The 69,593-nt window shown below is 32.5% G+C and overlaps 8 protein-coding genes, 1 long non-coding RNA gene and 1 pseudogene across 14 annotated transcripts; 5 read left to right on the forward strand and 5 right to left on the reverse strand.

Moving 5' to 3' along the window:
* Positions 1–646: 646 nt before the first annotated feature.
* Positions 647–4,163, reverse strand: LOC100813864 (protein mago nashi homolog 2). The gene is made up of 2 exons (XM_003546050.4): positions 3,589–4,163; positions 647–918 (listed from the first exon to the last, which is right to left on the reverse strand). Exons 1-2 carry the CDS (start codon positions 3,982–3,984, stop codon positions 859–861), a joined length of 456 nt encoding a protein of 151 aa, XP_003546098.1. The 5' UTR covers positions 3,985–4,163; the 3' UTR covers positions 647–858.
* Positions 4,164–7,448: 3,285 nt separating this feature from the next.
* Positions 7,449–9,654, forward strand: LOC100815104 (CASP-like protein 1D2). The gene is made up of 2 exons (XM_014768282.3): positions 7,449–9,034; positions 9,148–9,654. The coding sequence occupies exons 1-2, from the start codon at positions 8,893–8,895 to the stop codon at positions 9,459–9,461; spliced, it is 456 nt and encodes a 151-aa protein (XP_014623768.1). The 5' UTR covers positions 7,449–8,892; the 3' UTR covers positions 9,462–9,654.
* On the reverse strand, positions 9,581–11,190 carry LOC100813325 (divinyl chlorophyllide a 8-vinyl-reductase, chloroplastic). Its single transcript, XM_003546049.5, has one exon. It carries the CDS (start codon positions 11,028–11,030, stop codon positions 9,792–9,794), a length of 1,239 nt encoding a protein of 412 aa, XP_003546097.1. The 5' UTR covers positions 11,031–11,190; the 3' UTR covers positions 9,581–9,791.
* A 1,918-nt stretch (positions 11,191–13,108) lies between these two features.
* Positions 13,109–22,151, forward strand: LOC102661829 (probable protein arginine N-methyltransferase 6; annotated as a pseudogene).
* A 1,828-nt stretch (positions 22,152–23,979) lies between these two features.
* On the forward strand, positions 23,980–31,037 carry LOC100816171 (probable protein arginine N-methyltransferase 6). Its single transcript, XM_014767487.3, has 11 exons — positions 23,980–24,114; positions 24,425–24,463; positions 24,903–24,968; positions 25,309–25,377; positions 25,888–25,965; positions 26,157–26,235; positions 26,637–26,731; positions 29,277–29,361; positions 30,192–30,373; positions 30,573–30,691; positions 30,782–31,037. The coding sequence occupies exons 1-11, from the start codon at positions 24,040–24,042 to the stop codon at positions 30,822–30,824; spliced, it is 930 nt and encodes a 309-aa protein (XP_014622973.3). The 5' UTR covers positions 23,980–24,039; the 3' UTR covers positions 30,825–31,037.
* A 488-nt stretch (positions 31,038–31,525) lies between these two features.
* Positions 31,526–34,213, reverse strand: LOC100814401 (uncharacterized). 4 transcript variants are annotated; one of them, XM_006597477.4, is made up of 8 exons: positions 33,867–34,213; positions 33,555–33,733; positions 33,329–33,422; positions 32,837–32,947; positions 32,626–32,715; positions 32,191–32,276; positions 31,988–32,052; positions 31,526–31,749 (listed from the first exon to the last, which is right to left on the reverse strand). In XM_006597477.4, exons 1-8 carry the CDS (start codon positions 34,104–34,106, stop codon positions 31,640–31,642), a joined length of 975 nt encoding a protein of 324 aa, XP_006597540.1. In that variant the 5' UTR covers positions 34,107–34,213; the 3' UTR covers positions 31,526–31,639. The 4 variants fall into 4 exon arrangements, with proteins under 4 accessions (XP_006597540.1, XP_006597542.1, XP_006597541.1 ...); XM_006597479.4 differs by having other exon boundaries at positions 33,555–33,727; positions 33,867–34,210; XM_006597478.4 differs by having other exon boundaries at positions 31,526–31,746; positions 33,867–34,210.
* Positions 34,214–40,482: 6,269 nt separating this feature from the next.
* LOC100814934 (probable serine/threonine-protein kinase At1g54610) lies at positions 40,483–45,367 on the forward strand. The gene is made up of 7 exons (XM_003546052.5): positions 40,483–41,315; positions 41,757–42,041; positions 42,170–42,487; positions 42,673–42,900; positions 43,424–43,524; positions 43,829–43,946; positions 44,791–45,367. Exons 1-7 carry the CDS (start codon positions 40,992–40,994, stop codon positions 45,040–45,042), a joined length of 1,626 nt encoding a protein of 541 aa, XP_003546100.1. The 5' UTR covers positions 40,483–40,991; the 3' UTR covers positions 45,043–45,367.
* Positions 45,368–56,419: 11,052 nt separating this feature from the next.
* LOC547684 (beta-amylase) lies at positions 56,420–59,280 on the forward strand. The gene is made up of 3 exons (NM_001249435.2): positions 56,420–56,813; positions 57,525–58,010; positions 58,124–59,280. The coding sequence occupies exons 1-3, from the start codon at positions 56,574–56,576 to the stop codon at positions 59,006–59,008; spliced, it is 1,611 nt and encodes a 536-aa protein (NP_001236364.1). The 5' UTR covers positions 56,420–56,573; the 3' UTR covers positions 59,009–59,280.
* Positions 59,281–61,329: 2,049 nt separating this feature from the next.
* Positions 61,330–66,361, reverse strand: LOC100815464 (tubby-like F-box protein 6). Of its 3 annotated transcripts, none has more exons than XM_003546053.5 (6): positions 65,532–66,361; positions 63,227–63,314; positions 62,987–63,116; positions 62,719–62,898; positions 62,020–62,504; positions 61,330–61,714 (listed from the first exon to the last, which is right to left on the reverse strand). In XM_003546053.5, exons 1-5 carry the CDS (start codon positions 65,817–65,819, stop codon positions 62,033–62,035), a joined length of 1,158 nt encoding a protein of 385 aa, XP_003546101.1. In that variant the 5' UTR covers positions 65,820–66,361; the 3' UTR covers positions 61,330–61,714; positions 62,020–62,032. The 3 variants fall into 3 exon arrangements, with proteins under 3 accessions (XP_003546101.1, XP_014623297.1, XP_040865900.1); XM_014767811.3 differs by lacking the exon at positions 65,532–66,361 and adding an exon at positions 64,399–65,522; XM_041009966.1 differs by lacking the exon at positions 65,532–66,361 and adding an exon at positions 64,117–64,134.
* Positions 66,362–67,985: 1,624 nt separating this feature from the next.
* Positions 67,986–68,659, reverse strand: LOC121173614 (uncharacterized). Its single transcript, XR_005888798.1, has 2 exons — positions 68,611–68,659; positions 67,986–68,270 (listed from the first exon to the last, which is right to left on the reverse strand). It is a non-coding gene; the product is annotated as an uncharacterized lncRNA (long non-coding RNA).
* Positions 68,660–69,593: the final 934 nt, after the last annotated feature.

The raw sequence follows: 69,593 nt of genomic DNA on the forward strand, positions 1-69,593 counted from the left end.
TCATATATATATATATATATATATTATTGAATCCATTGCGTTATTTCTCTCTTTCTCAACAACATCATTTATGTGTCTTCTTATTTATTTACTATCTATCTATTTTAAAGAATCGGTTTGCCAGTTACTACTACGCAAACAAATGATGCTCGAAACATGCACGTCGTCAGAGCTGGCCAGACCTCCACGAAATTGAATTTGGTACCGTAGATGATATTAATTTCTGGTTACTAACTAGTATCGTTGGAAGATGCTCCCCCAAGCAAACAATATTGCATACCATTTCCATTTGCTAAAGAAATCAAAAGCATTTATGACCATGAGCTGTGGTGGATGAAGTCTCATGAAGATCACCCATCTGACAGATTCCAGTCAGTCACGATTGATTTAGTTTTATTTTTTGTTGAATTAACTTGTTTCCATCATTCGTTGTTGTTTATTTATTTGCGATCAATGGGTTTACTTTATAATGTATTTCACCCAAAAAAAAAGGTTTACTTTATAAAATATTTTTCCATCTCAAAAGAAATCCAGAAAAAAAAGCTAGCATGTACGCATCCATCCCATCATGCACACAGTAATTCCAAATGTAACATTTCGCATTATTCAATTGTGAAGGCAAAAGAAAGAAAGAATAACTAACCCATGCACAAAAACCAATCCAATCAACACTTTGGTACAAGGGCTATACCCTCAAATCTAAAAGTTGCAATTCATGTAACCACCAATACAGAACCAAATCATATTCATGATTATGAAGTCACTATCAGATGTCAAACTCCATTAGAAAAAAAAAAGTGATGGTTGTTAAACAAGTACACATTTCTCAGAGGATGAATGCATAATATTGCAAACACATTATATAGGCTTGATCTTGAAGTGAAGTGAAATGAGAGAGAAGACAAAGCACTTCAAATCCTGCAAACAGTAATTATAAAAAGAACAAAAGTCAATAAACCAAAGACATAAGTTGACAAAAAGTAAATCTGGCATTCAGCAAGCTAATGGGTGGCTACCAATAATATTCACCAGAGTTCCCTCCCCAAGACTGAAGATCACAGGATAAACAAAATAATAATCACTGAGGACACACATCACTATGAAGCATTGTGAAATATAGTCAGGAAAACACTAGAGCAAAGGAACTTTCAAATTTCAGTTAAATTGACATTAGAATTATGAAATTGAGATTCTTACATTAACTACATTGGAAACTTTCAAGTCAGAGTATGGTGATTTATATTAGGTCAGTTTATTTAGAGTTACATACTATTTTACTAATTTTTAAAGTCCCTCGTAAAGGCTGGTATTTTAAACTGTTTGATTTCTCATTTAGCTTAATCTGATAGACTTCAAGATTAATCTGAAACCCATTTTACTATTCCATTTTAAATTGATATATTCTCATTTTACTGATTTTCTCAGTTTATTTAGTCTTTAGCTTAATTTGATACCTATTACTGTACTTTGAAAGTATTTAAGTTGATGGGAGTCCTAATTCTAACCTAAATGCCAAGAAATTCTTCCATAGACTTTTATATTACTACAGAGCAAGTCAGTGGAAAATTTTCTCCTAAAAGACCAATAATAATTTGACCATTTATATTTTATATTAACTCATGCTTGTGGGTTATACAGTGGCTCTCTCTCTTCCCAAAAGGGATCCATGGGAATGTACCACGCAATGTCAATCTAAGGTTAATATTTAATACCATAGGAATTTCAGCTTGATATCCAGACAGATTTCTTTTCTAAGTCAATGTTGACCATTTAATAATTACACAATTCCCTTTAATGTATTATTACAAATAACATAACCATAAGAAAGCTGTCTTTTGATTTAACCTAAAACCACTTTAAGTAAGTTCACAGCACAAGTGCACCACAGAAACGTCCTTCATTTGACTTCAACTGGACACGTAAAATTGGCACAAAGCAAAGTGCAAGCTATGACCAAGAGCAGCATTCCAGAATGATTCATGATGGATATATTTTCTCACGCAAAAACAAATGTAGTTAAGAGCTATTATTACTCTACTAGTCAGGAGAATTTCAAAAGCTGATGCCCTGATATTACCAAAGAACAACTGGACCATCAAGGGTAACTGATGCCCCGATATTACCACCGTACGACTGTTAGAAGGCAGGAGTATTGTGATAGAAGTCATAATTTTCTTCCACATAAAATTACACTACACCTGGCCTATACATATAAGTGACAATCAAAGAAATTAATAAGCAAGGGGGTAAGCTTTGCAAAATCTCAGTTAATATAATTGTATCCCTATGAGTTGGGTATTGTAAAGTTTGTACATTCATATTTTCTGTATTTAGGTTGTACATATCAATTAGAGATGGTCTCCAATTTGTTTCCTTTGTTTTCATGCAGCAACAGTTTGTCCGGGTTCTCTCTTAATATACCTAAAAATCAGTACAGCAGCATCTGAAAGATGACTGTGCAGTGTCTGCATTAACTGACTTATGACATTAATGGACTAAGAAATATTGGATCTAGTTTTTTTTTAATAAGAAATGTTAGTTTTGTTAGAAATATTATTGGATCTAGTAACAGTAAAGTAGTATAGTTTCTGGTTTATTATCCACTATTTCAATGTACTATTTTCTCCCAGTCTCCAATATGTACGGAGCTTACTTCCTTCATGAGATAGCAATACCACCCCTAAACTGAGCTACCTAAACACCAAGGAAGTATTTGAGGTTACCCTAGCCCTTAGTTTGAAAGTGATTGGATAAATTTCCCCTAACATATTATGCCATGATCATTTCATATACTGCCTATATCATCCATGCTAATGAAGATTGGTCCAGTTGGTAAATATATGACTCATATCCCACAAGGATGTGAGTTTGAATTTTACTGCCGATGTGAGGACCTTATTGGTTGGTAATATGTAATCACCTCTTTAAGCGCTCTCTGAGTTTTAAGGGTTATCTTGACCCTAGTGAACTCCCAAGATCCAACTAACCTGAACTTTTTGTTTGCACAAAAAAAATGCCTATACCATCCACATAGATTTCTAATAAATACATTCACCAGGTTACACTTCGTTTGGAAGCAGAAAAATAAAGAGGATATAGGAAGGAGCGAGAGGTGAGAAATGATGTGTGTTTGGTTAAGTGAAAATAAGAGAGGAGAGAAATAAAGAGGCGTGACACACCCTTTTGTTTCTCCACAAAACCGGCCGGAAATAAAGACGTTTCTCACCAAAAGATAATTGATAATTTGGATTGATAATCGATTGTCTCAAACATTTTTACAAATGACAATCAATTGTTTGTTAAAAAAAATTGATTACTGATGGATTTTTAATTTTTTCTATTTATCTCTTTCTTATTCTTATTTCCCCCTATTTCTCTCAATCTAAAATCCATTATATTTCCATCCACCATGTTTCCATTCTTTATTATTTCCCTAATGTCAAACACACAGGGCATGTTTTGATAACAAAACTAATGTTGAGCATTACTCAGTGTGATGTCAAAGTGGTAAACAAAAGCACTGAAATTGCTAAGCCAAGCATGTGTTTAACTAGTAATAATGATAGGAAAAATGTAAATGTGGGTGACCTGAACAAGATAGTAAAATATGCGTAGCCCGTCGGGATCTGCACTGCTCTGAACATCGACGAGAGATCCAATCTTGGAAGTGGTGAAGGAAATGTGCTCGTTCCCCATCACAATCTCCAGCTCCTGCCGTCCAACTCGGTCCGGTTCGGGCCAGTTGTTGTCGTCTTCCTTCATGATTTCGCTCTCGGCGATGATACGGCGGCACTCACGCAAAACGGCAGGGTTGAGGTAAACCTCCTTGCGGATGATGGTGTCGTTTTTGTAGTTGGAGTTGTTCGCGTAGCGGAGCTTGCCATCGGGTCTGAACTCGAACTCCAGAAACTCGTGCCCGAACTTGCCCTTGTGGCCCACGTAGTATCGCAAGTAGAATTCACCCTTCTCCTCTTCGCTCCCCATTCTTGAAACTCTCTTCTCTTCTCTGCTCTGCTTTCCTTCAAGAACTGAACAATTCTCAAAGATGGCTAGGGTCACGCCTTCACTTGTCTGGGTTCAATTGTAATTTCACGTCAAATTTTACAAAAGAAAAATAAAATACAAAACTACTTCTGGTGCAATACGGCCAAACTAATGTCACCTCCCCCTAAAATACAAAAACTTCCTAATATTTACATGTAATATTTTTTTATCCCCCTCTTCCAATATTCAATTTAACCAATTAAATTTATTTGCCTTTGGAACAACCCAACAATTAAAGGGCTGGAAATATTACATGTTTATATTTACCATTAACTTTTTTTCTTTTTAACATCTATTTTTTTTTTTGCAACCCTTTAATTTCATATATAAAAACTTAACTTTTTGCATTTCAATTTTATCGCTCTGGCTTTTCTCTTTTCATCCTTTTTTTTTAGTATGTGTTAAATTTTTGTCACCTCTAACATTTATTTTTCTGGTTTCGCCCCTGGACACGACACTAAACACATATTTTGTTTGGTGGAAAGTTATATCGAGGAATCAACCACAATGGTAGGACACTCCCATGAGGAAGTGATGAGGATTTTCGTGATGCAACATATGGCGGTAAAGAGCTATGATGGTGTTACCAGTAAGAATTCTAATGCTTAAGTCAGTAAGATGGATGAAAGGACTGAGAAAATGATAATGATTTACTTGATCGTTGAATTTTGATCTTATATAATAAGTGTTTTGGCGAAAAAACCATTAGATAATTACAATTGCATGTGGCTAAGGTATTGTTAAAGTTACGTAGATAATAAGTCTTTTCTCATCTTTAATTGTTAAAGAACTGAACAATTAAAGATGAGAAAACTAAATGTATTTCACTTTAAAAATTAAATACTATTGTAGTCTTTGTAAAGCGGATAAATTCTAGTTTTAACCAGTTTTTTTTTTTAATTTATATCCCTCTAACATTCAAAATTAATGCTTTTGGTCTCTATTGTTTATACTGTTCTATGTGTCTAATGAAAAGTCATGTAATCATTTTTTTTTTGGTGGCCACCATGCAGTCATATTAAGTGACACCCGATAAATTGTATGTATTCATGTCAACAGATCACACTTAAAAGTCTCTGAGTTCTAAACTAAATCATATTTATTTGACCTAAATGAATATTAATTAAGGATTAAAAACAAAAATATAATGATTATTTATTGACAATATAAAATACTTTTACACTATTATTAAATTATAATTCACCTATAATATAATTTTTAAAATAATTATTATAAAAGTTAATAAATTTATTATACATGCTATGTTATAATTAGATAACAATCCAAATTTTTTAACACTATAACTCTTTTTCCTCTAAAAACAATAATTCCAAAATTTAGAAGGATGAAAAGCAATAAATTATTCTTAACAAATAATGGGTTATTCATTCAAAGTTCAACCCTACGAGGTCACCGCCACTTTACAAAAATAACTTAATCCACGTTAATTACAGTTTCATTAGTACTTTATTGTATATATGTATTTGCAGATGCATGAATGCATCACCAATCACTATCCGTGAAGATAATTTTTTGTGCGGTTGAATTGAGCATGCACATATGATTGACCACTTGAATCTAGCCGACAAAATCCAAAATTCATGATTAAATTAATTACAAATTTGACTACGAGCATCTTTATATATGGTTACTAGGAGTTCGGTAAATAGGGATGGAAATCTAATAGCAGCAAAATATAAAGTTGATAATAAAATGGCGATAATGAACCTATGTAGCTTCAAATTAATATCTTTCAAACTTTTTTGTCCATCTCCATACATGGGTAAAATATACAGTTTATCAACTTGTAGCCTTGAAGTTGAACGATTAAATGTACGTTGAAGGTACCTGAGACTGCGAGTGGTTATCTTGCTATTCGCTGATTTTCACACTTTTATACGCATACACTTGTTTCTTACACATATATACTTATTAATTTATATTTTTGTTTTTTCCTTAAAAAATAGAGACTGTGTATTGGAAATTAAGTTAGTATAAAATTAATTTATGTAAAGAAAGTACTCCATTCACAGGGTTACGTTGGTAATAAGTTTCGTGTTCATTCATTTGCTTTTTTGAATGTTGGCCAAGATTAGCAAAATTGGAATTACATTTATTTTTCAATTATAAATGAAAGAAAAAAGAAAGTTGAGATTCTTTTAATGTTTGGTATTTCATCACGTCAGAATTGATCTAAATCTGTAGAAGCAAATATTTATAACTTGTGTGTCTTTAGGCTTGTTTTTGACGTGGATTTTTCTGATAACGCGCATTTTTTTATGGAATGCCAAACACACGCTATATAGTCCGCAGGTGAATCCCAGTATATATACGGTCATGGTTACCTTTTAACAAGGAAAAGTTAAAAGAAAAAGGAAGATTAATAAAGTTTTAGTTAGGTGTCATGAAAGAAAAGGGCGATCGAATTCTGGATACTATTTGAAAGACCACTCTTTCTTGGTGTATCAAATCATTTCAAAAAAGAGGGATAAGATCAAAGATAAAACAAAGTGATTATTTTTTTTAATATTTCTTTAAAAACCTACCATTCTTCTAAAACCTACTCGAAATGGGAGAAAAGAAAACTATATAAACCTACTAGAATCAGTAGAGTGTGGACTAGCCACATTCAATCTATTGGAGTCCACTAATGAATTTAAGTTGAGCTTAAATTAATTGGCGGCCGACTAGATGAATCAAATTTAGCAATACTCATCTCAATAAAAATTTATAATTTTACATATTATTAATTAACTAGAAATTATTCTTAGTATATACTAGTATAAAATTTTAAAAGTATTTATAAAAAAAAAAATTTATTATGCATCACCATTCATGATTAGACAACTATGTAAAAGACTTTTGCATGTATTGTTTTCTTCTTTAAATATGCATCACCATTCAAGTTTACGATTTTTGTTTTAAAACACTATTTACACTGATAACTTCTTTGAAAAAGAAATAGTTCAAATTAAGAAGCCATCTCATTTTCTACTAAATTTTAATTGCAATTGCCTAAAGAAATACATGTGGTTTAGATTTATTTATTTTTATTGCAAACATTACAATTAAACTTCAGTAGAAAATGAGATGGCTTGTTCTTTTGAAACTTTTCTTTTTCAAAGAAGTTAATAGCGTAAATAAATGAAACAAGGTAATAGTAATACACACGCATATGAAAATGCATAGAGGGAAAAGTAAAAATTGGCTATGCATAAAGCATATAAACAATGTGAGCTAAAAAAAAACATATAAACACCGTCTAGATACACATTTATAATATTTGCCCCTTTATATATCATCTATATTATGCATATGATAAAGCGGACAAAAATAAAAAATAGTAATTGTTTTATATATGCATCATATATAAATAAACACAAGAGACGATTATAGAAGAGTGGACCACATCTAGTGACGGATTTAACCCTTGTAACAATTGTATACATGTCTCTGCTCTTTGGCCACGCAAATACAGACACACCTTTTAACATTACTTGTGACAACCATGCTATAGCTAAATACAAAAGGAAAACCTTCCAATCCAATTACCAATCAAAGTCAATCATAATCCTATAATACGTAAGTTAATTGAGCTGACAAAAAATGTCTTTTATGTGAACCTTGTGCCAAGGCATCTCCAAAATTGTAGTACAATAACGTTATTAACAGTATGACTCCATCACATACGCACCAACTAACAAGCAACTGTTCAAACCTGATCACTTAGTCTGTAGGGAACTCCAACTCATTTGCTTTTACATCATTTTGGTTCAATACTTCAATTGGTTCCCCACAAAGGTCAAATCCATCTAAATGTATATATAAGCAAATAGATTTTTGCTCAACTTTCTGTATTCTGCATCTCTTTCTTGGTTGTAACTTTCTATTCCCACTTAGTCTACTAGTAGCACCTGCCATTCAAATCAAATTCATTAGCCACCTTGCAGATCAGCATTTCATGGCTACTACAGACCTTGAGAACAAATCATCAACTCCACCACCGCCTCCGGCCGATGTGGATTACTCTAAAGTTGACGTGATCCTCAGAATTCTGTTGTTGGCAGCATCAGTGGAAGTGCTTGCAGTGATTGTCTCCGGTGATCAAACAGAGCAATTGCTCTTCCAAGATGTGCTTGTACCACAGCCAGCCAAGTTCAAATACTAACCAGCTTTTGTGTAAGTTGAGAATCATTCAAATTATTTGCTTGCAGATTTACTATTTTTGGTTATTTGTATAAAATATGATATCAAATATCTTAATACAAAGGAAGAACCAACGATGAAACACAGCCACTATGAATATGAAGCATACCAACCTTAAGACAAAAAATTTCTAACTGCTTGAACTTTTTTTCCCCTAAGTTATTGATTTCTGAGAGATAATTATGGATGTAGGAGTATCAACTATCAAACTTTGTGCTCCTTCTTTCTGCTAGATGAAAATTCCTTTAGAAATCAACTTCTGTACTTAACTACTCTAAAAATAAGGGTGTAATAATATGCTGGCCTTCTTTAGTATGAGTTTTGTTGCAAAAGTAAATAACTAATCGCATGGCTCCATTAACAGCTTCGCAAGTACAAGGTAAACATCCATGTTAGTCGCGCACAGGCAAAGTTTTTTTTTTTTTCTTTTCTTTTGTTGAGTATTTTTTTTGTTCTCTTTGTAATATATTCCTGAGGTCATGCTCCTCAAGTATTTTTTTTTTCATTTTTAATTTAAAGGTCCAAAGTCTTCCATTTACATTCAATTATTATGAAGACTCACTCTATTTGATTCCTTTTTTTTTTTCTGTCAAACAAGTCTTCTAAAGATCACTTATTAAGAATTCTAACTTAACATATAATATGATACACATGCAGATATTTTGTGGCTGCATTCAGTGTTTCTGGCCTTTATGCCCTCGTTTCTGCTCTTGCATCTATCTCTGTCATCCAGAAGCCAGAATTCAAACTGAAGTTCCTCCTCCACTTTATCTTCTGGGATGCAGTAATTAATCAATTAACCTTTCTTTCCACATTTCTATTCACCTTCTCTTCTCCACTCTCTTGCTTAACATACAAAGCATAACAAATTATGATAAACTGTTTACCATGACACAGTGCAACTGATATTGGGGATAACAACCTCAGCAACAGGAGCAGCCGGAAGAGGGGCATATATTGGTTTAAAGGGCAACTACCGTGTGGATTGGATTAAAGTTTGCAACGTCTACGACAAGTTCTGTAGGCATCTTGCTGGCTCCATAGCAGTGGCTTTGTTGTATTGTGACCGTCCTTCTCATCATAGATATGCACTCAACTCCAGATTTACATTGTTCACAAAATCAGTCAATGTGTCCGTTAATGTTCATATATCGACATGGATAGCTTTTGTTGTTGCTGAGTGTTTCTTCAAAGGTGTTGATTATGTGTAGTGAAGAATGTTAACTACACTCTGTATGAACATTCTTTTCGACAGTCTTTGTTATTGAATGAAATCATGAGTCTTACTAAATGTTGTAGGTCTATTCCTTATTTAGTGAGTTTCATAAGATTTTCATCTAATATTAAAGAATATATTGAAGTGCAATAAGCAATTGAAGAATGAATCTTCAACAATTCATTTCCAGAGACTTGAATTTCTTTCAACAATGCCTGAACTTGTAAACATTACAGTGACTCTAGCTGAATACATACATTTACAGAAACAAAACTGGTTGCTCTATTTGCCTTATTGTGTTCATACATATCTAACCACAATCATCTTAAAATATTGTTTGCTCACCTAGTTCTTGACCAGCCATGCCCTCCCTGAGAACCCTTGCAAAAAACTCTTCCAATGTATCATTCCCATAGCTAGGTGTTTTCTCAGCACTGTATTCTCCGGTCTCGGGATCCAGAAGCAACATACTTTCCGCCGCATAGTACCTTCCAATCTTCCCAAACTCAGCAGCATCTTCCAGTGAAGGAAAGACCTTAACCAAAAAGTCAAGAACCCCAATGGCGAAATCCATGATCCCGATTGGAACTTTCAAGAACTTAGGCTCCTTCCCCAAAAGCCTAAACAGCATCTCCCCTTGTTCCAATGGAGTCAATGCCTTCCCAGGCCCTCCAATTGGCAACACCTGGTTAATCTTATCCTCACTCAGCACACAATCCACAATAAAAGAAGCCAAATCAGACTCACTTATAGGCTTACAAGCACACAGTTTCCCATCTCCAAACATAACATAAGGTTTCCCATCCTTCACTAACTCAACCTGACCCCCCAAACTCTTGAAAAATGCAGTTGGCCTCACTATGCTATAAGTGAATCCACCATCCTCCTCAGCTAACTTCACCAACTCATCCTCAAACTTCAACTTGGCACGCTGAAACTCGAGGAGCGGCTTCTGCACACATATTGCTGAAAGCAACACAAAATGTGAAGCCCCACGTTTTCTTCCAGCAACAAGGCTATTCCTTGTTGCCTCATAATCTATCTTCCAAGAGTCCTTCACACCTCCATTTCTACTAGCAAGACATGACACCACAACATCAAATGACTTCCCCAACCTGTTCAGAGATTCCTCAAAAACATCCAAATTGGTCACGTCTGAGAAACACACATTGGCCCCTCTCAACTGACCCAAAGTCTGATCCTTATCAACACTGCCCTTAATTCCACTCCTCTCTCTAGCTATGGCTGTAACATTAAACCCTCTCTTAACTAACTCTCTCACCACGAACTTTCCAATGTACCCAGTTGAACCCACCACCAAGACGTTAACATCTTTGGGGCTCTTGCTCCTATAACTTGATGGGGAGGTCTCAACGGATGGAGATGATGTCAGAGAGGCAAAAAGTTTGAACCTTTCTGCGGTGAACTTAATAGGGTGGTGTGGTTTCTGAGGCTTAACCGGAAATAGGTTGATGAAGTGAGGAGAAGACTCTGAAGAGAAGGTTAAGGAGAAGCTCTTTTGATGGTTCAGTGAGATGAAATTGGAAGTGTAGCAGAGGGACATTTTGGTGAAGTTATGCAAAAGAGGGTGGTGTTTTAGAAGGTTGAAGAAGGCCTTAAGGGGTCACAGTGAGGTTGAGAAGCAGAAAAAAGTGTGCAAATTGGAGTGAAGAGAAATGTGAGGTGGGGAATGAGGGAGAGAAGAAACTATAATGAAGGAGAACTGGTTAGAGAAGAGAATCCAAATGGATGGTGGCGATGAGATGACGTGGGCTTGCCGGTTGCATCCACTATCCAAATAAAATTCACTGTTCCCTATGATAGGACTTAGGAGTTTTTATTATATACATTTATTTTTATATTATTGAAAAGTAGAAATATATCTTATTCTTTGATTAATTAATTGTTTTTTTATAATGATCACCATATAGTATATCATTAACTTTTTATCTAAAGTATAATAATAATTCAATTAAAATACTTGATAAACACTATTAATATCACTTCAAGATCAACATGAATAAAAATAAAGAAGAGACAAAAGTATAAACATTTTTAGATATAGTATAGTATTAATGATCAAATTAAGATACTTTGTAATACTATATAAGATCGTAAGAAGTTAACATGAATAAAAAAAAGACGAAAGTATGAAAAATATGTAAGATATAGTACAATATAAATAGTAGAATATAGAATATAAAAATATAATAATTAAAATTTAAAAAATGTAGTTAAAATAAATTATCCATAAATAGAAAATACAAGAGTTTGAAGTTAATTAAAAAAATAATATTATAAATCCACAAAATATATTCTTATCAATAAAATAAAATTAGAACTTATATTAAAAAAATATCATAAAAACATGTTACTTTTTGTTATTTTATATTTAAAATTAATATATTTATCTTAGAGTTTTTAGTCACTAGTTGCTGCTTTCAAGTAACAACTAATTTTTCTTGTTAGTTTTATTAAATATATACGTAGTTGTATGCTTTCTATTATAATATTTAAAGGATACAATTATATTTTATTAATTTAACCAATTTTGTTTGGTTTCTAACCAAATAACTAAAAACAATTATCCACTCCTCTCTTTTCTAATTACATTCATCTAATTAATAAAACACCCAAACAACTGGTTATGGTTTTTCAAGCTATTATTATAAGAATTTGTAAAAAAAGAATATTACAAGAAGAGATTGAACTAAATTCATCTTAAACACAGGATTTATTAAATAAAATTTAAGCTATTTTTCTTTTACATACTTTACGTTTTAGCATGAAATTCGATAAAGCAAAAACATTTGTTGATATTGGCATATTGCTTCATTCTTTTTTACACTAATTTGCACTATAAATAATTCAAAAATAAACATAATAATTTCTTTTAGAATAATAATATATGAAAATTTTTCTATAAAGAAAGATGGTTATGCATTGATAAGTGTAAAATTTTTTACATAATCATTCAAAAACAACTCAATGTACGAAAAATTTATTAATTTTTATAATAATTATTATAAAATAATTTATGATTAAATGAGAATATAAAATTATTTCGCATTGTAAGTGCATGTATATTAAACTTTTTTCTATGTATTATAGATCCTCTATTAATATATATCAATCATATTAATTTCTCTTTTTCTATCATATCCTATTATTTATATTATAATATACTTTTTTTTTAATTTCTTTCTGAGTGTTCATCCATCATTTTAATTTTTCTTATGTATTACTTTTTTGGGTGAACCAAGGTATTTTTCACAAAAAGACAAAGAATAATCCTTTAAAGTATTATTGAGATTCATTTATAGGATTTATCTTTTTCAACGTATGTTTTTCTAACCATGTATCATAAATTACTTATTTGTTTCTTGATGGTTTATTTATTTAAAAAACCACGATGATTTTTGTCTTCTTAAAAACATTTGAGCAAAAGGTAAACTAAAACTTCTATCAAAACGAAATCTAAAAAACTAATTATTATAAACACAGTGTTTTTTTTAATTTGCCTCCTTGCTCTCTCTCTGAGTTTCCACCTTGCTCTGCACGTAACCGTTGTAACTGCCAACCGCCACAAAATGCAGCAGCCTCCACCGGAGCACGGAGGTCCAGCCTCCACAAAAAGTGCCAATGCAAGTAGATCATGACGAAGCATATTTCGCATCCTATGCTCGCATGAGTGTTCACGAGCAGTTCCTCAAGGTTTTCTTTCTTCATCTCTCGATCTACTACTATGGTTTCTTGCATTCTTTTCTTACTTATATCTGTCAAGATTGGTTTTGGTACAGGATAAGACGCGGAATTATGCTTATATACACGCAATATCGCATCATGTGAAATTGATTAGAGACAAAGTAATTAAGCTAATTTCAGAACTTGATTTTTAATTCATTTTTATTTTCAGAACTTGATTCTCCCTAATGTAATGGGTTATCTCGATCGTCTGCATGCAGGTTGTACTGGATGTTGGATGCTGTACCGGCATCCTTTCTATTCTCTGTGCTTTGACTGGTGCAAAGCGGGTAAGCTCTTTCAATTACACATTCATAATGTTCATTTATTTGACATGTGACTAATTAATTATTAGTATTTTACTAATATAACAGTAAAGCCAAAGCTGCTTAGTTCCTCTCAATTCATATATATAGGCAAAAATAACTATTTTTTTTTATAATTAACAAAATTAATTGAAATAATTTAATTTTATAAATCTCAAATAAAAAATAAGATTATTTCTAAAATATTATTCATTTTAGAATTTGATATCAAGAATAAAATAAAGTACTTAAAAATAGAGTTACTAAATGAATAGACAAATGCTAAGCCTAAGAATATTGGTTAAGAAACTTAAATTAGAAATATTTTATTGAGAGGTGAAAAATTACAATGCTCTCATGATCTTTTTATACTCTCTTATATTTTATACAATAAATATTTTTTCATTTTAGTTCTTTAACAAATGTCTTAAGAATATTAATTAACAAGATTCTTAAGAATAATATCATTAAATATCAATGAAATTAATTAAATTTATTTATAGTTAAGTTTAAAATACAAATTTTTTACTTATATATGAGTCTAACAGCCCAAAGGCAGAGGCAGTATTAACAAAGTTGCTTCGATTCGCTTGCCTCGTATTCGTTTAGTTAGTAGTGAGTCATTTATTAGTATTAATGTGTTGCATGGAAAACGAGCATTTTTAAAGGTGTTTTCTTGGCGATAAATCTACTTTAGGACAAGATTGGCTCTTTATCCTTTCTCTGGGATTCTTTATGGGAGCTTGTCTTTTTTTGAAGATACCTCTTCCTTTCTTGCTGTTCTTCGTTTTTTAGCATTAATGTTCATAGAAATCAGTATCTAGGAAATAGTACCACTCTCTTATTCTTAGCCCAGGAAATAGTATCCACTTAGTCTATACTCCTATATATGGATGTTCTACGTAAAAGCAATATCACTCGAGCAATTCCATATTGTCTCTCTCTCTCTCTCCCTCTTAATTCAGCACACCCCTCTAAATAATCTGGAGCTGCCCATTCTACTTGTATCATTGTTTTTTTGTATGATTTGATTACTTCTTAAAACTTGCAGTTGTTGTCCTGCATGCATGACATTGTGAAATTTTGTCTTGCCAGATGTATGCAGTTGAAGCAGCTCATGACATTGCCCATGCGGTAAATTCTTTCAAGATCATAGTTCTCATTGCTTATTTTGTCTGTGTTGTTGATTTAGTTTACCGTTATAGAAATGAGTTCTTCACTATTTTTTATTTTTTTTTGGAACTTAATGTTATAAATCAACTCTCTTTAGAACTTAAACTACTTGGTGAAAGCAAAAAGTATGGTTTTGTATCTGACATGCCCCTTCTCACAATTTACCATATCCTATGCTGAAAATTAAAAATGTTTTGAAGATTTTGGGCTGCATGTATCATACTCCTAACCACATGGTCATAAAGGCTGTAATATCTTGTTGAAGACCAACTCTCCTAAAAGCTTGCGCTATTAGGTGGATGCCCATGATTTGCCTTTGTCTCTTACATTGTTGCTATAACAAGCTAAAACATATGTTTGCAATGGAATCAATCAATCTATGCCCTTTATAGTATTACTTTAGAGCTTAAGCATTTTCTCCCAACAAATATAGAATCAGAATGGATGGTTTTATGTCTTTTACCGGTTCTTCCTCCCGAATTGAGACCGATTATTCAAATCGATGGGGAGCTCTTGGTTTCAATTGACTTTTTCTTTGTTGCAAGCAGACAACCAAAGCTGTTGAAGATAAAAATCTTTCAGATATTATCACGGTAGTGCAAGGACGAATTGAGATAGGGTACTGTGACCAATATGTTTTACTCTTTGAAAAAGTTCTTATAACTTCCAATTTTAGATTATGAGAGTTTAAATATTGACTTGCTTTTCAAAAAATAGATCGAATGACCAAACCATTTAGATATGTGATCTAAAATTAGATCCCGAGATTAATTCCCCTTGAATCGGGGAAATAGATTACAAGCTTTTGATGCTCAAATGATTGGGTAATGAAGTCCTATCTAACATCTCCTATCATGTGGATGTAGAAAAGAATAATGGCCACTGGGTGAATGTTAATTGAAAGGGTCGAGATATCACGTAAATTATAGTTATGGCGAAAGTAAAGCTTTATTATAAAGTCTTGGACAGTCCAAGAGCTAGCTAGCTTGTGACCAAAGTGGGGGAATTAAGGTGATGGACGGATAACAATTATGAGTATATTTTGAAATTTAATAATGATATAAAAATTTGTAATTTTTCTCTTTTAATTCTTTTTTTTTAATAAATAATTATTAAATTATCATCATTTAAATTTTTGTTTAAAAAAATCTTAATGAGTAAAATAAAGCAAAGAAAAAAAAAGTAAGAATAATTAAGAAAAACAAAACAAAGTAAGGAAAGCATTAATTCAGACAAGTTAATATGCACCTGTAAATAAGAAAAAAATATACAAAAATTCTAATAAAATACAATTTCTTAGAGAAGATAAAGGACAAAATAAGGAAAAATAATCATTAGGAGTCATCCTTCCTTCGATCTCCTTTTCTTATTTTATTCTCCTTCAATAAATATTTTCCTCCTCTTGTGCATTAGGAGAAATAATTATAAAGTCTCCTATGACTATTTATAAATATTACATTTACATTATCTTTTCTTGTGTTTAATATTATTATTTGTGGCTTGATCACCCATTTGCATGGTAAGTTTTAGGGGTAGCGTTGGAAGATGTTATTTTCTAATAGAACTGGAAAAGAATATTTAAATAAAGTCATCATTATGGATAAGTTGATATTTGTTTAACATGTTATATATCTATATTCTTAATGCAAAGGGATTTGGAAGAGAAAATAGATAAATTAGATTCTTTCATACGGGGATCAAAGTTAGAGTAAGTATACTAATAAATGTAGGTATAAATTCGAATAATTATAAATAGAGAAAAATCATTAACATTACATTAAAGAGTAGTTCTTTTCAACATTCTCATCTTTTGAATTCATTTTCTCTTTAATTAATCAATTAAAATTCTTGTTTAAATTTTTCTCTTGTTTGATTTAATTTTCTATCAATTTAAATCACTGTTTTTCTCATAACTTTTCGAGTCAACTTCTTTTATTAATAAAATATTCATTTACCTAAGTACAAACAATTTTCATGTGAATTCGACACTCGAACTTTCGTTTTAACTTTACTACTTAGGACGAATTGATGCACTTGTCATTGGCAAATTGGACTGGTTGGTGCTCTATAGAAGCTTGTGCCAGAAGGCCCAGAACCAAGAAGAGTGTGGTTAAGCATGACAGAGTCATGGCTCTTATTCCACAGATATTTGCAGCTCTTAAGCCAGCATGAGCAGTAACCTTTATCTGCATTAAGGAAGCTAGCCTCACATGCCATGGGTGGATCCTGTGTCCACTTAAGAAAGCTTTGCTTCCTACACAGTGAAAATCTAGGTGTGATGAGACCCCACATTCACAATAAACATGGTGAAAATAGAGCTTTTATAAAGGCTTGCACAATCCTCACTTTCATATGTTAGTTTTGGGATTGAGTAAGGCCTAATTCAAAGAGAAAGAAATAAGACTTTTTTTGGGCATGAATATTCTTGCATATTCAAGGTGTGTGAGCATATATAGTTGATGTTCTCGTGATCACTTAGTGAGTTTGGATTAGTAGAACAGTGGAACCATATTGAGTTTCTAAAAACGAACATTAGGAGAACCATACCAGATACCACAAAAGCTAACCATTGTAATGAGAGAGTTAAGGCCTTATAACCGCCACAGTACAATCCCATATGTCCAATGCGTGGGACTCAAGTTCCATATCTTTTAATTGGATCCTAACATATCCTACCACGTACCGTAGCCGTGGTATGCGGACTAGTTGTGCTTTAGCCCTTCAGCTAGTGTACCAATTGATAAGAACCTTGGGAGAACCACACCACAAAAGTTATAATTGTAGTTAAAGAGCCTGAGGCCTTGTAAACCTCACTAGAATCCCATACCTTCACTGTGGAACTCAAGTCCCATCCATGTCTTGAAATTGGACCCTAACAGTTTCCTTATTTTACTGGTTAATAGGATGCTTCCACCTTCCACTGTATCTTCTATTTCCTCTCTAATTAAGTTTATCCACAACAATTATGCTTTTTGTTCAATTTATACATCGTTTTTTGATCAACTTGTATATTTGCTATTAGCAATCGGCTGTTTCCTTATGGTGTCTGCAGGATGTTGTAATCGAAGAAAAGGTTGATGTTATAATTTCAGAATGGATGGGCTCTATGCTTTTTTTTAGGTGCTTATTATAATTCTTGTGGTCGATTGAGTAAATACATATTTTTTATAGTTCAATGTTGAAACACATGATTGTAAAATAAGTGGTGGAAAGCCAGATACTGAACTCTGGAGGGGTAAAACTGATAGTTTAAATATTCAAATTAATTGAAACAAAAAAATGTTGTCTCTAAGTCGGAAGAAAAAAGAAATTATTTAGAAAAACTTGCAGTTCAGTTCTGTGTTACAAACTTTTAAGTGAAAAGGACTTTTCATAAACTTCTAATTGGATCTTATTGTCTAAAGCAAACTAGAATCAAGTATCAATGCAATGAAACCCTCAAATCCTATTGAACATTGAACAAACAATCCTCTTGAAGAATTCATTGACAAACTAACAGAATGACAACTCCATGTCATTATGATGATAAAAATATGGCTCAGCGAGAAAATGACATGAGCTTTTTTTTGTTTTTTAGGTGAAATGACCTCAAGTTTCCTAGATTTCTTAGAATACATTTGCTTTCATAATTTATATTGGTTTTGAAGACTTGCCTTTACTTGTAGAACATGCTTGCAAGTGTTATTACTGCCAGAGATCGCTGGCTCAATCCTGGAGGTCTAATGCTTCCTTCAAAGGCAACGGTACATTTATTTCCTATCTTTAATAGTTTGTAGTGAAATTCCCTTTAAGGTTGTTTTTTAGACTAAGGCTTGCCAAAGTTTAATCTCCTCTTACTTCTAGTTTGAGTTAATTCTGTTAATTGGATTTAACACGAAGCCTTGGCTTGGATGTGTTTGGGAACTTATCAGTTTTTAGTGAAATTCAATATATATGTTGTAATAGACAATAGTTACCTCTTTGTATTCCCTTTGTAGTTGTACATGGCTCCTTTTACAACTACCCAAAGATACAAGGAAAGCATTGACTGCCGGAACCGTGTTTATGGAATTAATAGTGAGTGCACTACTTTGTAGCTAGTTTTGTTGATGTCCATATTTATATTTTACTTCATACAGACATACAATGTGCATTCTATGATCTGCTTATTTACTGTCTTTGTTAATGACTCTTCATAATGATTATAAATATAATATAATCTGCTAATCAATACTACATTATCTTATCTGTCCTGCAACATTTCATTTGTTTCTTATAGACTAATAGTTTGTCTGCAGCTTTCGTATTTCTTTTTTAACTAACGTTTCCTGTTTCAAGTGACATGATCATGAAACATTTTCAGTTAGCGTATTAGATTTTTTTTATTATTATTTTTTAAACCTGTTTCTCATGAAATCATACAGTTGACCTATATTGATACCATAGGAAAACTTAGCATACCCTAATACTGAGTTTTGTTGCAGTGTCTGCATTTAAACCATTAGCAATACAGTGTGCATTCCTGGAACCTTGTGTGGAGACAATTACTCCTGAAAATCTTTTGGCGAAGCAACAAGTGGTGAGTCCACAAATGTTACTGTCATTCATTGATTTTTTACTTCACTTTTCAACTGTCAAATACTGAACTGTACACAGTTTCTAGGTTATACAATATACATATATTGTTATTTGCTTGTGAGTGTGATGTGAAAATTAGTGATGAGATAGGATCAAAAGGTTGGTTAAATTAATACAGTATCCTATTTGAAGTGAGATGAACGTATGTACTTTCTACACTAATATGAATCGTGTTGAGTTGGCGTCTTTGGTGCGTTCTATGCTGACTTCACACTAATTTGCATAGATCGAAAAGCCAAACCAGACATTTGGTTTGACAGGAAAACCAATGGACTGGTCCAGCTGGTCCATTCAACCCCATAAAACCAGAGAGTGAAAAACTGAACAAACTAATAACACCAACAAAAGTGGCTTATTGCTTCCAACCTTTTTTGAAGGAAAAAAATTAACTCAACAAAAACATTTTTTGAGCAAAATAAAGACCCAATCTCAGCCTACAAAGGTTATCGTATGTTGAACTGGCGAGTATAGCCTCCTCTTATGATCTTATCTTTTATATCTGTTATATGCATGTATACTTTGTTTGCTGTTCAATGTAATACTTCGAAGCACTAACATAATTAGTATCCTTTCTCTGTTTTATTTTATGTGACATTTGCTGAATGATTATTTATTTAGCCTTTCATCATTTTTTTTTCTTTAATGTTTCAGGACATGTAATATGGTGTACTATGACGCTAATTTGAAATTTCACTGAAATTACTTTTTATGATTTTATGCTATATTTTATCACAGGTTCAATTAGTATTGAACCAGTGAACTTGTGCCTTATCTGCCCAGTTTTAAAAACCACTTATTTTGGCCAAACCTAGTGCAATGTGCTGTGGAGTTTACCTATTTTTTTTAGGCATTTGTATCCTCCCTATTGCGTCGTCGTCCTCTGCTTCACCAAATTCCTACCTCCTTCTTCTTTGATTGAGAGGATGATGGCATTGTAAGTGGGTCAGAGCTCACACGGTGACGATGCTGATGAGACTCGCCATGTTGTTGATGAAGAAGGCAGCGTGGATTCCAGTGCTGAACAGCAACAGCATGTCCTTGACGATGTGAGCTTTGTTCTTCCCTTCTCTGTGGGACCGTCCCATTGTGTGCTCGTGGCAAGGTCCCTTCACAGTTGACGACTGAAGCGAGGGTGACATATGCATCGGGAGCACGTGGACCAGCGGGTTCAAGAGGATCACGCCCCAGGAAACTGTTAGATCGGTGATGGTGGTGGCTACGCTTGGTGATGGTGGTGCATGGTGGCACAACAGCTTGAAGCGTCGAAGCGTGAATAATTTGTAGGCCCAGTTTCTTGAAATTCAACTTCATATTTAGAAGAATAGGGCAGAAAGGGTTGAACTCTTTACAACTAGGTCAAGAATGAGAGTAAATAGGAAACAAATCATGAGTCAAGCAAATATGGTGACCAATCCTAAGAGATAATGAAGAAATAGGAAAACTAGTGTTAAAGGAAATCTAAGATATAATTTTGTGTTTATCACTTCTCTTCTATATAATTTTTCCTCCATGGATTTTGCAGCATGAGTCTTGTCTCCCTTTTAACAATATGAATGTCTTATATGTAGGACTTTAGCATAATTTTAAGTGTTTGTAGATATGTCTCTATGTTTTTTTCTATGTGTGGTACTGTGTTGTTTCAGTTTTTTGTCTATGCCAATAATCCACTCTCATTTTGAAGTAGTTGATGTCTTACATTACAGGTTAAATGTGTGAACTGTGATTCTGTTACCATTCCTGAGCTACGATCGGTGACAGAAAGCTTTAAGTTCAACTCAACGGTGAAAGGTAAGTTTCTTATGCTCTCCCTTCCATTTCACTGATGCATTTAATTTGAGTCTTGCTGCTAAAATTTCTGTTTGTCCAACCCAGATTCCCTTGTTCTGATTTTACTCCTCTAATGCAAGGGATTCACTTTAGAGAAGTGAAAGTTATATCCATTGATTAGAAAATCTATGGTCGAGATTTAAATAGCTGCATATTTTATTAAACATTTGTATTGCTTATAACAATCCTGACAGTTGATTTTTCAATCAATGGTTATAACTCTTCACTTTACTCTTCAAATTAAATCCCTTAGATGTGTCAAATCTATTTTGTTCACGACACAACTCTAAATCCTTCCATTAATTTTATTGTATTTTTTTTGTTTCTATCTACCAATTTACTGGATAGTTCTTCTGCACTTAATGATGCCTGTAATATCTTGGTGTTTATAGATATGCATATTTTCTTTTTTTCCAGCACCGCTACGTGGTTTTGCGTTTTGGTTTGATGTTGAGTTTGGACCATCAGCAATTCCACGACTCTTCCTAGCTTCATCTTCATCTTACTCTGTTGACGATCATCCGGTGGATAGTCAGACATGGAGAGACCCTAATCTGCTCCTGTCCACTGCACCTGATAAATAACACATTGGCAACAGGTGCAGTATATATTTTCAGTGTCCAATTCCAATATGCAGGCCTAGTTTCATTGTTCAGAGATGTGTAAATTTAAATATTTGATCAGTTCTTATCTTAAGCATATTTAAAGACAAATGCATACGATAAGAGATCTGAAAAAGTTGCATCATCTTCTTTTATATTATTTTGGTCTCTTGATTTAACAATCGTATTTTGCAGACCACGATATACTGTTTTAATCCAATAGAACTGGAACAAGATCAACTCATTGAAGGAAGAGTGACATTGACACAGAATCAAGCAAGTGAGTTTCTTTCCCCATAATGCATTTCTAGGGTAGGGTCATTTGTTAATGTAGGTCTTTGGACTCTGACAACATTCCTTGCCACTGCAGCACAGGAGGTCGATACTAGCTATGTGAAATTTTCTTCTCTGAGATGACCGAGTTTGTTATGAACTTACCTTGTCATGAAGGGTCACTTCATTGCAGAGAAAGAAGATAGAAAATGAAAAAAAAAACAGTAAAATGATTTAAATATCTTACTTTTATATTCTATTTTAATTCAAAAGTTTCATCTCATTTCACTTTTATTCCTCTTCTTTTCACTCTACCCGAAATTTGAAACTGAGGCTGGATAATCTACCTGTAGTCGTAATAATTCATTGTTGTCTTATTGTGGGCTAGTATCATTCGAATTATCTCGCGTTTTAATATCCAATACAATCGAACTAAATGCCATGCATACGTAGGCAAGTGATAGAGATCGAAAAGTAAATTGAAGTAACCTATTGGATTTATTAAAACTTACACAATTTATTTTCCAGTCATCAATCACAAACTATTAAGTGACAAGTTTATTAACTTTTCATAGTAAATACTTTTAAAACCGTACCTTTTCATCTTAAATCAATTAAAAACAATAATCTTTATATTAAAATAATTCAATAAATGAGTTACAATTTTATTGTTTTATATTTTATAATTACAAATAATTTCATTTTATTTAAATTTTTTAAAATTCAATATTAATCATAAAAAATACCAGTGTAAATGGAACGAGCAACAAAAATAATCATTTAGCAATTAAAAGTACGTAACAAAAGCCTAGACAATGAGCATATTATCAATTCCATGTTATTTATAAGGTAAATGTTCCAAGTAATTACTTTCCTCAAAAAGGCATAAATACCATTTCAAATACAAAGGCACCGTAAAATTTGCCTTCTAAAAATCATATCAACAAAATAAATTACATTCATTGGTCGAAAAAATATATTTTAAAAAATAATCACCTCTTAAATTATTTAATGTCATGACTTCAAAGAAAACTAAAATTTATAATAAATTAACTTGCCTAACCACTTTCATTTGGGCTAACATAAGAGAAGATTGAAGAAACAAACTGATTTAGATAAGAGATAATTTCTGTTGCTGTTAAGCTTATCCGTAGTTTTGTATCTCACCTGGTTTGGTGGAAAGGCTGTTATATATATATATATATATATATATATATAGATTTCCTTCATTTTTCTATATATCTCAGCAAGTAACCGTAGCCACCACAAAATGCAGCAGCCGAAGGAACGACAAGGTATCGATGGAGAAGAGCAAGTAGTGCCAATGCGAGTGACCAGTAGCATTGATCATGACGAGGCGTATTTCGAATCCTATGCTCGAATTAGCGTTCACGAACAGTTGCTCAAGGTTTTCTTTCTTAATCTCTCGATCTTGCGCTAGGTTTTTTTCTCTTTCGTTTGATATACTAATTATTTTCTAAGAAACATGAATACCTCTTTTGTTTCAAGTGTTGTCTGACACTTACATGGTGTGGGATTCAAAAGTTAACTTTTGTTTACTTTAACACTTAAGTTTTCACTTTTACATAATTATTACACTTAAAAAAATATAAAAGGTTGGCTTAAAAAAATAAATATACCATCAAGTTCGTGTGTTCATGTCCGTATTTGATAGGTAGTTTTTTCTTGATACAGTATCTCAATGTCATTTTTGCTTATATCTGTCAAGATTTATTAATTATGTATCTTTCAAACATTCACTTTCAGTCAACAACAGCGCCATGCCCCCTTTTTTGTCTCTATATATGTTGTGTTTCTATATATATGTGGAATGCTGATATCATGTTTCCTTTATTGCCCCCTTGTTTGGTACAGGATAAGGCACGGACTGATGCTTATCTGCATGCAATAATTCGTCACGAGGAATTTATTAGAGACAAAGTAATTAAGCAAACTTCAGAACTTGATTTTTAATTATTATTTTTTGGCTCTATTCTTCTCCCTAATGTAATGGGTTATCTCGATCGTCTGCATGCAGGTTGTTCTTGATGTTGGATGCGGTACTGGCATCCTTGCTATACTCTGTGCTCAGGCTGGTGCAAAGCGGGTAATTAGCTCTTTCAGTTACACATTCATAATTGTAAAATGAGAGAAAGTGAGGGATATTTGGACTGAAAATTGTGTCAGAGTACACAATGGATAAATAAAGGATATTTTATTTCCTCTAAATCAAAAGATAATATCTCCATAAACTTTAATTAATACTAAAATCAGAATATTAGTTCTGATTTTCATCAATAATGTTCATTTAGTTGACTTGTAAGTAATTAATTATGGATGAATTTGATTTGATTACTTCTTAAAACTTGCATTAATTTGTTGTCCTGCGGCATGACACTGAAATTTTATTTTGCCAGGTGTATGCAGTTGAAGCAACTCATGACATTGCACATGCGGTAAATTTTTTCAAGATCATAGTTCTCATTGCTTATTTTGTGGTGTTGTTGATTAGGGTTACGGTTACAGAAATGTGTTCCTCACTATATTTTTGTGTGTTTTTTGGAGCTTTGTAAGTAAAATGTCAAAAATCAACTCTCTTTAGAACTTAAACTACTTGGTGAAGGCAAAAAGTATGGTTTTGTATCTCACATACATGCCCCTTTTCGCAAGAACCCATTGGGCTTCATAAAGGTTGTAATATCTTGTTAAAGACGAACTCTCCTAAAAGCTTGCGCTATTAGGTGGATGCCCACGATTTGCTTTTCTCTCTTACATTGTTGCTATAACAAGCTAAAACATATATTTGTGACAGAATCAATCAATCTATGCTCTTTATAGTATCACTTTAGAGCTTGAGCTCTTGGTTTCGATTGACTTTTTCCTTGTTGCAAGCAGACAAGCAAAGTAGTTGAAGATAACAATCTTTCAAATATTATCACGGTATTGCAAGGACGAATTGAGGTAGGGTACTCTGACCAAATATGTTTTACTCTTTGAAAGAGTTGCTATAACTTCCAATTTTAGATTATGAGAGTTTAAATATTGACTCGGTTTTCAAAAAATAGAATGACCAAACCATTTAGATATGTGATCCAAAACTAGATCCCGAGATTAATTCCCCTTGAATCGGTGAAAATTTGGGTGTGTTGAGATCCCACATTAACATAGACTATAGTTATGGTCAAAATAGAGCTAAAATTAAGCCTTGGACAATCCTCACTTCATTGTATTTATACTTTGTTTTCTGATCAATTTGTATATTTGCTGTTAATAATCGGCTGTTTTGTTATGGTGTCTGCAGGATGTTGAAATCAAGGAACAAGTTGATGTTATAATTTCAGAATGGATGGGCTATATGCTTCTACATAAGGTGCTCATTAGGATTTTTGTGATCAATTGAGTAAATATATATTTTTTGTAGTTCAACGTTGAAACACATGATTGTAAAATAAGTGGGTTAAAAGCCAGATATTAAAATTAATTGAAACAAATAAAATGTTGTTGCTAAGTACGAAGAAAAACGGAATTATTCAGAAAAACCTGCAACTCAGTCCTGTGGTTACAAACTTTTAAGTGAAAAGGACCTCTCAAACTTTAAATTAGATCTTATTGTCCAAAGCAAAGTAGAACCAAGTATCAATACAATGAAACTCTCAAATCCTATTGAACATTGAACAAAGAATCCTCTTGAAGAATTCATTGGCTAACTAACAGAAAGACATCTCCTTGTCATTATGATCATAAAAATATGGCAAAGCGAGAAAATGAGATGACCCTTTTTTGTTTTATTTCAGGCGAAATGACCTTAAGTTTCCTAGATTTTTTAGAATACATTTGCTTTCATAATTTTATTGGTTTGAAGACTTGCCTTTACTTGTAGAACATGCTGGAAAGTGTTATTACTGCCAGAGATCGCTGGCTCAAACCAGGAGGTCTAATGCTTCCTTCAAAGGCAACGGTACATTTATTTTCTATCATTAATAGTTTGTAGTGAAATTCCCTGAGGTTGTTTTTCAGACTAATGGCGTGCCAAAGTTTAATCTGTGTTAATTCTGTTAATTGGCTTGGATGTGTTTGGAAACTTATTAGTTACTGAATTCAATAGATGTTGTACTAGACAATACTTACCTCTTAGTATTCTCTCTGTAGTTGTACATGGCTCCTGTTACAAATACCAAAAGATACGAGGAAAGCATTAACTACTGGAATAGTGTTTATGGAATTAATAGTGAGTACAGTACTACGTAGCTAGTTTTATTGATGCTCATATTTATATTGTAATTCATACAGACATACAATGCATGCTATGATCTGCTTATTTACTGTCTTTGTTAATGACTCTTCATAATGATTATAAATATAATATAATCTGCTAATCAATACTACATTATCTTATCTGTCCAGCAACATTTCATTTATTTCTTATAGACTAACAGTTTGTCTGCAGCTTTCATATTTTTTTTTTAACTAAAGTTTCCTGTTTCAAGTGACATGATGATCAAACATTTTCAGTCACCTTATTAGATTTATTACTATTATTTTTTAAACCTGTCTCATGAAATCATACAGTTGAACTATACTGATACCATAGGAAAACTTAGCATGCCCTAATACTGAGTTTTGTTGCAGTGTCTGCATTTAAACCATTAGCAAAACAGAGTGCATTCCTGGGACCTTGTGTGGAGACAATTACTTTTGAAAATGTTTTGGCAAGGCCACAAGTGGTGAGTCCCCTAATGTTACTGCATTCATTGATTTTTTACCTCACTTTTCAACTTTCAGATGCTGAACTGTTTTTTTATCGACAAATGTTAATTGTTAGTTTGTTAGATTTAGATAGCAGAGGGATCGAATCGACGGCATTTTCCTTCTTCCCTTCTTTCTTAACCACCCAACTAATCTTATATCTCGTACAGATGCTAAGCTGTACACAGTTCCTTGGCTATACATACTTTGTTACCTGCTTGTGAGTGTGATGTGAAATTTAGTGCTGCGATAGGATCAAAAGGTTGGTTAAATTAATGGACTATCCCATTTGAAGTGAGATGAATGTACTTTCTACACTTATATGAAGCATGTTGAATTGGTGTCTTTCGTGTGTCCTATGTTGAATTCTCACTAATTTGCATTGATCGAAAAGCCAAATCAGACATCTGGTTTGACTGGAAAAGCAATGAACTGGTCCAGCTGGTCCATTCAACCCATAAAAGCAGAGGAGTGAAGAACAGTTGAAAAACTAGCCAAACTAAAGCAACAACAGCAAAACCAGTGGCTTATAGGTTTCAACCTTCTTTTATGAAAAAACTTTAACTCGACAAAAAAACATTTTTTGAGCCCATTAGACCTAATCTAAACCTACGAAGGTCCTCATATGTTGAAATAGAAAGTATAGCCTCTTATGATGTTATCTTTTATATCTGCTATATACTACTGTTGAAGCCCATTTGAACTTTGAAGCACGAACATAATAGAAAGTATCCTTTCTTTGTTTTATTTCAAGTGACATTTGCTGAATGATATTTATTTAGCCTTATGTTAATTTGAAATTTCACTGTACTTAACTTTTATGATTTTATGCTATATTTTATCACAGGTTCAATTACTATTTGCACCAAAGTGATACGCCATTTTTGCTCCCGTATCAGTATCGGATACGTGTCCTAGCGATATCAGTTATCTTTATCTTTATATTTAAAAAACAAATATTAAAATATCCGATACGGTTTAGATACGATCGGATACGAAAAACATACGATTTGCGGATACGTCATCGAAGCCTACTCTGGTGGTGCCGGTGCATCAGATCCAGAGCTGCTCAACGTTCCCTTTTGCATCCCTTTTTTAATATTAATTAATGTGTTTTCTTTTTCTTTATTTGTCTTTTTTTTAACTGCACCAATATCAATGCATTTCAATTTTCTCTCCGAATTTAAGAAGTTTTTTTCAACTTTACATTTTTCATTTATCTTTTTCAAAAAAATCATTGAAATTTAGGTTACGTTGGATAAAATTCGATAAAATTAGCTGAAACATTAGCAATCAAAAATTAAAAAATTAACTTATTAAATTATAAGAATTTTATAAAATTAGATACTGGAAAATATAAAATAGCAGAAAAATAAAAAATAATAAACAAGTTTTATAAAAAAACCCTGTTTCAAGTAAAGTTAAAAAAAAAACATTAAAAACTATTAAGAGCTACTAAAATTAACATAAAACAGTTTTTCAACTAATTAAAAAAAATTAGAAACCAACTCAAATGTGTTGCCCGAAAATATAATTTCTAATGTCAAGTTAATATTCTAATATTTATCTTAACGAAGTTAATAGTTTTTATTTTATTATTATATTAACTATTGCATGAAAAACATAACTATAGTTATATTATATAATAATCTGTCCTAAATCTGCTTGTTATCTTATAATAATATTTTTATTTTTATTATTTTATATAATAGTACTTTAAAAAAATTATAATTGCTTCAAAATTACAATTATATATTTTCAAAAATTAATCTTGTAAACATATATTAATGTTTAATAACTATATTCTAAATTATGAAATTTTTTCAATACGTATTTTAAACGGATAGTTACTCGCAATTTTTGTATTCTATCTTAAATTGGACCAGACAAGTTAGTTTGTCTAGAAAAGTTGAAATCTAGTGATCTTGCCTATATTTTATACTTTAGTGTGGAGCTACTAATTTGGAACTAGTGACCCACATATTTAAAACTTATAAATGGTTTTTATATCTAGTACACTCTTTCATGCAAAAGTCCTTAGAGCTTGGAGCATGAATAATTTGTAGGCCTGGTTACTTGAAATTCAACTTCATATTTAGAAGAATAGGGCAGAAAGGGTTGAACTCTTGACAACTTGGTCAAGAATGAGGGAAGAAAGGGAGTAAATAGGAAACAAATCATGAATCAAGCAAATATGGTGACTAATCCTACGAGATAATGAAGGAATAGAAAAACTAGTCTTAAAGGAAATCTAAGATATAATTAGGATACTTGTGATCTTTGTGTTTATCACTGCTCTTCTATATAATTTTTCCTCCATGGATTTTGCAGCATGAGTCTTGCCTCCCTTTTAACAAATATGAATGTCTTATATGTATGTAGGACTTTAGCTTAATTTTAAGTGTTTGTAGATATGTCTATATGTTTGTTTCTGTGTGTGGTACTGTGTTGTTTCAGTTTTTTCTCTATGCTAATAATCCCCTCTCATTTTGAAGTAGTTGATATTTTACATTAATATTACAGGTGAAATGCGTGAACTGTGATTCTGTTACCATTCCTGAGCTACGATCTGTGACAGAAAGCTTTAAGTTCAACTCAACGGTGAAAGGTAAGTTTCTTATGCTCTTCCATTTGGCTGATGTATTTAATTTGAGTCTTGCTGCTAAAATTTCTGTTTACAGCTAACGTGCCACGTCTCCCTTGTTAAGATCAATCATGCTAGTTTTTCCTCTTCCCTTTGCTTGTCTCAAATTCTGTGTCCAACCCAGACTCACTTGTTCTGATTTTCCTCCTCTAATGTAAGGGATTCACTTTAGAGAGTAAAGTGAAAGTTATACCCATTGATTAGAAAATCAATGGTTGAGATTTAAATAGCTAAATATTTTATTAAACATTTGTATGCATTTAATCACAATCCTGACAGTTGATTTTTCAATCAATGGTTATAAGTTATAACTCATCATCAGTTTACTCTTTATACTAAATCCCTTAGAGCATCTAAAGTACACAATTGTTTAGATGGGTTGTTTATCTTAATTTTATAGACATTACAATTTCATGTAGATTTAACCACTCTACACAAAATTTACTCAAATGTTAAGTGGCTAAAATGAATGTTTAACTTAATTTTACAAGTCCTATAATGCTAAAAAATGTGTTATTTGTAATATAAATTTGTTAAGCAACCGTGACTATATAAGCAACTTGATGTCATCTGCTCCAGTAAAAAAAAATAAACAATGTTAACTTAAAGTTAAGCATCTCATGTATGCACCCTTATTGGAGATGCTTTTGTGTGTCAAATCTCTTTTGACGACACAGCTCTAAAGCCTTGATTTTGTTGTACTTCTTTTTTTGTTTCTCTCTACCAATTTACTGAATAGTTCTTCTGCATTTGATGCCTGTAATATCTTGGTACTTATAGTTCTGTTTTTCCAGCACCGCTACATGGTTTTGCGTTTTGGTTTGATGTTGAGTTTGGACCATCACCAATGCCACTCAGTATTCGTTACCCGACTTCATCTGTTGACGATCATCCTCCGGTGGATAGTCAAACAAGAAGAGACCCTACGCTGCTCCTGTCCACTGCACCTAATGTCCTGCCAACACATTGGCAACAGGTGCAGTATATATTTTCAATTTCCAATTCCAATATGCTGGCCTAGTTTCATTGTTCAGAGAAGTGTACATTTAAATATTTGATCGATTCTTATCTTAAGCTTTCTTAAAGACAAATGCATAGGATGAGAGATCTGAAAAAGTTGCATCATCTTTTTTTATATTATCTTGGTCTCTTGATTTAACAATTGTATTTTGCAGACCTTGATATACTTTTTTGATCCAAAAGATCTGAAACAAGATCAACTCATTGAAGGAAGAGTGACATTGTCACAGAATCAAGCAAGTTCCCGGCTTCTGGATGTTAAAATTGCATATGAGTGAGTTTCTTTACCCATAATGCATTTCTAGGGTAGGGTCATTTGTTAATGTAGGTCTTTGGACTCTGACAACATTCCTTGCCATTGCAGCACAGGAGGTCAATCCCATGTGAAATATTCTTTTCTGAGATGACCGAGTTTGTTATGAACTTATCTTATCATGAAGGCCCCGTTCGTTTGCAGAGAAAGAAGGTAGAAAATGAAAACAATAACACTAAAATGATGTAAAATTCATACTTTTATACTTCAAAAGTTTCATCTTATCTCACTTTCATTCTTTCTGTTTCCACTCCACATACCGGAAGTTTGAAACAGAGGCTGGATAGTCTACCAGTAGTCATAAAAATTCATTGTTGCCTTATTATGGGATATCTTCATTTGAATTTTCTAGCATTTTAATCCACTACAAACAAACTGACCCTAACTATTCAAAAAAAATTATTGCTTCAATACCTTACATTAATTTTAAGAAGGTACCCATACATTTCACCTTAAACGAATTAAAAACAATAATCTATAAAAAATATTCATCTTATTTCAATTTTTTAAAATTCAATATTTTAATCATGAAAATACGTGTGTAAATGGAATAGGCAACAAAAATAATTCTAAGGTCATTTAGCAATTAAAAAAACATTTTTAGAAATTACAAAAGGGAGTATTCATATATCTTTAAACAAAAACTTTTTAATTTTTATTCCTTAATTAGTGTCAAGAATATTAATTAACATTTTTCTTAAAGCATTGACACTTCGTGATAACAAGCACAACAATTAGGTGCATTGAAATTTTCAAAAGCACGTTCTCAATTTTTTTATCCAAACACAGCCTAAATCTGCAAATGCACTCCATCATGTTTTTATTACCCCACCACAGCAAGGCTAAAAAATCATGTCAAGTACGGATTTACATGCAAAAAGTATTATTGATAACAAAATACTGAGTGAATCAGATGGTCTCAAGGAAATGAGCAAAGCTAGAGTACTTGGGCTCCCACCCTACTTCCTGGCGTGTTCTGGAGTTGTTCAATCTCTTGCCTAGAGGATCATCGGTTCCTGCTAAGGAAATATACAAAGGCATGCTTTTACAATGATGAGTTACGCAGTGATAGCATCCTAAATAAAAGTGAGAAAAAAACAGGTGATTCTCATTAGAGTTTAATTTTCATATCAATATATTTTTTTTACATTATCAACTAATTAGAAATCATACTGAATCTCAAAGTACCAACTATCACCAGTGTTGTACCCGCGTTTGAATGTTTGAATAAGCACTTAAGGAAACAATCGTTATTACCTGTAAATTTCTCAAACTTTTTACTAAATTTCCCACTTTTGTAAACTAGATCCATCACTTCTTGCCTGACAACATTTAGAAAGGGTCAGAGAGAGCAAGAAACATATGTTGGCATCACTACCTAACACATGGCAAGCAATAGTGAGGAACAAATCTCAAAGAAAGAAAATAGTTGTAAACTCAAGGGACATATAACATGTAACCTGGATAAGGGATGATTATCACATCCCAAGAAAATTCTCCCACGAAATTGTTTCTTTAAAATTGCGACAGAGAGTGAAGCTGCATCCTGGTTTTAAAGCAGCACATTAAACACATTAAACAATGTATTCAACTTTTCAACCTTTAAAGCAGCACATTAAACACATTAAACAATGTATTCAACTTTTAGTTGGTTAAGGGACTCAAACAAGTCTCATGGTGAAATGTCAAATATGAAACAAAATATGTAAGTGTGATGGAAATAGAGATAATTAGTGAAAGCACATGAATGAAACATCTTTTGACATAGAATGAATCTCAATACCTCGATGACTCAATGTATGTCAAACAAATTTAAAGAGGCTAATTGCCAAATATGGATAAAACCACTGTCATGTTAATTTACAGAATATGATAAAATGCACTTAAATTCTGACCTCATAGTGTATAAGATTCAGAATGTGATCAGGACGAGATTCGACTATCCCCTTCTCTAACCAATAAGCATGTGCACCTTTATCTACTTTGTTTAAAATGTCAAGGTTGGAAGCAGACACTAGACATAAACTGATAAACATAATAATAGAAATAACCACCCAGATGAATGAATAGTTGGAATCCTAGTAAACTGAATTTTGAAAAGGATATATAAAGTCCAGACAGTCTTAAAACAGAACCACCAAACTCCAGCACTATTTTTTCAGCTTTTAGAAGGACATCAGTCCTGGGACTCCTCCCTGTTGGCACCACTGGACTATCCTGCACAGAAATAAATATCTAACCCCATGAACAAGATACGTTGTTGTTGAGACAACCATGCCAAAAACATGGGAAAGGAGAAGAGTGCTCACACCACACCCTATCGCACTCTGTGCTATTACTTAAACTTTATTGGAAACTACAAAAGTAACAGACAGACTTATTAAATAAGAAATGAGACCTACAAAAAATTTGTGATTTTCAATAAATTTTAATTAATAATAAAGAGTGTGTTCAAAATAATATATCAAAGAGAGTGTGTCACTTCTACAATGTTATGCACATGAAGTCTTGAAGATGAGAAAAATAAGTGATGATCAATTGCACAAATTAAGCTATAAAAGACAGAGAGAACAGCCAAAGAATGTTTTTAAGACCAACCTCGTGACACAATCCATTATCATTACAATCATAAGGAGCAGAGCTTGATGTAAACAGCAAAGCACCTTCACCATTCCAGCATGATGCAGCCAGCCTGATTGGTTGACAGTCCACCCCACATAAGTTCAGAAGAAAAACACAATTGCAAACACAAAAAGGTTGACTTTTATAATTGTTTTTATTTTATTTCCTCTTTAATTTAAATTTCAAGGATAAGATTGCTAACCTAAGATCACCAAGGTAGTCTGAGGATTGGTAAGGGGGAGCACAGAAAATGACATAGGGAAATTTGAGGGAGGCTTTGGTCCACTTCAAAGACGGATTGATACCGATTTCAGTTAACTCTCGGTGATGATTAGTGGTTGCTGTTTGTCCAAAAACTTGACAACCAGAATATTCCTGCAGCTTGAGTAAACATACATACATACATACATATACAATAACATATATATATATATATATATATATATATATACTGATATGATATGTCTAACAATAATTAAAATGAAATAGTAGATATAAAAGAATAAGTAGGTACCTGGCGCCAATTGTGAGCCACTAAACGACCAAGAATCCCAGGACCAACGATTAAGAGGTCGTGTTGTCCAATTGCAAGAGAAGGAGAAGGGTCGAATTCTTCACTGGAGACGTGCAAATGGGTAGCCATGAAAGATGAAGAGGTAGTGTTTAAGAGGGTGAGACGTGCAGGGAAGAGAAGAGAATTGGAGAAATGGTGAAAGAGTGTTGCATGGACAGGGCTTCTGATTCCCAGTTCCATCAATTCATCATCAAAGGCATTGTGAGATGATAGATAGGAGATAGGAATATGAACCAATCAACAAAAACAAGGGACCAATCACAATGTCACGCATACATTCCATGCTTCTCTTTCACCTGAAAACGCACTAAATTATTATAATTTTATAAATAATATTACTACTATTTTACTTTCACTTTTATTTCATTTTTATTCTAATCTTACTTGAACCCAATAAAACCATTCTGAATGATAACTTTTTCCCCCAATATTTAACGCAATGGTGCATGATTCAAAATTACTGATAAAACAATCCAATTTTTTCACATTTTCTATCATGCGTATCATTATCCTTTTTTTTTTTATAAACCATCATTTGGGTTGCTAAATATGTAAGTTAGTGATAATTTAGTCTTTAAAAGAATAAGAATTTTGATTTAATTTTTGAATGTGTAAAAATACAATAATTACATCATATTGTATAACTTAATAATAAATTAATTCATAAAATTTATAAATTAATGTCCAATTGATCCTTAATCATTATAACTTATGAAAAAATAATCTCAAAAAACTTACCTACAAGACATACTTGTCACACCTTTACGCATTCAACCATTTATCAACAAGAATTTTCGTTCTTTGATAAACTTAATTATTTATGATTTATCCATTTAGAGTAATATTTTTTTTTCTTCACACCGGGGCTAGGCCCAATAGAACAAAACAGAAAAAACTAAAAATCAAGCAAAGTGCTTGGGACAACAACAGACTTTAAAAAACCCCAAAGCTTCTTCCTATACAGTGAAAGCAGAATCAAACGGCCTGTTATTGGTGCGCACCAATCTCATCAATGATTAATTTTTTGCATGGAATCTAATTAGGCATCTTAATAAATCTCTCACAATTATATTTTTTTTCATCCATAATATTCAACAAAAGATCTTACTTAAAGAATTCAAACTTAATTTATATTAATTGGTGACAACTTTTTTTTAAGGCAATTGGTAACAACTTAATGGTGACTATTACCTTCATCCCTGTATAAAACTCTTTTTATTTTATAGTTTATCCTTTTTTATAAGATACTCTTCTAAAACTTTAGTGTATTGATTGTTTTTATCCTATAATACCCTTAATTAATTGCAATATTCTCTCTCCAATCATTAATTATTTTTTATGAGGAGAAATTAAGTGCAGAGAAATAAAGGATTATTTTTAATGTTATTAATTAAAATAATTATTTTTTTAAAGGTTGTAAATTAGTTGAAAGAGTCTTATATCTTGAAAATGATATAGTATTATTTATTAACATGGACCTGTTCATTTAGAGTGGAATTTGATTAATGATGTTATTTTTTATATTTTATTTATTTTCTATGCACTGCAAATTTTACGGTTTTTTTTACTTTTAGTTTCTCTCAAAAAAATAGTTTTTCCTATTTTATTTTTTAAAATTTAGGCGAGTCACTTGCTTAGCTCACCAATTTGAGTGAATTGAGTTAAGTTAGTTAATTTCTGATTCGTTATTAAAGTAAGCTAAGTTGACGTACTTATGTTGAGTTTTACATGTGATAGACAAAATTAAGTAGGTCGAATTTGTTGTTTTGTGGATTCTATTTGATTGTAATAATGGACAGAAAATTGGTAATAGATGGTTGCAAATATGATTAGATGTTAAAAAATATATATATATTTGCTGAGTACAAAAACTTAAATTGAAGATTAGTAGTTTATTTTAATATAATTCAATTACGAGTTAATATTATTAAAATAATTTGACTTATGAAGTTGTCTTCATTTTTTTTATAAAGTAAGTCTTGCCTTTGTGTGGTTTGCAAAAAAAGTAGACTAATCTTCTGAAGTGTAAGTAAAGTGCCTACAATAATTTGACCCTAGGATTCATCATACATCGATTCCAAAGAAAGTTGATGTTACATTAACTAAGGCATTCGAATATAGTTATTGATCTTTTTAATGTAAGGACAGACAATGGGATTCATCATATAGTGTTGGGGGTATTATTGGAAAATGCACAGTTATATATAAGAATTTTAAAACAAACATCAAATTTTTTGAAACAAAAACAAAGCAATCAAATATTAGAAATGGAGGGAGAAGTGAATAAATGCTACCATAACAAAAACTGTTGTTTGGATGGCAGATGAAAAGTATAAATAATGTTGTGGATCGTCTCTCACGTATTGTTTGAATGGGGTGCAAAAGCTTTTGTTTTTAATATATAAAAATGCTTTTTTGTCAAATTAAGAATGAATTTTAACTTTCTTGAAGGTTTAATTTGTTAAACGTACACAGTTTGTAAGTCCAAATTTAAGAGTTTTATCTATCATCTTTATAAAAGTTTTGGGTTGTCTCGGACTCTCAGGAATTCATTCCTAGTATTATATGATTTTCTTTAGTAACAAAAGTTAACGGAATTTAAAAGCGTCATCCCCTCGCTCCCAAAAAAAAAATAAAATCCACCACTAGCCTAAAAATAGAGTCTTACATTATAGTAAGTTAAAAAAATGATATTTTTATATTTATGACATCATTAATTAAAATTAATTTTATTCACCTTCATAGATTATTTATTTATTTTGCAAATAAACAGCTAAAAGTAAATAAATAAAACTGGAGAAGAGTAATTGCGGGATCGTAATCCATCATCTTTATCATTAAGGATTGAAACGTTATATAAGGATGTTTACACGGAAATATAATTAAAAAATTAACAATTAACAACTACTATTTATCCTAAAAACAAAAAATGCACGACCACACTACAACAAAGATTGTTATTTAAGGTTGGTAAGCTTTAATGGGCCCAAAACAAGTAGAGTATATCGATCCCTATTGTGTTAGTTCTTTTACCAGTAGGTTACAAGAGATCATTTTCAATTTTTTTTACAAAGGTTTCCTATTGTGCTGTTCATATAACTGGAAATTGTACACTATCTTCATTTATATAACAATAACAAGGTAATGTTCTTATTTAATATACACATTTTTTATAGACTATTTTACCTGTTGATTACTATTTTCGCAGGTCACTCACTACTTTGTTTTAATTTCAATTTCTCTTTTTTTTATTCAACCTCCTCAACATTTAAGTAGCAAATGTGTCCCCAACCTTCTCTTAAACTAGGGAGCAGAAGTAGAAGGGCAAACAATAATTAAAAGTAGCAAACAGCGATCGGTAATAGCTACCTCATTTATGATAACATGGCATTGGATACGTCTACTCATATTTTATATTACTTATTGATAGAAAATATGAGATTTATAAATATAAAAACAAAGATCTTAAAAAATAGACAATAAATATTTTTATTGGTTAAGAATCTGATAAATTTAAATGTACAATGTATAATAAGAAATATTGTTGTAATATTATCAAATTGAACCTCTTACCTAAAAAAATAAAAAGGCAAACAAATAGATAGTGCCTTTCAACTAATAATAATAATATTTTGTAAAAAAAACTAATAATAATATATATAAAAGAGGTGTAGTCTAGGTCAGTCTTTGACTCTTACGAATAATTTTCTGGACTCATTTTGGTGTTAATTTCATACTTTTTATTTTAGAAATATGAAGTTATTGTTTTTTGAGAAACCATTATATAACATCATTATATAATTTGAAAGTTTTGAAGGTACGCAAGTAAAATGATTGTATATAAGTAGTTAATAGGTGGAAGTTAAAATTAGATTGTTTGAGTAATATTTGAGTTTAGTTTTTGATAGAAATAATTTTTGGTTAAATTTTATTTATTTTTTAGCCAAATTTTGGATAAGTTAGGATTTATTTTCCCTGATAAATTGAAGGGTTAAGATAAAAAAAAATATGTGGATAAACTTTGAGTCTAATTAATGTAGTCTTCTCTTCCATTGTTACTTTTTTTAAAAAAAATATCTATTTTTTTGTGTATTGCCATTAACTAAATGTTTGTTTTGAGTGATTTTTAGTTATAAGCGTTTCCTTAAAAGGTTTTTAATTTTTTAAAATAATAATTAGTTTTTATTTATATTAATATTTAATTTACAAAAAAAATAAAAATTTTCTATCATATTAATTAAAATTAGTTTAAGGATACAATGGTAACAATGATAATACTAATGAGGTGGTGTCCGTGGTAATGTTCATGAAAGAGATCAATGATACTAATGATAATAATAATAACGATGTTAATGATCGTGGTGATGAGAGTGCTGATGTCAATGATAATAATATAAATGATGACGGTATCAGAAAAAATCATTAATAAATATAAGGTGCTTTTTTTAAAATTAAAAATTAAATATACAAATAATTTTTTATTTTAAAAATAAATCTAAAAATATTTTAAAATTGGATCCATGATTGAAAAAGTTGGGATTACTGTAAATAGAAGCTTGTTCTATTAAAAATTAAAAGAGGGAAATATATTCCTCCTGAAAAGCAATGCTAGGGTAGATGTATGAGCTTTCATTTTCATGGTGGGTGATTATTAGATGCATAATTAAAGACAGTACAATTAGACATTCCTATTCTGTCAATTTAAATTGGACGTGTTTGGCACTACACTCTTTCTATTGTGGTTAGAAGGGGTGGTGGTGAGTTTATACTTTATATGCCTCTTAATTAGGAGCGGAGAATTTAGTTGTTTTGAAGTAGGATACTAGGGATATATTATTTTTATTTTTATAAAAAAAATTCATAATTACGTATTCATTAAAGATTAATAATTAAAATTTTAAAATATATAATAAAGTATAAATTATTAATATAATTATAAATTCTTCAGAAAGAATGTGGTCAAATTAAATTTTATTTATTAGTTAATTTTAATCTTTTAAAAAAAATCTTACCACCACTTAGTGGAAAGGTGTCATAGGCAATTAGGCATTTTATATTTCAAACAATTATCCTAAAGTAGTATGCGATGCCATTCATCTTGGTAAAAAAAAAAAGAAAAAGAAAAAGAAAAGTGATGCAATTCATTTAGATACATGTCATATCATTAATAAACAATAATAGAATCATTCAAAAATTATAATTTATGATGAATAAAATTATTTTTTAAAATTTAGTTAAAACCAAATTTAGTTATAGGATTAAATACATTTTTAGTCTATGATAATATTTGTTTTTAGTTTATTAAAAAAATATTTTCTTTTAATTTCTTATTTATGAAAATATAGTAAAATCAGTTCTTGTCATTCACAAAAATCATCTCATTTTATATAGAAATAGAAATTAGCTCATTTTGGTATCTCATTTATGGAGATAAGGACTACGCATGGCATACTTTCATACATGTGGAACTAAAGAAAATTATTTATTTTTTAGACACTAAAAATGAATATTAGACTATTAGTAGATTTATAGGGACTAAAAAGTATATTTAATCTTTAAATATATTTATAAAGACTAAAATATAGTTTGTCTTTAATGTGTTCAATATTTTATTTTAAAAAGTGTATGTACTAATATATATATATATATATATATATATATATATATATATATATATATATATATATATATATTTGGTAATGGGATATAAACAAACAAAAAAGAAAAGAAAAGTTGTTTTCTTCTTTTTCTCTACATTATCCTTATGCATAAATGCATTTATTCTCTCTAAATAAATCCATATAATTGTGTTTAAGACTAGTAAAAAAAATTGATGAATGCATGATTTTAATTACTCACTAATATTCTGTCTCACTAAATATTCTACTCAATATTGATTCAAAAGTAGTGGCTAAATAAATTTGTTCTTAAACAACAATCTTATAATCCAAAACATAAACATATAAGTAAGATTTATGCAGTGAGAAATATATTATCTTTATTGATGCTATTAATCAAGCACATGCTTTAATCTTCCTCTGTTTTTTTTATTTATCATAAATCTTGACCAACTTCACAATCCCATTTTCTTCCTGAAAGCAATGTTCCAACCTCCAAGTAAGTGAAAAACCACCAAAACAGGCCCCAAAAAAAAATGTAACGAAGTACTACAATACAATACATAATAACTGTTAACTGATCAGGTGTACATACAACACTACGTACCTTCCTAGTTCTACCTCCACCGTTCTCCAACTACACCAATAATATTTTTACCTCATGCAAGCAAGTAAAGAAAAAAAATAACAAATAAAAATAAATAAATAAACCATCATGAAATGTAATTATAGTTAACACAAACATCTTCATGGTACTTGAACCTGAATTTTGTGTCTTGCTTTGATTGGACACTATCATGGAAGCTTCTTCAACTTGATACAAACTCAGTACTCTGAAAGGGTTAAAAAGGGTAAAAAATAAAAAAAACTGAAGTGGGCATAGAGACATTGACACACCTCACCCATAACTGGGTTATTATAGGTACAGGTCTTTGCTACCTTTGGCTCTTCCTCGAGTCAAACTTAAATACAGAAACCATTATGAGTATGAGAGAGAAGTTGAAAAATAAAGGAAGATACCCTCACATTTTTTTTTCTCTCTCTAAAACATTCTTTTCTTTTCTTTTCACTGATCCTTGAATCTGGTAAGACTCAACTTCAACCATAACTGTTTCAACTTTGATCTTCCTCCATATCACAGTCCCAAAAGGAGATTTTTTTTTTATTTTTAAAAAAGACCCACCTTAAAAAAAAAAAAAAAGAAACAGTGGTCTTATTTTCTTTGACTGCACCACAAATTGTGGGGTGTCTTCAAAATCATTGCTTTCTCACTTTTGTCTGCCAAAGTTAGGGTCTTTAGAATTAGCGTTTGCACAGTCCAGCTTTTGGAGATTTATGATTAGGGTTTTTGGAGGGGAGAGGGATTTTGGGGGGTGATTGGATGGTGAGAAATTGAGGGAAAATGTGGTTGGTGCAAGTGGGGGGAGTAAATGAGAAATTTTGAGAGATGGGGTGTGCGTTTGGAAGAGAGGCTTCGAGGGAGGAGAGGAGAGAGGAAGTGAGAGAGGCAAAAGCTGAGGAGGAGGGTAGAGGAGAGGTTGTTGAGAATGAGAACATTGAGAAGGAGGGTGGAAGAGAGGAGAGGAGGACAAGGGCAAGGGGAGAGAGGAGGCGATCTTCGAAGCCGAATCCGAGGTTGAGCAATCCTCCTAACCATGTTCATGGTGAGCAGGTTGCAGCAGGGTGGCCCTCTTGGCTCTCTAAGGTTGCTGGTGAGGCTATCAATGGATTGACCCCTCGGAGGGCCGACACTTTTGAGAAGATTGATAAGGTAAAGAGCATCTAGAACTCGATGAATAGTACACTTAATTTTGTTTCCAATTTTGGTTTGGTGATGTTGCTGAATTCTGATATGGTCTTGATGTCTAGATTTGATTTTTTGACAATGTTGAGCTGTTCTTATGTTCTTCATTGCTCCTTTCCTTGAATGGAGGATGTTGATGTTATTGTGTTTCTCTTTGGAGTTTTAACGTAGTATGAGGGGTTTGGCTCTAAAAAATGACTTTTTGTTGATGTTGTATAGTTTTTTGAGTGCAAGCTATGGCAACACCTAAAAGTAGTAATGTGGATTTTAGACTTTTTATTTTATTTGGTGGGGTTTGTGATTAAAATTGAAAAGCCTTCCATCAAAATGTCTAAAAGTTATTTCTCCTGGCGACTTGCCTGGCTATTATTAAATCTCTTATTGATGCTTCTGTTATCTTTCAATCAGATTGGGCAAGGTACATACAGCAATGTTTACAAAGCTAGGGATACTTTAACGGGGAAAATTGTTGCTCTAAAGAAGGTCCGTTTTGACAATTTAGAGCCTGAGAGTGTCAAGTTCATGGCCAGAGAGATTTTGATTCTCCGGCGTTTGGATCATCCCAATGTCATCAAACTGGAAGGCTTAGTGACTTCTAGAATGTCATGCAGTTTATATCTTGTGTTTGAATACATGGTGCATGATTTGGCTGGACTTGCCACAAACCCAGCAATCAAGTTCACAGAGTCTCAGGTATTGGTGTATTCACCTTGAGTGCATGCTCTTGTTTTGTTTGAAATATATGATTCCAGAATCTTTTTCTTTTTTTGGTTGCTTCTGGAGGTAGTCCCTTTTTATATGCTCGTATCTGGCTATTTTAGGTAAAATGTTACATGCATCAGTTATTTTCTGGACTGGAACATTGTCACAACCGTCATGTGCTGCATCGTGATATAAAGGGGTCGAACCTTCTTATTGACAATGATGGAATTCTCAAGATTGGTGATTTTGGATTAGCTTCCTTCTTTGATCCTAATCACAAGCACCCTATGACCAGTAGAGTGGTTACTTTATGGTATCGACCTCCAGAACTTCTTCTTGGGGCCACTGAATATAGTGTAGGAGTGGATCTCTGGAGTGCTGGCTGCATTCTTGCTGAATTGTTGGCTGGAAAGCCTATTATGCCTGGTCGAACAGAGGTAATCTATGATGGATACATTATATAGGGTCTATAGTTGCATCTTTTAAGGGCATAATGTGTATTCAGTTTACTAGTCTAAGGTGCAAGATTTTGTTGTCCATGGCCTCTCAATTTTCTGCTACTTGATTGTGAAATTTGTGCTTTGGATTTTACTTCTATAATTAGCATCCTTATGTGTTGTAGGTGGAGCAGCTACACAAGATATTCAAACTATGTGGTTCTCCTTCTGATGAATATTGGAAAAAGTCAAAGTTGCCTCATGCTACCATTTTTAAGCCCCAACAATCATACAAGCGATGCATTGCAGAGACATATAAAGATTTTCCTCCATCATCTCTGCCACTTATGGATACCCTTCTCGCAATCAATCCAGATGAACGTTTGACTGCCACTGCTGCATTGCATAGTGAAGTAAGATAATAATTGAATTGACTAAATGTTGTGAAATCACCTAATTTCTTATGCTTTTATCATACTTTTTTATATGGGCATGCTACAACTGCATAACAAGATACTTTTTGTCATATTTAAATATTATTCTTAATTTGTCCTAACTTATATTCCAATGCAAGAACCATGAATATATATTCACAATATATTAGCAGAGGCATTGTTTGATAAGTTGGATTGCTTTTATTCCTTTCTATCGTTACTCAACCAGAACAGAACATACGATGGAGAAAGAATAAATTGGAAACAACATAGTTTAAATATCGTGTGATGCACTAGAACAGCTGCTTATAACTCTATACTGCACTAGAAATGGGGTTGCTTCTTAGTCGTAGGAAATAACAGTGATAGCTATAGTGGCATATGTTGTCAATTGTATATAATTTAAATTTGAGAGGATGAAGATTGTACTTGCAATCCTTAAAGCTTTTCACTAATTGTACGTAATGGTCCGAATTTAAAGCCATTTGGTTCTCTTTTGCAGTTCTTCACAACAAAACCATATGCTTGTGAGCCCTCTAGCCTTCCAAAATATCCTCCCAGCAAGGAGATGGATGCAAAGCTACGGGATGAAGAAGCTAGGAGGTGGCTTAAATTACTTTTGACATATAAATAATCGTTTCATCAACAGTCTGATAAAACCCTTATTTTCTTAAAAAGTTTCCCGAAATGCATACATGTTGGTTAGATTTTGATCATGTTCATGTTTCTTTATTTAATTGAGGAGGTTGCTAGGCATCCATATAACTTTAACATGTAATTTAGTTATCCTTCTCCATCTTTATTTTCTCGATCTCATGATATTGGAGGCTGCAGAGTATATATATTTTCAGAAGACAATGAAAATGCACACAATTCAGTATTTAATTTCAATATGTCTTGACTATAGATTGAGAGCAGCTGGTAAAGCTAATGCTGATGGTGTCAAGAAATCTCGTCCACGTGAGCGAGTTGGGAGGGGAATTGCAGTTCCAGAGGCCAATGCCGAACTGCAAGCAAATATTGATGTATGTCTGATTAGGCACCCAATTCACTCCAGCAATTATTTCTTATATGATTAATGTGATGAATTATTAAATTTATCAATTAGAAGCAATGGTGTAGATTTCAACTTAACAATATCCATTTCTTATTCATTTTTCACTTGCCTGCATGCAATCTTTATGGATGTTTATTTGAGAGGTTGAATCGTCCTTTTTTCAGAAGTTATTAATTTATTCAGTTATTATTGTTTTCAACTTTTCATATTTAGAAGAATTTGCAAGAGGTTATTGTGAGTGGATTTTGTCTTGGTGAAAACTTGTATTTTTGTTGTAGAAGTCTTGGTGGAAAATTTTAACCTTTAATTGTTCTAGCTGCCTCAAATGACTCAAACTAGAAAATCCAGTCCTTCTTAATTCTTTACTTTTGCCTGGGCAGTGGGCATGAAAATTTCCAAACATGAGCAGTAGTTTAGGCTTCATTGTCCCTTAAAGTCTTAAAATGTGCGAAAACTGAAAACTAGTAATAATAGACAGAAAACTAGTGTGAAAATTAAGTTAGTTTAATTTGGTTTGGATATTATAATGATATATAGGCTCCTCCCAATATTCCCTTGTGTTCCTGTTTAATTATTAATTGAATAAAGACATTTTGCCAACAGTCACAACTGCCACTGATCAAGTGCAGATTGAACTGTTGTTACTGTTTTGACACCATCTTCTGTAATGCTTTAGATTTGTGGCATTTGGTTGCCTTGGTTGTATAAGTATATTCTCCCCTTGTGGAATTTTTTGGGCTATCCAAGATAATTGTGTTATATTACAGCTTCTATTCGTATAGAACAGTGTTAATGTTCAGCTCTTACTGCAGAGACGACGGCTGATCACACATTCAAATGCTAAGAGCAAGAGTGAGAAGTTTCCTCCTCCCCACCAAGATGGAGCTCTAGGCTATCCTTTGGGTTCTTCACATCACATGGATCCAGTTTTTGATCCCCCTGATGTTCCATTTAGTTCTACAAACTTCTCACAACCTAAAGCAAATATCCAAACCTGGTCCGGCCCATTGGTAGATCCTTCTGGTGTGGGCGTGCCGAGGAGAAAGAAGAAACATGGCAAGTGATGAGCATCATATACAATCAAATTCATCAAAGGAGGACTCAAAAAAGATAGGAATGAGTCGGGAGTCAAAGAAATATTCTTGTAGTATAACACCAATCAATTTTTTTGAAGTATTCATGATGAAGCTGCAAATGTTGCTGAGTTGATGTCAGTCCTCTAGTTGCTAAAGGCATTGGAGGTAAACCAAATTGTATTTTCCTGCTTCCATTTCTTTCTCAATGATCAAAGGTTTATTCTCTATCTTGTATATCTTATTTTTTTTTTCTTCTTGAACTACAAAGTTTAATTAGGTTAGATGAATATCTAATAAATAGGTTTTGGGAACAGTATTGGCAATTTATATCTCTCCCTAATTTTTTTCCCATTTAATTTCTACTTTCCAGAAGCCTGTGAACTGTGCAGTACTTATACACAGCATTCTTTTAAATTTTTTGGTTTATTCATAAGATTCTCTATTATCCTTTTTTGTGCATTAGTTTAAAGAAAGCCTTGTGATTGTCATTTGACGATGAATAGTGATATGGTTCCTGGTTGCACTGGTAAAATATTTCCATTTTGTTGATTGTGATTTGGGGGGGGACATCAGAAAAATCAATCATTTATACTACGTTTGCATTTGGATCACTGGATGGACGTGGTACTGGTATATAATCTAAAAGTAAAATTGGAATTATATGGTTCGTTTGACTTGGACTGGATCAGAAAAGAAAACCCAAGATGTGACATGGGTTCTCGTTGGAAGAAATGTAAAGTTTGTTTTATATGCGCGCGTAAATCAATGATTATATAAGTTGATATTTGTTTCTGGCTTCAATTCGTAATTTTATGAACTATGTGTTTTTCAGAGAAATTTTCTTTAGCTTTTGAAGACTAATTTTCTACCAAATTTTATCAAACTTTGACCTTTAAATATACAATGCTTAAAAAAAGTCTATGGTTGTTTCTGAACAATACAAAATCTATGATGTCGAATTGGCACCACCAATGGTTTGTAAGATTATTAAATTACGCAATACTGTTAAATAAACTGTGTTAGATGGAGTTAACCTTTAAATATATAATGCTTAAAAAAACGTCTATGGTTTTCTCTGAACTATACAAATTTAATGATGTTGAATTGATACCATCAATGGTTTGCACGATTAAATTATGCAATACTCTGATCATATTTATAAGAAATAAGTTATATTATTAAATAAACGATTATGGATAACCTATATACACCTTTCAGTGGAGAGAATTCAACAATGTCACATTGGAGATCCAATCTATGCCATCTTACTTTCATTCCCTCTTTTGAATTGCCTCCTTTTTCCCTTTCCCAACTCATCATAAATCATACCCTTTATGTGGGGTTCATTTGGTCAAATCATTGCTCTGAGTTGGTGTGGGATGAGACACTGGAACGTGAATGGGCCGAATTCAACTACCATTCTACATCAAGTTTAATCATAATGATCATATCTTAACTTTTCTGCACCAAAACACTTTCCATTTATGCCCCCTCCGTTTCAGTTATCAAATTTTCCATACATTACATTGTCAAATTTTGTTGCCATTTATACTTCATGTCTCTCCCAAGACAGAAGGGTAGATTGAATAATAGTTGTTGTAGCTGAGTTTGACATTTAGATTCAACTTTGTTTTAAGAACACGAGGCAGCCACCACTTTCAAGATAGCTTTTTTTTTTGTTGAGAACTTTCAAGATAGCTACCACTCAATATTTTTGGGATTTGTCTATATATATTGCTGAAGGTCAAAGCTCTTAGCCTTACCTTTTCTTTAGGACAATTTAAGTGTGATATAGTGAGAGTGAGAAATCCATAGCAGTAGTAAGTAGGTTTGTGTTTGGTAGCTTACAGGTTCTTGAAAGCTAAGAATGAGTCCACCACCCCCTGAAGGACCTGGGCCTTAGGACTATTCAGGTTCGGGCATTGCTATGTGCACCCTGCATAATTTTCCCATTTTGCCCTTCTGTAAAAGGGATACGGATCAACTAGTCCGTATGAGGCTTACAGATTAGCTGATCCGTATGAGTCCAATCTGTAAGCGTAAGTTTTTTTTATTTAATGGCCCAAACAGGAGTCAAACATGTGACTTTCAGGTTATTAGCACGATGTTCTAACCAACTAAACTAATAGGCAAATTATGTTATAAAATAGTGTTGTTATATATAACACTAAAATTTATAATGTATATTTAATGCGCATGTAAATTTAAATAATAAATTTTGTGACAATTAATTTTGATATAACTCATACAAATTATTTAATATGTATATTTTTTATAAGTAAAAAAAATTTACTATTAAAAAAATTAATTTATTAATAAATTAAAAAAAACATATGGATTAGCTAATTGAAAAAAATTAAAAAAAAATACTTACTGATCACGTAATCCGTATGAGTTAACTCATACAAATTATGTGATTCGTATGAGTCATACGAATTAACTCATACGGATTACGTAATCCGTATGACTCATACAGATCATGTAATCTGTATGAACTATACGAATTATGTAATCCATAAAAACAAAAAACACTTAAGGATATTTTTGGAATTTTATTTTGATGCTGGGTGCACAAGCAATATATTAGGTGCACCTAGCAAAGCCCTTCAGGTTCATGGCCCGGACCACCTTCCCTTCTTGGCAATTTCTTCAATGGCCTCTGTAACACCATATCTTCTTGGTTGGTATTTGGTAACATGTTTCTCTTCATTAAGACCTACACCATATAAATAACATTGCAAAATTAACTTTCCTTTTTTTTTCTTTTTTTATTTACTGTATTAGAGAAGTAACATCGATATATTTTTTTATACTCTTTTTCCAACTCTCCATTATATTGAAATTTCATGTGCATATCACTTTGAACTTATTGCAGATTGGACCCAAGAATAATTGAGTGCTGCTAACATTTTTTTGTAAAGCTAAATGAGGAAAAGGTGAGAAATTAAACAAGATGCAAAATTTCACCATATTTCCAAATAGTGTTTTGACAATTTCTACATAGTCTGCTGTTGCTAGTTGCTACAAAACTGTTTTGGTGCATCACTTAAACCACCACCAATTCCAGTGGCCCCACCACAAGCTTTGCCTCCACCGGATCCCTTGCCATTTGTGTCTAGCCAACCTGGACCTCCCATTTTGTCGCCACCCCTAGTGCTTGATCTTTTTTGGCCTCCAATAGCTCCTAGTGTTCCAAGTGATTCAATTGGGCTTTTGATGGGCTACCAAAGTCTCCTGATAACCCATCAAGGAACCTCTTTATTAATGAAGAAAATGAGATTTTACCCAGTCATATCTAGTGTATTTCACCCACTTATAACCAATTAATCAACCCTAATGCATACACCGAAAGATTTTCTTAAGTTATCACATCTAGTGTATTTCTTAAGTTCCTATTTTATCAGTAGCCTGCCATTAACATTCTTATATGTGTGCTTGTGTGTGGAATTTTGATATTTTCTAATGACACACATATTTGGTATATAATCCATGATTTGAAACTATTCTCACATTTCAAGATAGTGATTTCACAGATGTTTATTACTTGTAACTCGTAAGTCAGTCGTATGTAGCATTTTTTAAGCGATACAAACTTAGTAAACTGAAATATTTAAAACCAATATCAACTAGTTCAAACAATTCAAACATAATATAATAGAAACCCTTAACACTAACCCTAAACAATCAGTAGTAACCCTAAACTATCAACAATAACCCTAAATCCTAATAAGAAACATTTTTCAAAACAAAAATACATATTTCACATTTTTTTTTAAAAAGGGGTCATACAGATCAAGTTGATCCATAAGCTTCATACGAATCAAGTTGATCCATATGAGGCTTACGGATCAACTTCATCCGTAAGACTCATACAACTTGATCCTTAAACCTCATACGGATCAAGTTGATCCGTATGCACAAACCTACTTCCTACTTCATTCGTATGCCTAAACCTATTTCCTACATCAAATGCGGATCAACTACATCCGTAATAAATTAAAAACCAGCAACGGAAGCAACAACCGTTAAAGGGGAAATGAAGCTTACCTTGACGGTGGAAAAGTCCCTTCATTGCACGTCCACAATGCCGATGGAGGAGAAGAAGGATCAAAGCCCAACGAAAATGACACGGCGACACAAACGGAGGGCAGAAGAATAGCGACAACGCAAATGGAAGCTCAGCTTTCTTGTGTACGGAATGCGTAAAATGGTACTAGGTGGACCAAAATCTTTTAAATCAAGCCAAGGAGTATTTTTTACCTTTCACATTAAATGTTGGGTGCACCTAGCATCATCCCCCATTTTGCCGCCACCCCCAATGCCTGCTCTTTTTCGGCCTCCAACACCTCCTAGTGTTCCAAGTGGTCCAATTGGGCTTTTGATGGGCTACCAAAGTCTCCTGATAGCCCATCAAGGAACCTCCTTATTAATGAAGAAAATGAGATTTTACCCGGTCACATCTAGCTTATTTCACCCACTTATAACCAAGTAACCAACCCCAATGCATACATCGAAAGATTTTCTTAAGTTTTCAATCTATGTATATTCATTGTGAGCACATGAAATCTCATAATATGGATCAAAAGATTATTAGAGTTTAACCATGTTATGATGGGTACTGATATTTTAAATAAATTAGTTAATTAAACAAATTGTATGTGTCCAATTTCCTTCCATTCTTTGGCTCAATCTTTTCATATTTGTGCTACTCATTAGCAAACTGAACTGACTGAACTATACCAGGGATTTAATTAGCAATCTTTACATGTTATGATGGGTACTCATATTTGTGCTACTCATTAGCAATCTTTACATTTTGACCTATACCAGGGATTTAATTAATCTAGCAACTGAACTAACTAATTAAGCAACCATAAAACTAATTAAATGTTATTTAAGTATTTTTAGTACCTTCCAAAGTTGGAAAGTGTGTGCTAGCGTCTAGCACTTCCAACTTGGGATAACTAATGCAAACTAAACTAGAACTCGAAGGATAAACAATAATCATATCAGGAAAATACAAAACATTTATAAGATACATGAGTAATCAACAATAATGTTTGAGGAAAAAGGCTTAACCACTACCAAATAGAAGTTGCAACATTAACACTCAAACAATGGATCCATCAAGAATTCCAAGAATTGGATGCAAACTTCGCACCTGATTACCAAAAAAGAGCCAAGGGAAGTAGAAAAAATGAAGTAGCAAATCAAAGCTATCCGAGTTGAATTTTAGGGGAAAAAATTCATCGAAAACACCAATCACTTGATGGTTACTTTTAGTCATCTTTCACTACATTTAAATAAGAGATAACTACAGAATATAAAAATGATCGACAAATCTTGCATCTTTCATGACTCCTGTGCAAGTCTTTGACGGGCATTTCTAGCCATACAGAAAAGAGCAATTTTGCAAAGAAAGTAGAGGATTAGAAAACAAAAATTGACATGTTTTTGGATGCATTGAGGGGGGAAATGTGGAAAAATTTGAAAAATGAGCTTATGACTTAAAATTGCTCTTAAAATATCTCCTCTAAATGTTTTGAGCTTCTCTGATCAGCATGATTCTCTTTGTTCCTTTAAATGCTTTTTACACACAGGTCCACTTTAATTATATCTGTTCAATAGGTTTTAAGTTTTTTGAATGTAGTTTGTGATGCGTGATTCTTTGCTCTTTGAGCTTCTCTGATTTGCATGATTCTCTGTCTCTTAAAATATTTTTCACCACAACTATGTCAGGGCAAAGAAATTATTAGCTCTTATACACTCTACCTGGCAATGAACATGTTTGATAGGTTCCTCACGGGAAAGGAGTCAGTGTAAGAAGTCACCTAATTCTAGCTTGTTAATGAAATTTATCTGATTTCATATTTTCTACGTAAAATAATATCCATTTACATGTCTTATTGATGAAGTTGACTGATTGGTTTTGTTTATTTAGGATTTGATAGGTCGTTATGAGAATGAAAAATTTAAGCTGCTTGCAATTTGTTGTATTACAATAGTATGTAAGATAAAAGTCAAAGGCTTCAAGCTGAATCTAATTTTGGTAAAACTATTTGTTGTTTTTTTAATTTTCAGTGAGATGAATGTGGGACTAAAAATGCAAATTCCATCATGAGGATGGGATTTCGCATTCCGAAAAGAATTGATTGGCATGTGTGGTCAATCACAGCATTTGATTTCATTGAATTTATTTTTATCCAAATCATCCTGTAATTTCGGTTAACAATCGAGAATGGATCTATGACCTGATTTTTCAATCCGAAGGAGGTAACAAACTCACATCAAGAATAGAATTTATTAGTTCTTTTTTCTTCTTCTAACAAATGATGTCTCTTCCACTATTGCTCTTTCCCCCCTCTTATTTACAAAATACTATTTTGCTGGCCATGAGCCATCCCTTGTTACAAAATGTGCTTTCTTAGATATCCTTAGACAAGCTTATCCCGATACTTGTAAAAAATTAAAACATGTTTTTGATAAGAGAAGTGATTCCTGTTTTATAAAATAAGTCTTGAATATTTACTTTATTTAATAATTTTTTTCTATAATATAATTTTCATAAATCTAGTCATTGAATCATGAAATATCATGTTAGTGATTATGCATGTCAAGTTTCATTTAAGTTGACATTTAGAAATATATAATTTTTTAAATATCAATTATTTAATATTTTAAAAGCATTTATAAGTTAAATTAAAGATGGCTAGCTATGACATGAGTAATAAGGTGGCATAGAAAAAGGAACTGAATCTTCAGAATCCCGCCACTGTTGGAGGTCGCAAATTTGATAAACAATGATTATTGAGATTTTATACGACTTCTGGCACTACAATGTCGTCCAAGGTAGAATGACGTTGTGAGCAGTTCGTACTCTTTTAAAAGTCAGTCTGCTTATATTTGTCAAAAGTTTCTTGGGGAAAAAAACTTCACCACATGAATAGAGGAATCCTCTATGTACTATCAAACCACAACTCGCAAAGTCCACCTCCTGAAAACATATGGCACTTGTTTTTCTGAAAAGATACTTATGATTAAATTAAATGCAATGATAACTAGACAAAACATTCTTTTTAATAGCAATAGCCACCCAATGAACAACATCGTTCGAGAATAACTCCTTTATGTTAATTAATGTTGGGACAAATTCTTCATAGTTGTCCGAACAAATCAAATGGATAGTTTCAATTTTTGTCCACTCATTGGCTCTGAGCCAGAATAACTCTACACAATAACTCTCACATTAGGTTTTTTTTTTTTTGGAGTCATTTGTAAATCTAATAATGGATTGTGGATTAGAAAAAAAACTTTTGAACAAACTTAATCAACCATTTATGTCTTAGTAGCATTGTACCAAATAGTAAATATATTCCTGAATTCCATTTATAAAATAACAAGCAAGTCAAATGATGTAAAATAATACATTGCAGGATGTGCAATTTACTATGGTTGAGTTTTGGTATCCCGTGGATGGTTTTGGACACTACTCTCATTGACATATTTGTTGACAATTTAATATCGGTGAACACAAGAAGATGTCTGTTGCATTTTGGTTTCCAGTAAATATATGGTCAGTCATGGCATGGCTCTGGACACTACTCAGTTTATTGTGATTAGGTTTTCATTGACATTTGTTGACAGTTCTTTGAGTGGCAAGTCAGTAGGTGCAGCATCAAGTATTTTCTCTTGGAATTGCATCCATTCTTTCATTGTATCCCTATGAGTCTGCAAATAAAAAATTATTAGTATAGGATGTAAACAGACATTAATGTATGCGAAGGCCAAAATGTTCTTAGAAGAAATGAAGTCTTTGATATTTTAATAGGTTTATAATCTTTAATATCATCAAAGACAACAATCTCTTGATGACTACTTTAGTAATCTTTCACTACGTTTGAATAAAGGATAACTACAAATAAAAATGATCAACAAATCTTGCGTTTTCATGACTCCCGTGCAAATCTTTGATGGGTATTTCTAGCCATAAAGAAAAGAGCAGTTTTGCAAGAAAGTGGAGGATTATAAGAAGAAAAAAATTGACAAGTGTTTGGACGGGGAAGGGAATGTGGGAGAATTTGAAAGATGAGCTTATGACTTATGCTGCGGAAATAAATTTGTCTTCCATACACACTCGTATTGGGAAATATGGATGAAATGAAAGAAAGGAAATAAATGGTAAGAGTTGAGAGATTTCAATAATATAAAATTGTTGGAGAGAAACATGGCATAAGTTCACGTCTTGACTTATATATATGAGAAGAATTGCTAAAAAAACACAGAAAAAAAATAATTGATATATCTATCTTATATAATAGACACAAAATTTCAAAGAATAATAACTTAGATGATTGTCAAAAATAATGAAACATATTAAAAAATACAATTACAACATAAATACGATAAAATTGATGATGATCTATAGTATGTTGTGTAAGATACATGTCTTCCGAGTGTTGTCAATGTCGACTATCAGTAATTTTAAAAAATTAATGTTGACTTTAAAAAAATTATAAAACAAAATTATAAAATTTAATTTAATAAATAAGTAATTTTAAAATCAATTTAAAAAATTATATAATATAATATTTATATTTTATAATATTTTAAATTAAAAAAAAATAAAAAGAAGAGAGAGTTAGTTATACATTACATAGCTATATATCTTATTTGTTCTGAGTAGTCCCTTGGCGAAGTTGATTTGCAAATTAGTGTAAATTGATTGTTTAAAGCACAAAGTTTCTAAGCAGTATATATTAGAAATTAAATTATAAAATAATATTAATTAAAAAAAAGGAAAAAAAAGGTATATTCACGAAAAAAACCATTAATACTATCTATTTCTAACACACTCCAAACAGGAGATTTCGAGAGTATCCCCTACTTCCTCGTACTCAATTAAACAATCAAACAAAAACACGTTTATTATGTCTACTATCATGACACGTAACAAGATCAATCAGCCTAACGCCCCCGGAATAATTGGCGGTCACAAAATTACAAGACTCTGTTCAATTTTTCCGGCTCAGAGTAATTGTTCCTCGCTAAGTCATAGTATTTGGAAGAAAATAAAAAAGAACAAGACAAAGTGAACCGCTCATCAATATTTTGGCAAATACCCAAAAGAATAAGCAACTTAGCCTTTTCTCATCAATTATCAGCTATTAGTTTTGATATATATGAAGCGTGTACATTTTTTTGTAGGAATTGTGCGTGCCTAACACATGAGTAGTTATTTCACAAAATTAAATCGTTTTATTATTATATGTGATCATCAGAAGTTTGAAAAATTAAATAAATATATTTACGAAATTTTAGAACAACTCAACAAATATAATATGTTTTACAAATTCAAATCGCATATCTCTTTTTCTGTGTTTTCTTGATTAAAAATAATTTCAATTGAAGAATGATGCCTCAAATTAATTAATAACTATACAAAAGAAAAAAAAATGTTACTTTTTTCATAAGAGATTATTCTTGAATTAAAAGGATGAAAACAAAATGCTAAGAGGACAACTGATTTAAATTTCTATTTGTTTGACTTTTAGAATTAGAATTAGATCTCTTTCAGTTTTAAGCATAAATAAGTTCTTAATTTAATCTGTAATCAAGAATAAAAGTCTAATGAGGAATAAGCAAGCTTCATTCCCTAATTCAATAACAAGTAACAACCCCACCACATCTATCACCACTAACCCAATCTGATAGATGATGCTATATACTCTAACAATACATCACCATTATCCTAAGTAGTTTCTAGTAGATTAGTACCACTTCCCATTTGTGTAAATCTTCCACCACCTTATCTATTATAATAATTCAAAAACAAGAGGGGTGCCATGCCAAGGAGGATTTTGAGCATTTCAATTCAACTTTGTGTGGCTGAGAACAAACAACAGCATAGTGTTATGGTACATGGTACATGGTACATGTAAAACAATGTTTCTGTCTGTTAGCAAGATTTGTCTGTAACCAAAAACAAAGGAAGGCAATTTTTTTCTTATCCAAAAAATGCACACTCTGATCCGAGTCATAGGAGGAGGGATCCAAAACCAAAACTGCAGAAGCAGAAGCAGATCCTGAAACACGGACCAATGAAGTGAATCTGATTCTGAATGTGAATACCCCACAAGACAATGTCCCAAAACCACACCACAGAGCACAGGGGAAATGAGTCAGCACACACGCAGCATTGCCCTATGTGTGTGCTCCACGCGTTGTGCCCATCCACAACCTATCATTCATTCTGTGACTCTAAAATTGTATTTGTCCCTTTACCTTGACGCACCTAGTACTTTTCAACCATCCAATTGCCACTTGCCATATTTTTCTATACAAACACACATTATTAATTAAGACAACAATTTATATCAACAGTTAAAAGTGCATGCATAATTAATTCGTTTTGGATAACTGATGTAACATCTTTTGTGTGATGGGATTTGAATCTACCCTTGTGTCGGTCCCAAATATCATCAATAATTTTAAACGTATTACCATTCTAAGTAAAGAATTAAAGACCCCCAAATTAATAATCAATTGTTTTCGTAATAATACAATAATCTACGTGTGTTAGCCTTATATCCAGCCATATCCAACTCATCTACGGCACACGATACAATTTTTTATGAATATTATTAATTTACTTTTTTTTATACTAAATTATAGGTTTAAAGAATTTGCCATATTTTGTCGATAATTATTTTTTTTTGTTAGAAAGTATGATTCATAATTTTTAATAGAGTATCTATTTTTATTTAATTTTTATTTGTCTACAAAATCTCATGTTTGAAATCTTTTTATTAACACTTGAAAGAGAAAAATAAATAAATAAATAAGTTTCTCTCATAAATTAAAATTTAATTTTTGAAAAAGTTAATATGATAAAAATTTTACCGATTAACTTATACATCAAGAAATTCTAACTTTGAAATAAATTTATTTAATTTTTGTTCTTATATTGTTCTCTTATAAAACATATATTTAAAACATCATAGCTTCTTTTTTTTTACCTAAAAAAAACATCATGGATCAAATCTACTTCAACCAACCTAATATTGGTTACTTACCTTACTTATAGTCTTTGCTATATACTAATTGTTATTCTTTTTCAGAATTATAAACTCAATGATGATGATTTTTTGTTGGTAGAATAATGATGAGGATTTGTTTGGGGCCCTTAATATTTTGATATTTTTATTTTTATATATGTATAAAAATAATCAACAATAGTACTATTCTGCGGCTCTACTTTGGTTTCCTATCACGAGGGCACGTGGCACATTGTTTTAAAAAAAAAAAAAAAAAGCGCGTTTCGGGTTCCACATCCTATATATGCACCTTTCCCATATCTATTTTTCCCATCTTCAAAATCTCTCCTTTCTTTGAATCCCATTATTTTCTGCGTCAATTTTGCTGAAAACCTTAAGTGGGTATCCTGAAAACACTAGATTTTCGATTCGTTTGGTAAGCGGATTTTTAGGTTTGATTATTACGTTTTTCTGTTCTTGTTGGATATGGAGGTTTCGGTGATTGGAAGCTCTCAAGCGAATCTGGGAGCGTCGGAATTGGCATCTAGGGAAGTTGGATTTTGCAATCTTAAGAACAATTTAAGGGCTTTGAATGATAGAGTTAGTTTTGGTAGGAATAATATACGGTGGGAGAAGGCTGGGATTAGCTTCACTTTGAGGGCTCTTCAGACTGAACCCGTTAGAGAGGAGAAGAAGCCTTCTGGGATTGGAACAAGATCCAAAATGGTGAGTTTTGTGTTTTGTTTTTCATGTACTATGGGGGGAAATTGGGAATTGTTATTTTGTGTTTGATTCTGAAGGAAACGGTTAATTAAATAATTAATTGATAATAGTTTTTATGATTGGTTTGACTTGAAGTTTGTATCTTTTAGTTTGAAATTACATGAAAATATCAAGGGTGTCTGAGTTATTTAGTTAAATTCTTCATTTACAAAGTTGGGGTAAATAATGAAGTCAACCATTTTGAGAATTTTAATATATTTATGGGGTGGTAAATAATTTTGCCTTGAATTTGTCATCTGGTAAATTTGAGTAATTATCCGTAGTAGATTTTTATTTGGAGCGGTGGTTGGGATGATTTTGGCAAAAATAACCCTGATTGTGGATATTTTGCCTGGGAAAATTTCCTTGATAATGGATAACCTATTCATCCAGTTAAAGGAGCAATTGTGAACTTTTATTCTTTTGTTAGCTCTGATTAGTGATTACATTTTGAGAACCATGAGACACGGATTAGTGTCTGAATGGAATTTACATGCTAGAGGTTTAGTAAATTCTAGATGTAAGTCCTGCATCTCTCATAGAAAGATTTTATTACTCCGCTTTAGTCAAATCTCATGTAGTTATGTCACATGTTAGGTGGTCAAATACCCAGCTTCTTATGACTAGCTGAAGGCATTAGAAGGTAACTGACATGCTTGAAATAATATGTTGCAGGCAAATGGTTTAAGATTATTTGTGGGGCTTCCCCTAGATGCAGTTTCTTATGCCTGCAATTCAATAAACCATGCTAGAGCAATTTCAGCTGGCCTAAAAGCTTTGAAGCTCTTAGGAGTTGAAGGTGTTGAGCTCCCTATTTGGTGGGGAATTGTTGAGAAAGATGCCATGGGACAATATGACTGGTCAGGCTATCTTGCTATTGCTGAGATGGTCCAGAAAGTGGGTCTCAAGCTTCATGTGTCTCTTTGCTTTCATGGGTCTAAGAAACCAAATATCCCCCTACCTAAATGGGTATCTCAGATTGGTGAATCTCAACCCAGTATTTTCTTCACAGATAGGTCAGGACAGCATTATAAAGAATGCCTGTCCATGGCAGTTGATAATCTTCCTGTTCTTGATGGGAAGACTCCAGTCCAAGTGTACCAGAGTTTCTGTGAGAGCTTCAAGTCTTCATTCTCTCCATTCATGGGCTCTACAATCACGGTAAAAATTCTGCATTCTAGGACCACTTATATATGCTAATTAATACATATCCACCTTCAGATTATATATATGATATATGACTAACAATTTCCTCATTTCTTGCCATATTACAGAGCATTTCCATGGGTTTAGGACCAGATGGTGAGCTACGTTATCCATCTCACCACTGGCTGCCGAGTAATGGTAAAACTCAAGGTGCTGGGGAATTCCAGTGTTATGACCAAAACATGCTCAGCTTTCTCAAGCAACATGCTGAAGCATCTGGAAATCCTCTGTGGGGGCTTGGTGGTCCTCATGATGCACCTATCTATGACCAGCCCCCATACAATGGCTTCTTCAATGATGGGGCTTCTTGGGAGTCTACTTATGGGGACTTCTTCCTCTCTTGGTATTCCAATCAGCTCATAGCTCATGGAGACTGCCTCCTTTCATTAGCATCTTCAACTTTTGGTGACTCTGGAGTGGCGATCTATGGAAAAATCCCTCTTATGCACTCTTGGTATGGAACTCGATCCCATCCTTCAGAGCTAACAGCAGGGTTCTATAACACAGTTAACAGGGATGGCTATGGACCAGTTGCACAGATGTTTGCTCGGAACTCGTGCAAAATTATATTACCTGGCATGGACCTTTCGGACGCGAACCAACCAAAGGAAAACCATTCTAGCCCTGAGTTGCTACTTGCACAAATTATGGAAGCTTGCAAAAAGCATGAGGTTCAGGTTTCAGGTCAAAATTCGTCTGAATCTGGTGTTCCAGGGGGGTTTGAACAAATTAAGAAGAATTTATCTGGAGATAATGTATTGGACTTGTTCACATATCATAGAATGGGAGCATCATTCTTCTCTCCAGAGCATTTTCCTTTGTTCACTGAGTTTGTCCGGAGCCTTAAGCAACCGGAACTGCATTCAGATGATCTACCTGCTGAGGAGGAAGTAGGTGCTGAATCCGCCGTGGTTATGAGCCGTGATTCAACTGTGAGCATGCAAGCAGCCTAATGGTTGTAAATTTGTAATCTATGATAATCATGTATATAACAATTAGTTATTATTATACTACCCTTGCATCAGTGCATGGGATGAGATTGAGGACAGGTTATTTTGTAAGCATAATATGAGGATCCCTTTTCCTTGTTTATTCTAAGCAGAGACCTTATAGTTATTCCTTATAATGTAGCCAGGTGGGTGGCAGATTGCCTTTTTGTCATTTGTGCTCATGTGGTATACATTTCTGGTCAATATTACTTAGCTTAATAAGCACCAGTTTTAAACATCTCATTTTAAAATATCAGTTGATTAGAATTTTACATAATAATTGTGGAAGTTATAAAATATCTTTAATTTTAAGAAAATTTAATTAATATTTTCTGAATTTTATTTAACTATCAGATGGTATGAAGCAAGTTTTTTTCCTCTAAAATTAATCATATTTTGAAATGAAGGAGTATTAATGCATTGTATACAGTAGCTGTTAAGTGTTAGTATGTGATCTTCTTCATAGTAGTCTCTCTAATTCTAACTCCTTTCCAATTCTACACAATAATATTAGTTGCACCAAGAGGAATCAAGTTTGTCTTGCATTGCTGCCTAGCAATTATCATAGTGCATCATTCTGTGGTAGTTACCGTTTATGGATAGCGCTCATGAAAGCAATCAAGCAACTGTTAATTCCTCCAAGAGTTACTCTTCATCTTAATCATTTATTTTTTTGAAATTTAATTGTTAAGATTAACGATTCACTATTATCACTAAATTTCAAGAAAATGAATTATGAGAATGAGGAATAACTTTCTCAAGATTATTTTTGGAATAAGTCGATCCTTCCTCTCTATATATATCATGTTTAATATTTTGAAAATAAGGTACAAATTTACACACTGATTATTTATTCATCCAAAATTTTCAATTCTATCAAGGGAATCCTATTCAATTATGAATGACATTAAACAATCTAGTTAAGAAAAGTTTTTGAAAAATTGATTAGAATTAGTTTTTTTATATGGATAAGATAATTTCAGGCCAATTTTTGCATTGAATTGATAGCCAAGGTAGAAAATCATAATAACAACTTTGAACTTAAAATAAAAAGATACACTGATATATTTTTTATTTATCAAATTGATGTAATTTTACACTAATTTCTAAATAAGTACTTGCAGAAGAACTTGCTTGAATAAACTTTTAAATAACACTTATAAAAAAAATTAATTCAATTAATTAACAAGATAAAATGAATCAAACTCCTTCCATAGATTAAAATCAACTCTCTTGAAAGCCTTCACATTAGTAACTTGTTCCTAAGCATTTTAAACTTGAGGGGCCTTTTTTTTTAACAGCTATAAACTTGAGACCTAAACATTGTTACATTAAAAAAGTCTTCGTTATAAAGTTTTACAATTAAAAAACTCCCGTCTAAGTCACATTGAGCCAATATGCTGACTAAGAAACTTGGCTAATCAATAGTTATAATAAAGATGTTCAACCACACTACACACATCATTCTACGACAATTTTGTTTCAAATTTAAAACTTGTAATGACATTTATGTATCTTCATTGCAAAACTCATGACATTTTATTTGACTGAATTTCCTGACTTTTTGTTCGTCCATTTGTATTCCAATTCGTGCAACATGAACAAGCAGACACTGTTATAATTTTTTTAAAATCATATTATTCAAATTCTTATATATCTTTAATAATAATTTGTTAAGGTAATTTTCCTCAATTGCCCGCCTCTTATCGTTGCAGTGTGCAACTATGAGAGAATTCACACCGGGTGGTGGTTGATAGAGGTGACAAATAAGTTAAGCTAGCCGAGTCAGTCTAAACTCGTCAAATAAAATGTAAGATTTAAACTTTTAAATGTTAAACCCGAATTAAATGCAAGCATTTTTAGGTTTAGCTAGCAAAAACCAGCTAAAAGCCATAAAATATCGTTACAAGGTTTGAAATATGAAACAATCAGCATAGTCAAATAGTCAGATAGCCTGTTTTGCTACCTCTGGTTGGAATCAGTTTTTCTTTGTCGATACTTTAAATTTACATATTCTTAATATTTTATTTTTTTTAATAAAGACAGTGGTTATAATTTGTAAATATAACATAATCTGTTATACAAAGCCAAGGAAGGTTTATTCCTCAGTCAAGAGAATACAGACAGTGGCAATTATCCCTCGTGACATGCACTATTAGAACAGTGTGTTACTGTTTTGGAAAAAAACCACGTCAAGAGTGGATTACGTAACGAAAGGAGTTGCACATAGCAAGTTGCTTGTGCTCTTGCAAGTAGTCCCCCCAACACATGTTCTCATGAAAGGATAAGTTGAAAGCTAGTAGTCTCATTAACAAAACATGTCTAGCGGGGACATGTTTTAAACAACCATTTCTATATTACAATAAACAACCAAATTGTTGAAAGAAAAAAAATGGAGAATTTATGTACAAGGGGGTCTGAATAAATGTATTTTTCCCGTTTTTGTGCTTTGCTTTGTGGGGTGATGGTGGAGAAGTTCCAAGTAACATTCCCAAGAGCTGGTGAATTGTGATCCCAGAAACTGAATGCTCCTTTTGATTTTAGTTCAACACCCATCCAACCAATCTTTACCCTGACAAACATTTTTCATCTGTCTGCTTCCCAACAAGTGACCTTCAAACCATACTTCTCCCGGCAGCAAGAGACATACCTATATAATCTGGATTGAAACTGACAAACAAGGAGCAAACATGGTCAATTGGCAAACCAAAGAAACTACAAATGGAATAAAGCACTAGCCATAAAATTGGAGTTGAGATAAGTGTTGCTATGCTAGATGGAGTGACTAATTAGGTTTTCAGGTAGTTATCCTCTCATACGGTCATAAAATGTGGCAATCATTAAAAATAATAGAAAGAGGGCATATGTCACAAAGCTCCCACCCCAGAAAATTAATGGAAAAAATTCTTAAGGATGAAAAATAGAAAGTATCGAATGAAAACTCATGTTTTTTAAGTTCCTAATGCAATGAATACCTGTTTAAACATGTCATTCACAAGCAATCTTGGTATCAAAACTGCTGAGGCAGATTGCAAATGCCTGAAATGCTGAGATAGGGAACCGGTAATCCATTGTAAACAAATCCTTCCCAACTTTTCCAAATTGGAGGATGATCTTATCATGTTCTGGTCCAGCAGGTCTGTTTTCTGCAGAAGCCACCAGCTGAAAGTTTTTAACTGAGGCAATTGTCACCCGTCCATGAAAGTTCAGGCACCAACATTGCAGCTGCTCATGCCACCTAGGGGCCTTGTTTTTCAACACTAGCATCCCATCCTTTTGATCAACCAATGGTCCAGACACGGAATTTTCCACACGATTTGATTTTGATCGAAAAAAGGGGAATGAAGGAAACATGTCTATGTTGTTAAGAGAAAACTCAGTCTGTACAGGAGCTACACCTCCAGGTTCAATTGCAGCGGCAGGAATGGAATCCATGACACAATGCATTCTCCTAGGCCCCCTGCTAGTTGTATATAGATTGTAAGTATAGCATGGTAGGAATATAAAAAGAATACATTGTAAGCTGATATATTTTCAGAAAACACTTCGGCTGCTCAAAGTCAAAGCACTAATGTCCACCGAAGGAAACTATGGATGACAGGTAAAATTTATGCCAAGAAATCAGTTGATTTAATGCATGAAGATCTGCAACAATTGCAATACATAAAGCTTACCTTGAGCCAAGCACATTCAATTCATATGAAATATGGGCCACTGGATAGTTTCCTGTAGGGACCTTGGGTGAAACTTGCTTTAGATTCACCAGCCTTGTGGAGCGACTTTTCATAATCTTTGCTCCTGCATGAGGTGGCTGGCCATCATAGATTGTGAACTTTGTTCCAAGAAAATTTGATCTGGTTATAAGGGGAAGAAAAAAGTATAAGTCTTTGCACTAATAAACAAGACAACAATAATAGCCACAGTACCCAATTAGCATCACACCTTAGTTTCCCAACATAGGAGTTGCTTCCCTTTGACATATCATCTGCATCAAGAGAGATGATATAATCTGTGCAGGTTGGACGTCTGCATTTGCGTGCAGCAAGAAGGAACTTCCCATCTTCAGCTAGTGCTGAATTGAAGACCACACTCACTTAGGATTAGAAGCTAAATAAAGGGGGAAAACAAAGAAACTAAAATTTTTACAGGAAGACTCAACCACAAGTTTTATTATATACTCACTATTGGTTAAACTGAGATACAAATAGTATGTTTGGCTGGAACGGTTGCGCTTTATAAAGCATCGTAGGAGATTCTCCCTTGGGCCAGGCTGCCAAATTTATTCGCCAATAAAAACATGTTAAAGTAAGGCCAGAGGGCAGGAAAACAATACAATGAAATACTCAGTAATAAAAGACAAGAACACTGGTCACATTCAAGCATCATGCCTTTCCTACTAACAAGGGAATCTTCAGAGCAAAACCATGGAGAGTAGGGAAATAAAAACAAATCAAAGCATTCCACACCAAAGAGCATCTTCTGGTACCCCTCAATATGCCCAAAAGAGTGACCTCTCCTTAAATCTTTTTTAGCAGGTATATTATATATGACAATGGCCACTACCCAACCAAAACATAATATATCCCACCTAAACTAGTAGAAGATAATTGAATTAGAACAACTAGGCAGCATAAGAAAACACAACTCATTGTAAGATGCACAAAGTATGCCAATAATAACAGTGACAATACCCAGATGCCACTAAAAGTGGTCCTTTAAAATGTTGTGGAAGGAATTAGAGAGTAAATTCCCATGTAATGTTCATAATATTTATAAAATTGACATCACTATATAGTGGTCCCAGCCTATCAGGAAGTAATATAGAACATTCAATCATAGTGATGGAAAGGAGAAAAGCGTATCTAGAATTATGCCAAAAACCCAAAAATATCCACAAATACGATAGACCAACCAAAATCACAATTTTTCCCAAGGATAAGAAGAACATTTAGAGATATTTATACATGATAAGCAGGAATTTAACACTTTCTTTTCCACAGGAGATAGTGTTAAAAATAATGAAAGAGAAACTGGGATAAAAAATCTTCATTGCTTAAGTCAGATAAAACCACCATAGGCAGTAAAGTTTTCCCTTTAAGTTTCTAAAACAGTTGCATACTTAGAACTCAAACTTGAGACCATCAGCAAAGCTCAAAGAACCCAATCAATATATAAGTACTATATCCCTATATGTCATAAAAAGATAAGGAAGAAGCAAAGCACGAACAGCTTATCAATTAATATCCCAAACAAAGGAAGTTAATAATATTTAATAGAGACACGTATCAAAAGTGAAAGAACCAAAAAAAAAAAAGTTCATTAGTTCAAGTCTCTACCCGTCGGTTGACAATTACCTTCACCCTTGCCTTCACGCAACGGTAACCGACTAACCGCAGCATCAATATTTTTTAACCATAAAACAATCTAAAGCACAACTCATCACAACGTCGAGCCAAAAATATCGTAATCAATTTTCACAAAAAACAATGTTAGGAACCAACAAGACAAACAGTAAGTTACACGAGAAAACCTCGTTGCACCCACTCAAGAAAATAAAGCAATCATGCTTATATTAGGAATCATACCAAACCCAATTAATAAATTAATCCCAACGCCAAAAAGAAATACCCACCCAACTGAGCAGAAAATGAAAAGAAAAGTAAAAGAGTATATAGGTAAATGAAAATAAGTAAATAGTGTATTCACTAGTAAACAAGCATGTATTGTAAGGTTAATCACTTTTGGAATAATTATCTTAAATTCAATCCAATCACATAAAGACAAGTATGAAATTTGTTGACTTTTGTAACAGGTTTAATTATAGCTATACCTATATCATTTTTAAGGTTTGGTCTTTACACCTAAAAATTACATGCTTTAGTCCTTATTCATACACTTTTAATTTTCTTTTGATCTTTGCTGTCAATCGTGTCTTAATTTCGTCACGTAAAACTACCAGAAATTTTCTTACAGTTGTTAATAAAAAAAATTGACCATTTTACACCCTCCAATTCCTATTTATGGCGTTGTTAGTTAATGTAGTTAAGACACAGTTGACGGCAGAAACCAAACCAAATCAAAAACAAAAATTAAAAGTGCATGCGTAAGAAACTATACCGTGTTGTAGGTATAGAGACCAAAAAGTAAAAAATAAATGGTGGAAGTTCAGAGATCAAACGAATAGTTAAACATTTGCCATGACTATCTTACAAGTTATATCACAACAACTGTAATTAACGGTGTAAATTTTGTTTTTTTATTTATTTATGGAGAAATGTTAACGGTTAGTTTTTTATTAGCAAGAGGATTCACGCGCGACTTTTCTTCCCTTTCCTTCTTTTCTAACCACTCAATCATCCTTTCATCTCCGGTGTAAAATTTTGTAAACTGAATAGAAATTAAATTGAATAAAAATTTAATTTTGAGCAACGCCCATGAAAAATTTGAGGCAAAAGATGAAGTAAGGGGAAAGGGGTGGTGGAGCAACCTGTTTAACAGAAATGGGGAAGGTGATCTTGGAGGAGAGTTCGGGTGTTTTGACAATGTCTATGGTGATTTGTCTCCAGCTGCGGCAAACGCCGGCGCAGGCGACAACGCTCTTCCGCGGCGGCCACGCGTCCTCGGAGGCCTCGATTCTGAAGAGGACCTCTCGGAGAAGCTCTTGGGGCATGTTGGCCCAACAACTCTGTCGCATGCTGTCGCCGACACACTCTGCTTCTTCTTGTTCCTGCACCACACGCTGCGACTGCGATCTCATGCTTCTGATTAGGCACATCTAGATCTCCAATTCCAATTCCACCTAAGGTCACGGCTTTATGAAGAGGAGTGCTTGTGTGTGTTGAGAAATAGAGAGAGAGAAGAGGGTGGGTGGATTGAGGGAGAAAAAAGTTCCTGTTTTTTCCTTCTGGGGAATTAAAAAATTGATTCTTTTTTGGTGGGTTTGGGAAGATAAGAGAAAGAAAGTGTAGGAGAGATGCAGAAAAAAGAGAGAGATGGGATTCTGATAAGAGAGAGAGAGGCTCAGTGGTTTTGTACTTTTGTGTATGTGTGTGTGTGTGTGTTTTTGGGGAGAGAGAAGGGAAAGGTAGGGAGATAAAGCTGTAAAATGGTTTGATTCGATGAGAGTTACTGAGTAGTAGAGAGCAATATAGAGGAAGATGAAGAGGAGTTACTGGTCACATGCTAGTTAGGAAATTGTTTGGTGGTGGTGGCCACTGCGCTTTTGGGGTAATTGGCTTGGTTAGTCCAGTGGAGGAAACAAAATGATGATCATGATCTGGTTGAAAGGTTAACTGATCTTCTCATTGAATGTATTGTTCAATTAGTTTTAATTATATTAATATATATATATATATATATATATATATATATATATATATATATATATATAATTTTAAAATCTTCGTCCCTTTCTCTCCAAATCTTTCTAAAAATTGGAGGAAAACAAAAGATTAAATATTGTTTAATTGTTCAAGTACTATGGAGCGTCATTCTTTGTTCTGAAAAAAACATTATTTAGGTCTTGAACTTTTAAGTTCTCATCATTGTTTGTTTATGTATATAAGTAAAAAAATGTTATTATTTATGATACATTTCAATTCTTAATTAGACATTTATCATTTTACCCACTTGTCTTATCTTTTTAATTTTCTATCAAATTTCTTTTATGCCATATCAAACAATCTAAAAATATTATCTCACTTTTTTTATTTTCTTTAATTTCTTTCGTTCATGTTTCTTTCTAACCAAGTATAGCCTTAAATTTTTCACCAACTCATGTTTGAATTTTATTTTTAGTTTTAGTTTTTCAAGTAATGCTATATTAAAACTACTAATAAAAAGTTGTCTTGGATATCTTTTTACTCCTCAAATTAGATTTTAGATTTTAGTTTTCTTTTACTATTCAAATTTAAAAGTGATTATTTTCATTTTCTTAAAAAATTTGAAAATAAATCACTTTTGGTTCTTAAGATTTTTTTTTTACAATTTTAATCTTTCTATATAAGGATAAAAAGTGATTTTTTTTTCTGAAATTGGCGGCGAAAGTAATCACTTTTTAAATCTTAAAGAAAATAAACAAATAAATTTATATAAAATACAAAAAATAAGCCTGCTCAGTTTTCTCTTCTTTTCCTATTTACAGTAATTCATCATGACGAAATATGCCATCATATATTATATATGACCCCCAATGACTCGTTAATTAGTCGTCATTGTTTGTAACATCAATATTTTAGTAGATTATTTCCCTTTTACCAAAATTAGGTTAACGATGGGTAAGAGAATAATCAACCAATTGCCTTAGAAGCTTATTGTCTTAGATGGCATTATTGTGGATTTGATAAAATTAATGCATAAGAAGAAAAGAAACTTGGTGTACTTATCCTAATAGGGTGGATAAGTTTAGTAGCACTGTTCTTAGCCTTCCTACCACAACTTAGCAGTAGGTAGAAGTCATCATACCCCACCATACTAATATCTATACGCAAAAACAATGGTTTTCAGTGCGTTATTAGGGTCCATTCTATCAACAACTTCGATTAATTTGCTAACCAACTTTGCTTTTCACACGCTCAAATGGTTATTCATGTATATCGTCCCTTTGCCTTTATAATTAGGTTTAGATTTTTTTTTATATAACAACGGAAACAACTTCTCCTAAAACTTCTCTTCAAGTTAGGCTAATTACTGCCAAACATTAACATCATGCTACACCAGTTTTTTCATCACTTTCTAAATTAATCTTGTTGAAAAAAAATATTATTTTATAGTATTTGCTCGTGGAAGGAATAGTTATTAGATGTGAACTAATGGCAAGGGATTTGAATAATTTTAAATAAACTCACATCTAATTTATTTCATTCCAAGAAGAAATTATTATAGACCCATTATGAATTATTATAAAAAACAAATATCTCTCGAATGAATTACTATATTTGGGTAAATATAAAAGCTTTAAACATAGGATCATAGAAGCAAAAACCACAATGAGAGAGAAAACGCTTTTAATTTCAGGTATGAACATTTTCCACTTAAACTATCTATTACATCACTTAATATTATAATACACCGTTGTAAAGGGCTTTGTGATGTAATAGATAGTGGGGCTTTGCAAGTTTGCAAGAGATTTGTACTTGGGATTGTGTCGTGCGAAGGATGTTAGTGGTGCTTAGCAAGTTTCCAACTAAGACAGTGTGAAGGATTAATATAAGTTCTAATTTCTTCCCTGTACAAAAATACAAAATTATCAATATCAATTTAATTCCTTATGTTTTATTTTATTTTAAGTTTCTGTTTAGCGTATGAATGTTTGCTTAAAAGTTAAAACAACAACATTTAGGGATATTTGATATTTTCATCATCAACTAAGACTTCGACAAGACCATTTTTATATTTAAAGTGTATTTAAAATTAAAATTTAAAATAAGAATTCTAAAAACACGGTAGAATTTGTTTGATAATTTTATGTGCGAGAGAACAAAGAAAAAGGAGAGAACATGAGAAAGAAAAAAATGGGGGGGGGGGGGGGGGGGAGAGGAGAGAAAGGGTGACAAGAATTTTCATACCTGCAGGTACTCATTCGAATTCGTTTTAATTTTGATGAAGAATACCCCCACTTTGACCAAAGATGAGGATCCATATATATATATATGTCTATTGTCTTCCTAACATATGTTTATTATATTTCCCTTATTTACTTAATCTTTTGATGAGATTTGACCTTTTTTATTGTAATAGACTAAGTTTATGTTAAGAATCATTGCATTTTTATGTCATTCAATTTAATGATATTTAAAATCAGTTTTAGATTTTAAATTAGACAATAAATATGTGCAAATATATTGTTATAAATAATAATCATTTTAATTGAGCGGGAATAGAAATGAGATGGGCATACCCAACTTCAAAGAGGACAAAGATGGGTACACAAATTTATCTTCAATGGGTGGGGGACGATGTTAGGGAGTGGGCACAAGGAACGAATGACATATCAATTCTCATGGCACCCCATTATCATGTCTAAGAGGAAGAGAACCAAAAGAGAGTCAGAGGATTGGAAAAGAGATAGAGAAGAAAAAAGTAACTCTTGAAATATTTTTTTATTTATATTTTTTAAAAAACTACTTGATATATTTTATATTTTATAAAAAAATAAGATAATTGTTTTTTAAGGATTTTTTTTTAAAATATTTAATCCAAATTTTCCTCTCAACGCACTCAAAACGAGTTAGTGTTAGACCAAATACTAACACAATTAGCAGTATTAATGCCACGTAAATATCATGTAATGCACACCATATATTTGATAAAAAAAAAAAGCATTATTATAATTAAACACCTATGACACGAATTTTTACGGATAAAAAAATTATTACCTTGAATTTAACCAGGTTTTAAAATTAACTTAGGTGTTAAAATATTCGAACAATAAAAAAAATAGTTGTAATAATTTATATAAGTGGATCAACATGTTCTCCACCTCGCCCCCAAATTTGACAAAATAGTATTATCTTATAAGGTGGGATGTGGGAAGCTGTATAAAATTGAA

Source organism: Glycine max, chromosome 15 (genome assembly GCF_000004515.6).
Source record: "Glycine max cultivar Williams 82 chromosome 15, Glycine_max_v4.0, whole genome shotgun sequence".
NCBI lineage: Eukaryota > Viridiplantae > Streptophyta > Magnoliopsida > Fabales > Fabaceae > Glycine > Glycine max.

Excerpts from the sequence above, each read along its gene's own strand:
- LOC100813864 (XM_003546050.4), bottom strand. The coding sequence starts at position 3,984 with ATGGGGAGCGAAGAGGAGAAGGGTGAATTCTACTTGCGATACTACGTG. Across the intron at positions 919-3,588 it reads TATTTTACTATCTTGTTCAG|GATTTGAAGTGCTTTGTCTT; the intron begins GTCACCCACATT and ends TACTGTTTGCAG.
- LOC100815104 (XM_014768282.3), top strand. The coding sequence starts at position 8,893 with ATGATACACATGCAGATATTTTGTGGCTGCATTCAGTGTTTCTGGCCT. Across the intron at positions 9,035-9,147 it reads ACTTTATCTTCTGGGATGCA|TGCAACTGATATTGGGGATA; the intron begins GTAATTAATCAA and ends ACCATGACACAG.
- LOC100813325 (XM_003546049.5), bottom strand. The coding sequence starts at position 11,030 with ATGTCCCTCTGCTACACTTCCAATTTCATCTCACTGAACCATCAAAAG.
- LOC100816171 (XM_014767487.3), top strand. The coding sequence starts at position 24,040 with ATGCAGGTTGTTCTTGATGTTGGATGCGGTACTGGCATCCTTGCTATA. Across the intron at positions 25,966-26,156 it reads TGCTTCCTTCAAAGGCAACG|TTGTACATGGCTCCTGTTAC; the intron begins GTACATTTATTT and ends TTCTCTCTGTAG. Across the intron at positions 30,374-30,572 it reads TGCCAACACATTGGCAACAG|ACCTTGATATACTTTTTTGA; the intron begins GTGCAGTATATA and ends TGTATTTTGCAG.
- LOC100814401 (XM_006597477.4), bottom strand. The coding sequence starts at position 34,106 with ATGGAACTGGGAATCAGAAGCCCTGTCCATGCAACACTCTTTCACCAT. Across the intron at positions 32,277-32,625 it reads TGAATCTTATACACTATGAG|GATGCAGCTTCACTCTCTGT; the intron begins GTCAGAATTTAA and ends CTTTAAAACCAG. Across the intron at positions 31,750-31,987 it reads AAAGTTTGAGAAATTTACAG|CAGGAACCGATGATCCTCTA; the intron begins GTAATAACGATT and ends ATATTTCCTTAG.
- LOC100814934 (XM_003546052.5), top strand. The coding sequence starts at position 40,992 with ATGGGGTGTGCGTTTGGAAGAGAGGCTTCGAGGGAGGAGAGGAGAGAG. Across the intron at positions 42,488-42,672 it reads TTATGCCTGGTCGAACAGAG|GTGGAGCAGCTACACAAGAT; the intron begins GTAATCTATGAT and ends TATGTGTTGTAG. Across the intron at positions 43,947-44,790 it reads AACTGCAAGCAAATATTGAT|AGACGACGGCTGATCACACA; the intron begins GTATGTCTGATT and ends CTCTTACTGCAG.
- LOC547684 (NM_001249435.2), top strand. The coding sequence starts at position 56,574 with ATGGAGGTTTCGGTGATTGGAAGCTCTCAAGCGAATCTGGGAGCGTCG. Across the intron at positions 56,814-57,524 it reads TTGGAACAAGATCCAAAATG|GCAAATGGTTTAAGATTATT; the intron begins GTGAGTTTTGTG and ends AATATGTTGCAG. Across the intron at positions 58,011-58,123 it reads TCATGGGCTCTACAATCACG|AGCATTTCCATGGGTTTAGG; the intron begins GTAAAAATTCTG and ends GCCATATTACAG.
- LOC100815464 (XM_003546053.5), bottom strand. The coding sequence starts at position 65,819 with ATGTGCCTAATCAGAAGCATGAGATCGCAGTCGCAGCGTGTGGTGCAG. Across the intron at positions 63,315-65,531 it reads TCCCCATTTCTGTTAAACAG|CCTGGCCCAAGGGAGAATCT; the intron begins GTTGCTCCACCA and ends TAAATTTGGCAG. Across the intron at positions 62,505-62,718 it reads TTGAATGTGCTTGGCTCAAG|GGGGCCTAGGAGAATGCATT; the intron begins GTAAGCTTTATG and ends TACAACTAGCAG.